The sequence below is a fragment of the Hevea brasiliensis genome, chromosome 11 (genome assembly GCF_030052815.1).
Source record: "Hevea brasiliensis isolate MT/VB/25A 57/8 chromosome 11, ASM3005281v1, whole genome shotgun sequence".
NCBI classification, from domain to species: Eukaryota; Viridiplantae; Streptophyta; class Magnoliopsida; order Malpighiales; family Euphorbiaceae; genus Hevea; species Hevea brasiliensis.
In genome coordinates this window covers 95,848,530-95,920,618 of record NC_079503.1, presented here as the reverse complement: position 1 = coordinate 95,920,618, position 72,089 = coordinate 95,848,530, and the positions used below count along the sequence as shown (strand labels likewise).

The following is a 72,089-nucleotide window of genomic DNA, read 5'->3' as shown; positions in this document are numbered from 1 at the left end:
ATATTTTGGGTGGTTGGGGTATTGAAAATTAGAATGCTGAGAATCAAAATCAACTTGGATCTAGGAACTAGAGGTTGAGGGCAGGAAATTAAAATGCTAGAAATTAAAATCAACTTGGATCAAGGAACCAGAGGTTGATGACAGGAAATTTAAAATACTGGAAATTAAAATCAACTTGGATCAAGAAACCAGAGGTTGATGATAGAAAATTTAAAATACTAGAAATTAAAATCAACTTGGATCAAGGAACAAGAGGTTGATGACAGGAAATTTAAAATACTGGAAATTAAAATCAACTTGGATCAAGGAACCAGAGATTGATGACAAGAAATTTAAAATACTGAAAATTAAAATCAACTTGGATCAAGGAACCAGAGGTTGATAGCAGGAATTAAATTAAAATCAACTTGGATCAAGGAACCAGAGGTTGATGATAGGAAATTTAAGATGCTAGAAATTAAAATCAACTTGGATCAAGGAACCAGAGGTTAATGACAGGAAATTTAAAATATTGGAAATTAAAATCAACTTGGATCAAGAAACTGAAAATTAAAATCAACTTGGATCAAGGAACCAGAGGTTAATGACAGGAAATTTAAAATATTGGAAATTAAAATCAACTTGGATCAAGAAACTGGAAATTAAAATCAACTTGGATCAAGGAACCAGAGGTTGATGATAGGAAATTTAAAATATTAGAAATTAAAATCAACTTGGATCAAGGAACCAGAGGTTGATGACAGGAAATTTAAAATATTGAAAATTAAAATCAACTTGGATCAAGGAACCAGAGGTTGATGACAGGAAATTTAAAATACTAGAAATTAAAATCAACTTGGATCAAGGAACCAGAGGTTGATGATATGAATTTAAAATACTAAAAAATTAAAAATGCTGACAAAGCAAGGCAAACCTAACGCAAGAAATTCCTACGATCGAAGTATACTTAACAAGGTTTCGAAGATAGATGATTAATGAAGGATGAGCCCCAGGACTTGGCCTACAATTTTCGTTTCTTACTCACTTCCCAGGATGCCCTTTCTGGTTACTTTCTTATTTGCAAAAAGTGCCCTTGCAGGTTTTTACTTTCTCACATTTTGCTAGGAGCGCCCTTTCGGGTTTTCACTCCTACGCTTTTTTTTTTTTTTTGGGTGGGGCATCATTCATTTCCTGCAAATCTCATAGCAAAGTACATGAGGTTATCAATATTTAAATCCTGACCTTATGATAAAGTTTTAACAGATTAATAGCGCATAAATGAAGGTATATAAGAAAGATAAATTAGAGTGAAAGAATGACTTTATTACGGTTTGAGAACAAAGGTACAATTTCAAAGGAAAAGGGGACAAGGATAAATCTCACAAATTCCTTGTAGCTGATTTTGAACTCACTTGACTGCTATTATTTCAAGTAATCTTTTGACGAACGTTCATGCAATGGTGACTTATTTCCTTTCCTGGTCCTGTGCTCCCTTCCTTATTTCTCCATTTTCTGGTTCTAGGGGTGCCCTTTTGAGTTTTCACCCCTAGATTTTTTTTTTCCTCTCACTTTTTCAGGATGCCTTTTCGGGTTTTCACCCTTTACTCATTTTGCAAAAAGCGCCTTTGTGGGTTTTCACCCTTTTTTGCATATTTTGCTAGGAGCGCCCTTTCGGGTTTTCACCCCTAGATTTTTTTTTCCGCTCGCTTTTTTAGGATGCCTTTTCGGGTTTTCACCCTTCACTCATTTTGCAAAAAGCGCTCTTGCGGGTTTTCGCCCTTTTTCGCACATTTTACTAGAAGCGCCCTTTCGGGTTTTCACCCCCACGTTTTTTTTTTTAGGCATAATACCTTTTGACAACATCTGCATTCACGGGTCTTAGGAATTCTTCACCGTCCATATGGGTCAAGATCAGTGCACCGCCAGAAAATGCCTTTTTAACCACATAGGGTCCCTCATAAGTTGGTGACCATTTGCCCTGGGAACCATTTTGATTTGGGAGGATCTTTTTCAAAACTAGATCTCCCAGTTGGAATTCACACAGGCGAACACCTTTGTTCAATGCCCTAGCCATTCTTCTTTGGTACAATTGCCCATGACACGCTGCTGCTAGTCTTTTCTCATCCAGTAAATTCAGTTGGTCTAACCTTGATTGAATCCATTCTGACTCATCGATTCCTGATTCTTTCAGAATTCTCGAGGAAGGAATTTCCACTTCTATAAGTAAAACGGCCTCCATCCTGTAAACCAATGAGTATGGAGTTGGCCCAGTCGATGTTCTCACGGAGGTCCGATAAGCATGAAGGGCGAAGAGAAGCATATCATGCCAATCTTTATAAGTGATGATCATCTTCCTGATTATTCTCTTGAGGTTCTTATTGGCGGCCTCCACTGCTCTGTTCATCTGGGGACGGTATGGAAAAGAATTGAGATGTCGAATTTTGTATTGGTCACATAAACTTCGGATCTTTGAACCATTCAAATTCTTGGCATTGTCAGTGACAATTTTGTTGGGGAGGCCGAGTCGGCAGATGACATTATTCTTGAGAAATTTGAGGAACGTATTCTGCGTGATATGAGCATATGATGTTGCCTCAACCCATTTGGAAAAGTAATCAATAGCCACCAAGATGAACCTGTGCCCATTAGATGTCTTAGGGTTAATAGGGCCAATTACATTGATGCCCCGCATTGAGAAAGGCCAAGGTGAGACAAGATTAAACAATTGATGAGGTGGGACATTTATCGAATCTGCATAGATTTGACATTTATGACACTTCCGAAAGTACTCAATGCAGTCTTTTTCCATAGTAGTCCAGAAGTATCCCCGTCTCATGATTTGCTTAGCCATCATATGCTCATTAGCGTGGGTTGCGCAATTTCCCTCATGAGTCTCAAAAAGGATCCTCCTCGCTTCTTTTGCATCTACGCATCTCAACAATTTGCCGTTGGAGCTCCTTTTGTACAGAATTTCACCGTTGGGAAGTATCCCAAAGCTAATCTCCTAATCATCCTCCTTTCGTTTCTACTTGCCCCTGGAGGCTATTCTCTAGTTTTGATGTAAACCTAGATATCATGATATTAGGGTTTACCATCGGTTTTTTCTTCGACCATGAAGCAATAAGCCAGCTTACTCCTTGCTTTGATTTGCAACACCTGTGTTGTCTGTCCTTCTTCCATCTGAGCCATGACAGCCAGAGTGGCTAAAGCATCGGTAAACTGGTTCTTGTCGCGATTGAGGTGAGTGAAGGAAATCTCTTCAAATTTGTTAATCAATTCCAGGAGGTACTTTTGGTATGGGATCAGTTTCAGGTTTTTAGTCTGCCATTCCCCTTTGACCTGGTAGATGATCAAGGCCGAATCTCAGTACACTTCCAACTTTCTGACCTTCATTTCGATGGCAGCCTGTAAACCCATTACACAGGCTTCATATTCTGCAACGTTATTGGCGCAGTTAAACCTTAGCTTGATGGCTATGAGGAAGTGTTTTTCATCAGGGGATATCAAAACTGCTCCTATCCCATTACCGGACAAGTTGATAGCTTCGTTGAAATACATTTCCCATACATTAGTTGATTCTTTGTCCTCGCTGCCGACCTCATTAATATGCTTATTGGGGAATTCAAAATCCAAGGCTTCATAATCTTGGATTGGGTTTTCTGCCAGGAGATCAGCAATCATGCTTCCTTTTACTGCCTTCCTGGTCGTATAGATGATGTCATATTGGGAGAGTATGACCTGCCATTTCGCTATCCTCCTCGGCACGAACGGGCTTTCAAATACATATTTGATGGGATCCATTCAGGAGATGAGCCACGTTTTATGATTCAATATGTAGTGTTTGAGTCGATTTGCCATCCAGGCCAATGCGCAACAAGGTTTCTCCAAGGATGAATACCTCGACTTGCAATCATTGAATTTCTTACTCAAATAGTAAATGGCTCTTTCCTTTCGCCCTGTGTCATCGTGCTGCCCCAGAACACAACCCATCGAATTCAGCTGAACTGCCATGTATAGAATTAACGGCCTTCTCGCCACTGGAGGAACCAATATTGACGGATTTGACAGGTATTGCTTAATCTTTTCAAAAGCCTCTTGACAAACTTGATCCCATCGAGCGGTGTTATTCTTCCTGACTAGCTTAAATATGGGCTCAGCTTTAGCAGTGAGATTGGAGATAAACCTCGAGATGTAGTTCAGTTTTCCCAGGAAACTGCGCACCTCCCTTTCTGTCTTGGGGGATGGCATTTCTTGAATGACTCGAACTTTGTCCGGATCCACTTCTATTCCCTTCTCGCTTACTATGAACCCTAATAGCTTGCCAGATCTGGCCCCAAACACATACTTAGCCGGATTCAGCTTCAGTTGATACTTCCTGAGCCTTTCAAACACCTTTCTCAACACCTGTACATGACTTTTTGCCCCTCTGGATTTGATGATCATATCATCCACATACACTTCTACTTCCCTGTGCATCATATCGTGGAATAATGTGACCATGGCGCATTGATAGGTTGCTTAGGCATTTTTTAACCCAAAAGGCATGACCCGATAACAAAATACCCCCCACTGGGTGATGAAAGCAGTTTTGTCATTGTCTTCTTCATCCATGGGGATTTGGTTATACCCGGATGCCCCGTCGATGCATGAACATCTTTCCAGTCCTACAGCATTGTCTACCAGTACATCTATGTGTGGGAAAGGGAAGTCATCTTTTAAGCTTGCCTTATTGAGGTCCCTATAATCAACACACTCCTTGACTTTTCCGTCCTTCTTCATTACTGGGACAACGTTGGCTATCCATTGAGGGTATTTAACCACTTTTAGGAATCCAGCATCATATTGCTTTTTAACTTCATCCCTAACTTTGAGCAGTGTGTCGGGGTTCATTCTTCTTAACTTCTATTTCACTGGAATTGTCCCTAGAATCAGAGGGATCTTGTGCGTTACTATTTGAGGGTCTAATCCAAACATATCATCATAGCTCCATGAGAATACATCGATGAATTCCTTGAGCAAGCTGACCATACTCTCAAATTCCCCATTATTTACGACTTTAAATTCCCTCTTTATTTCTTCAGTGCTTAGAATTATGGTGTGCGTTTCATCCTCACAAGGCATTAGGGAAGGCTCATTTCTTTCACCCCTTTCTTCTACACGTTCTTCTTTAGAATCACTTGAAGCAATGACAGTTATGGGAGTTTCAAAATTAACATAAGGAACTTCTGAGTTAATTGAATTATTAGGTGTGAGTTGGTCAATGGTCCTGAAGAAATAAAAGTGGAGTATATTAAAAGAACGGATTTTAAGGAAAAGAGAATTGGATGCAAATCGCGCTATTAATTCCTTAATTCATTTATCATAAAAAAAGGGTCCATTATAGTATTACACTTGTCACCATGGATAAAATGATCAAGTGTTGATAGCAAAATGTACTTTACTCGAGATTGAGCACAGGAATGTCCTCTGCTGCCCAATTTTCCAGTTCTTGCCCCTCATCAATCGGTGAGATAAGTGCTTCAGATAGGGACTCCAGTTGTATGACATTGACAGATGGTTCTTCGGGAGATTTTTCACCTTCCTCTGGATTCTCAATGATTGTTTTGATGAAAACGTTTGTGATTTTCTGAAAAACTTTTTTTTCCCTACTCTCCGGTCAAACCTTTGATCTCGGAGCTTGTTCCTTATCCAGAAACTCCCATCCATGAGAGCATCTTCCTCATATCCCAGGTCGAAGTGACCGATCTTCTGAATAGCCGGTATGGGTTCAACAATTCCCTGTAACGTGGCACCCAATCCCTTGCCCTTCTCGTATCCACTCTTAAGCATCACCTTTGCAACCATAGCGGCAGCCCCTTCATCCCTCGGGGTAGTTTCTTGTAACTCTAGTGCTTGGAAAGAGATTTCCAAAGACTTTTCAGTTGTTTCCACGCAAGGAACTGATTGCGGCTTGGTGACTATCATGGCTTCCTCCCCTCTCACTGTGATGATTTTGCCACCCATGATGTATTTAATTCTCTGGTGCAGGGTCGAAGGCACAGCGTTTACCGAGTGGATCCAGGGTTTCCCCAATAGCATGGTGTATGCAGGCTCAATATCCATCACTTGGAAAGTGACGTTGAAGGTGCATGCCCCAATCTGTAGTGGTAAATCGATGTCCCCGAGTACTTTCCTCTTCGTACCGTCAAAGGCCCTGACCACCATGGCACTTTGGCAGATGGCTGATGAGTCAACAGGTAGTCTTGCCAAGGTGGCATTAGGCAAGACATTGAGAGCAGAGCCGTTGTCAATCAGAACCTTGGCAACTATGCATCCTTTGTATTTGACTGTCACATGTAGAGTTTTGGTATGCTTCAAGCCAGCCGGATCTATCTCGTCTTCCGAGAAAGTAACAAAGCTGGACGCCTAAATTTGTCTAACAATTTTCTCAAATTGCCCCAGAGTGATATCGGGGTTCACAAAGGCCTGATCCAGAATCTTCTGTAAGGCTTGGCGATGCACTTTCGAGCTCAGAATCAGCGACAGTAATGAAATCTGAGCAGGCGTCTTTCTCAATTGCTCGATGACGTCATACTCACTCTGCTTCATTATTTGGAGCAGCAATTCTTCCTCTTCTTTTTGTTCAGCAGGCTCCTCTTTCTCAACCCTTACAGCCTTCTCCTCAGTACTTTCTTGTGGCTCTCCCATTTTTACTTTCCCCTTCTTCTTTTCAGCCTCATTATTCCCGTAATATCTCCTACTTCTGGTTATAAATTCTACTTCTTGATCTGGTGGAGAGAAGTTACTGGTTGAGTTTGGTTGGGGAGAAGTATCATTGGAGGGTCCAGTGTAGGTCATTTTAAAATGCTCATGAGGAGCAAAGCATGGTTTGGGAGGAGTGATGGGTTGAGTGTGGGCATGGTTGAGGCTAGGAGTTAAAGTGCTGCTGGATGGCTTCTGAGTAAAGACTTGAAGATTATAGTTCCAAGGCACTGTATGGGTGGTTGTGACTGGAAGTTGAGGCGGGGTTCGGATGATTGTTATTGGTGGTGTTGGTGTGAGCATGTTGGGAGCAGAAAAAGTTAATCTGGGATTGATGGTAGACACATCCCGGCCAAATCTGGTTGTGTTCACTTCGTCTTCCATCTTCGACCTCCGCTGGCATCTCAAAGTTTTGAGTGACAGCATCCTCTGGACTTCCTCCTTGAACTCCTTACAGTTGCGCAGCTCATGATCAGCTGCTCCTCCATGGAAGGGGCATCCCGTATCACTTTCTGACCCTGGTGTCTGAGGGCAGAGGTAACCTTCTCTTACTGCCATTGCAAAAATTTTCTCGAAGTGAGGAATCAGTTGATCTACCTCCAAAGTTGACTTTTCGTCCTCAGAGTCTATCATGTTCACGCCATTGCCCGTACCATGATTGGGCAATGGGTTTGAAGTGACATTGGGGAGAGAACCATTTCCTTCAATCTTTAGCCACCTATTTCTAATGAGCGCTTATGCTCTTCCCCTGAGAGCTCCATAGTTGTCAGTTGAGTGCCCGAGTGCCCTGCCATGATATTCACATCAAGCACTAGCGTCATACCACCTAGGATATGGTGGCTGAATTGGGTCCAGGGGGATAGACACTATCTGATTTATACCGAGGAGGTATCAGTATATTTCATTGAGTGGAAGGGGGAAAGGTGGATCAGGGTTTCTCTGTGGTCTTGGATTGTTTTGGGGAGGAGGTGGTCTTGGTTGAACAGGTTGAGCAGGCAGTCTGGGGTGGTAAACTGCTTGCAGTGGATATTGTGGGCGAGGGTGAGGATAATTTGGGAAAGGGGGCGGAATGTTTGCTATTGTTGGGCCTTGAGTAGGAGGCTATGGCTGAAAGTTATTTTGAGGTTGGGCTTGCCGGGTGATGGAGTGTACATCACCTTCCTTCTTCTTTCCAAAACTGGGATTTTTCTTTACAGAATTCTCAATCCACTCCTATAACCGTCCTAACCTTAAGTTAGCTTCAATTCTTTCACCAGCTTGCATAATGTCTGAAAAGCAGTTGGAGGTGTTCTCGATCATTAAATTGAAGTACGACGCCTTCAATGTCTCAATGAACAGAGAGCAGAGTTTATTGTCAGTAATCGGAGGATATACCTCCGCTGCTTTCTCTCTCCATCTCTGGGCATACTCCTTAAAACTTTCCCTTTCTCTCTGCACCAGATTTTAGAGGTCTCTCCTTGTGGGGGCGACGTCACAGTTGAATTTGTACTGTTTCAGGAAAGTGTCGGCCAAATCTTTCCAGGTGCACAGTTTGCTCCTATCTATTTGAATGCACCATCGTAATGCTGCCCCAGAGAGACGCTCATGGAAGAAGTGGACCAGGAGTCTATCGTCTTCCGTAAGGGCTGACATTTTGGCGATGTAAGTAGCCAAGTGAATGCGAGGGTCTGAATTACCGGTGTATTTGTCAAAGTCTATAACTTTGAACTTGGGTGGTACCACCACATCTGGCACCAATTTGAGTGACGACACATCTACAGAACCGTACATATTCAGGCCCTCTATCGCCCTTAATCTTTCTTTTAGAGCAGTAAACTTCTCATTTTCTTTTGCTCTACTTTCTCCTACTGCATGAGGCATTCCCCCAGTTAGGAAATAAGTTGTAGGGTGGACAGGAGGGATCGATATGGAAGGGTGTAGCTTGGCATTTGAGACAGTAGGATAATAAGGAAAAGGTAAGTCATTATTTGGGAGGGTCGGATTAACAGTGATTGTTGGATCCGAAATGGGTGGTTGAAAAGTGAAAGAGGTTGAAGCTTGGTGGGAATCAACCGTTGTAGGAAGTGGGGGAGGTAGTGGCAAATTTGGTTCTGATGCAGGCTTATTTTGGAATATCTCCTTCATCAGTTTCATGAGCTCTGAGACTTGGTCTCTCAATTCGAAAACTTGTCCCTGCAGGCTCTGGACTTATTCTTGGTCTTCCATTATCTTCTTTATTCGGGACCTTGTTAAGTACACTCGTCTTGGTTGAACTGCTTGTTCGGTCAGGCTTGCTTTGCTTGGAGCAATGTTGATTTCCTATGAGAAGTAATTTTAAATTAGTTTGAAATTCTATTAGAGTTAGGGATCCTAACTGCACAAAGGATACGGTGGCGTATAAAAGCCAAGAATGCAATCTGTAGAAGGATAATTGCGTTGACTTTATCATGGCATTGCTCGATAGTCCGACGGTGAATGACTGGATCGAATGTGTGTCTATGATACTTGTCCATATGGCATATTCGTCTTTTCGTACAACCCTAGCGAGGATAGTTCCTACGGGAGTTATACTATTCATTCATATTTTACTAACCAATGGTCCAAAGCAATTCATTAATTAAACAGTTCATACATAGCATTCTTTTACAATTGCCTAGGCTCAGGGAGACTCTTCAAAATACAATGACATCTTTTGAGGTACTCATAGAGTCTTTCTTCTTATCTGACGGGGTTGAATGTCCTCAAGGCATATTCAGATTCTGGCAGGAGCTCTTGTTTCTCTTATGCTATCATTTTTTCTAGCTGGTCAATATTTTCTCTCAGCTTTTGGTGAAGGGTTGCTTGCCTTTCTTTTTCTTTCCTTTCTTTAGCACATTCTTTTAAAATGTCATTGATCAACTGTGCTTGCTCCTTTAGTTCAAGCTTTTTCTTTTTGCCCTCTTATTTATACTCTTCCATGAGTATCTCCTGGTATTCCATTTTCTCTTGCAACTTGCCATTCCGAACTCCTACCTCTCTTATTGCACCTTGGAGGGAGATCTTTTCTTTTTCCCATCGTGTTTTATGTTCCTCAAATTCTGCCTTTTCTGTCGTCGCTTCTTCCCTAAGCCTTTTCACCTCTTTTTTGAGGATTTGCTATTGGTCTTCCAACTGCCTTATCCGCTCTAGTAATCGCTGGTTCTCGGCATTCGAATTTTATAGAGAGCTGACCAATTGGGCATTAGCTTCTTCTGAGAGAATTTCTCGATGAGACACACTCCCCTTAGGTTCTGCTGGTTTAGGGCATCCTTGGTCTCTGTTTATTCTCCATCTTAGATAATCTTCCATAGTACTTGGCCCTTTAGGCGACTGTTGCATTATAGTGACGCTCTCCCAGGATTTGCAGAATGCTTGCAATTCTTCCTCTCCATTGAGTTCATGGTAGAAATGAGTTTGATGAAGTTCTTCAACATTGGGCACGAATTGGGTTGAACCGAACTGCCTCATTACCAAAGTTGGGGTGTAACTTGTGTATCCGGTCACTCCGATCAAAGGTACTAAATGACTACTCCCTGCACTGAACAAAATAGGCTGACACAAAGTTGATAACTTCCTCTAGCAGTAGTTGTGACTGTTGAAGCTCAGAATCAGCTCTTGCCATTGCAGCTCATTCTTTGGACTTATTGTCAGCCTAGCCATTTTTTCGATAAGCGGCTGGTTAGGATACCGAGTTAATCCCCTAGTTTCCAGAGGACACATGTGACTGAGGATCCAAAGGTGTAGCAATTGAGAACAACACTTGATGGATCCCCTGCCTTGTCGTCAACAATAAGTAAGAGTCAATAGGGTCTCTGCAAGGATTGCCAGTATTGGGTTGACCTTTCGCTTTTCTACTGCCTAGAACACTTCTGTGACACCGCAAGTTATAATTCCCAAAGGCCCGAGAAATAAGATCAGACCGTAAATCCCCAGAGCTAGTGCTATCGAAGCCTGTTCCCATTGTTTGTTCTGAATGTGCAGATCCAAATGCTTTTTGACGTAAGTCCAATACCACCCACGTGTGGTTCCCTTGATAGTTTCCTTTTCCTTTGCTTCCTCAACAGAGACTCCCAATATATGTGCGAACCGTTTCCAAGTTTGTCTATGCTCGAGGTGTAGGTTGATCCGATTCTGGGCCGCATGAGGGATTTCTAGCAATGCCTGATATTCTTCTATAGTGGGAGTCGTATCAACATCATTGAAGGAGAACACCTCATACTTGGGATTCCAAGTCGATAACATGGCCTTTAATGCGGAACTTGTATTCTGACCCATATCAAGGTTGTAATTCTTCCATACTTTTCCTCAAACTTTGCCTTGACGTGATCGGGAAGTGATTTCCAACTGCTGGATAGGTCCTCGAGACCGGTGATTCTAACTTCAACCTTGCTTGGATTTAATGGAGGTAATAGGCCAATGTCCGTCCCAGTGCCATCAATCTGAGGGGACTCTGAACTATGAAGCGGTTTGGACCATTGTCTAGCATTCCATTCCTGCCTTAGAACTTCTTCCGTTGACTGACTCAAGGATGCCATATTAAAGTTCTCGTTTATCCTTTTACAGATCCTAATTTATAATGCCTGTGGGAGAAAATTTGTTAGCAGAATAAATTTAGGTAATTTTGAATTATACTGTTGGCATGGCAATATCTATACACCTATCAAAGTAGAAAGATGTTTAGATCATCCTAACAGTATGATTCAAAATTACCCTTAAAAAATTTAAAAAGACAAACAAAGTAAGGTGAAAGCAAGTATGTCCCTTTTGTCCTAAAATGGGGAGAGTCCTAGTACCGGGTAAGTACTATCTAATTAGATAGTTCTATTTTAGGAGGTAGTTTGCTATGACTTTAAGTTAATGTGATAGTTTATCTCAAGGTCTAATTTTCTAAAGCCACAGGTTCCCAAATTGTCCCTACTGTAAATAGTAGAGCCCCATTCCACCACCACGATACTAACGGCAGAATTCCACAGGTATCACAATAGATGGAACAAGTTCTAATCTGAGCAAAAGCCTTCACGAATACTAACGGGGTAAAACCCACAGGTACCGCTACATGACTCTCTCCTATTTCCTAAAAGGGTAAGAAAGCCCAAGTATAGGGCTGAAGTGTGTGAGGACATTGTGAGTGTGATCAGTGTGTGAAGGGACATATTTACCTCTTTCTTGTACAGGGGGAGTTTTAGACAAAAATTACTGTAACAAATAAGACAATCAAAGTAAACATAATGGTTAGAAAGAATAATAATTAATATATTAGGATTTTCAGATTTTGTAAGTTGAACCCCCTAATGAGCATAAAATGAAATCTGCTTTTGGACCTCTAAACTAGGGTTAAAAAAAAGTCCATAGTGGAGTCGCCAAGCTGTCGTAAGGGTTTTGCGGTTGCCTGGACGAATTCTCACTAAAGTGGGAAAAGTGAGGAGTCGCCACTTTAATTTTGAGGGAAATTAAAGAAAACCATTTGTAAAAGGTAAATTATAAAGAAACCACTTCGAAAATAGAGATTCTAGGTTCGGGGTTCGTATACGAGTGGGGAAGGTGTTAGGCACCCCATCTCGTCCCTCGACGAGGGTAAACAGATTTAACATTATACTTTTCATAACTTAAAACTGGTAATTAGGGGGTTTAGAGTGACAATGTTAATCCTTCATAAGGATAAAAGGAATATTTGATATTTCACTATTAAGTGCTGCCCATGAACACGAGTGCATGAGATGACCCTTTGTGAGTAGGTGTCGGGTAGCGGATTTTTATTTAGGGGGTTACTTTGTGTATTGAAATTGTGGTATTTTAATTCGGGTTTTATTTAAGAGAATTCGGATAAGGACTCTCTCCCGGTCCCTTGATGTATTAATTTAAGTGGAAAGTTTCGGATAAGAACTCTCCTCCGATCTCCACATATATTTTTTAAGGTTTTGGCTGAGAATCGGGTAAGAACTCTCCTCCAATCTCTTAAAGTATCCTATTCAAAGTTTTAAGTGAGGGATATCGGATAACAACTCTCCTCCGATCTCCATATATTTTATTGAAATTTTGGACGAGAATCGGGTAAGAACTCTCCCCCGATCTCTTAAAGTATTCTGTTCAAAGTTTTAAGCGAGGGATCTCGGATAAGAACTCTCCTTCGATCTCCATATATTTTATTGAAATTTTGGACGAGAATCGGGTAAGAACTCTCCTCCGATCTCTTGAAGTATTCTGTTTAAAGTTTTAGCGAAGGATCTCGGATAAGAACTCTCCTCCGATCTCCATATATTTTATTGAAATTTTGGACGAGAATCAGGTAAGAACTCTCCCCGATCTCTTAAAGTATGTTCATTAGAACGGAGTTTTGTAAGGATTTAGAACTAAGAATTCTGGTAAGGAGTCTTTCTAGACCTCCTCTTTTATCGGAATAGAGTACCAAAGACACAGGAAGTCCGGGTAAATCTTTTCCTAGCCTACGGGACCTTATAACTAGATAGTGGACAAAAGACCAAACTCTTTTCCAATCTTCAGCCTGATCATTTTATTAGAATTCTTCGATTAGCAATATCCGATCTCTTTTGTCACTAGTCCGGGATCTGATCTCACCTTAATTCCCGATTTATTGTATTTTTGCCTAGTTTCGTTCTGAGGCCCGATCTCATAACTTGTTTATTTGACCTATTCTTATTTCTGATCTATTCAACCTTTTACTATGCCTATCTTTCATCACTTTTATTCATTTAAGCCCGAGGCTCTCATGTTAAGATACTTCTACCAATATCTTTTAGATTATCTATAAGTTATCCATGACCTGAACATCTATTCTTGAAGAAAATGAGAACTATGAGGAGAAAAATAGAGCTTACGTACAAATGAGTAGAAAAAGAAGACTCGGGAAGTAACTATTAGCTTGGATAGTCTACTTCGGGATTTTAGTGCGACTGAACATAAAGAAATTTTAAGAATAAAAACAGAGAAAATAAAGCATGAGTATTCGACAAAAGGACAGCCTAGACACTTACCTGTGAGAAGTTGAGGAGATCAATGAACTAACTTCGGTGTCCACAAATCTTATAGAGGTGAAAGCTGATGGCCAAAAGACTAATACTTACCGGAAGTAGTGAGAACCAGGTCAGAATGAAGTTGAACTTTGGAGCGTAATGTACTAATATTAGGACGGTGAGAATGAAACTAAACAAAGAAAATGGCCTTACAGAGTAATGAATAGGCACTGAAAATGAAAATTTCAGGGTTCAGAACTCCTTCGATGAAGATACTTAAAAGAACTGGTTTCTAAAGTTTCTCAAAAGCTTAGAATGGCAAAGTAGCAAGACTGAATCTAATTTCAGAGTCCTTCCACTATAATCACCACCACTTTTTTTTGCCCGTCCCTTCTGCAGTATTGCATGCAGGTATTTATAGGGAACGGGTGCTCATCATGGAGGGTCAGGATTTGATCAGAGAAGACGGAGGGTTTAGATTCAAAAGGACACAATCCGATGCCTGAGGATTAAAGAGAATCAAAATGGAGGGTTGAGATTTCATTCAGAATATCCGTCCTTTCTTCTTTTAATCCAACGGCTCAAGGTCTTGCCTTATAAGATGGATCCGAAGGCTGGGAATAAAAAGTGCCAAACTTGTCATCTGCTTTTTGATCCAAGGGCTCTGGGTCCATCCTTACAATTGTGATCATCAGTGGAGATCAAAATGTACAGGACTGCTATAACTGTTTTGGTGTCTGTCAGCTAGGCAAGCATTTTTGCAAATGAGGCGTGTGGTGAAGATTTGATCACGCCTGCAATGCTTTAACTAAATTGGCTCTGATTATGAAGAGAATCATTTGAAAGTTATTCAATCTCTCTGTGCTTTTCGATCTCTATTTTTTCCAATCTCCCTATTACGACCCTTTCCTTTTCCGATCTCTCTCGTATCGGGTCCCTCCTCATTTCCCGATCTCTCCAATTCTAGATTTTTCCCCTTTATCTGCCCTGCCTTGGTCAACGCAATTAATTCTTCAGTTACCGATGCATCCGCTTCAGTTTCTGTATGCAATAAATGCCCAGGCCCTATATATATGCACCCACGTGGAAATTCCCTTCACACTTCACTTTTCTCCTTCAGTTTTTTTTTTCAATGCTCTTTTCCTCCAATTCAAGCTTCTCTGGAAAAAATTCTGATTATGGCTGCTTTTGATCTTTTCCTGACTGTTTTCTTTGCCCTTCGCCTAAAAGTTTATGACCCCGACGATCGGAGAACCATGAGGACATTATCTGATGATAGTGATGGAACTGGACTAATTTACTGATCAAGATCGAAAGTGACGAACGTGCCAATCTCGAATCGGTCTACCGGTATAATCGGTGGATCGATCTCGGGCAAGAAGACTACTAATTTCAATCTTAATGTCAGTGACCGCCTCTTGAAGTTCATTTGGCACCTCACCATGTCAGGTGTCCCAACTGCAGCTTGGTTCTGATCGATGACATCGACGATGACTCCGCTCAATATCATGAGAGTCATAGTCACCCTATCTGAGTTGCACATCTATCCAATACTTGTGGCTGGCTTTCTGATCAAATATATCTTTTGATTCAGCCACAAGACTAGGCTTTGACATAGGCCATTATTAGGTAGGATGTAGTGCTGATCTTTAGAGATTGCCCAAATGATGTAATCCGATCTTTAAAGATTTCCCCAATGATGTAATCTGATATCTTGAAATCGCCCAGATGATGCAATCCGATCTTTTGAAAATGAAATGAAATTTTATTTGAAGGTTTTTATTTTATTATTGCATTAATTATTTTTTTGATCTCTGATATACATGTCCGATCTGATCCCTAAACGAATTGCGATTAGTCGATCCATGGTTTCGAAAGTTTGTTCGATATGAAGACCTCAGCTAATTGATCTCATTTATTCGATTTTTATTATGTTTCCAGAACCTACTTGAGACGTGTCAAGGAAGTGGCCGGTTTCGCTAAGCGATGCGTCGCTTGGGACTTTGCGAGCATTTAATGCTCATATAGGTATAAATATGGGAGAGGCACGTCAATCATTTCCTTATGTCATTTTCAGAACCTCTCTAACAATCTCAGCGTTTTCTCTCGTTTTCTCAAGTTTTTCCGGCACCAATCACATTCCGGTAAGGATTTTGATTCTTTTCTCAGTTAATTTCTTTTGTTTTCCTAAAAATGAGCGGCGCTGAGGGTCAGAGAGCTGCGAGCCTGCCTTCCATCCATATTTCGTGGACCTCAAAAGAAGGCGATGCGACAGGGCTAAGCGGATGCCCCAGTATAGCCATCGTTCCGATCACTAGTCGGACTACCAGACCAAGGCGAGGAGGATCTTCTCGAAGAGAAAACCTGCCAGTCGATGAGTTGCCTTCTATCTTGAGAGAAACCGATCTTCAATCTATAAGCCAAGAGTACAATCTTCGGATTGACTCTTTCGAGCTTATCAAGTGCCATGGTGACCTTCGAGCCGATCACTTCTTTGAGGAAAGTGATCTCCTCATTGTATACGAAGAACAACTGAAGGCCGGACTCCGTTTTACAAGGCTGTCCTAAAGCTCCACCACGTCTCGGTAGCCCAAGTGCATCCAAACTCCTGGCGGACTTTAGTAGCCTTCTGGTTCTTCTGCCGAGCTAAGGGTCTCAAACCTATGGCTAAAGTCTTTACCGAGCTTCATAGACTTGCCCAAAGGAAGGATGACAAGTTATGGTTTTTCCAGGCTAAGCTGAACTGCTCACTTGCTATCGATCTCCCTTCTTCATTGAAGAATTGGAAGGATCGATTTTTTATATTGAGGAGCAAGACTCTAAACGGCTTTGAAGGCTTCCCACAGAGTTGGCAATACTTGGTTGCTTCAATTCCAAAGAAGATCACTTTGAATACGGACAAAGACGCCATAGTAAAAGAGTTAAAGACTCAGCTCTCTGACCTCAGTCCTAGTACATTCCCGATCTCTGACCTTTGAATCTTAGCGAACTCACTGACTTCTTCTCTGTGCAGGTATGGCGGGTGGCGATACTTCCAAGGAGAGCCGCAAGTGAAAGAGGGAGGTCTCCCGAAAAGTGCGGGCAATGAAGAGGGCCATCGTTACTGATGCTCAGACCCCCCAGCAGGAATTGGTTGAGGATCCGAGCTCACCTCCCCAACCTCAGGAACAGCAGATCCCAGAGGTAGAGATCATCACTCCTACTCCTCAGCAAATCGAACTTTCGCCTCCCCTACCTCCTCCGATCTCTTCCACTATGGTCCTACAGTAACGACACTTTCCCGGGGTGCTCAACTCCTGATTCAATCGCTGAAAAGGAACCGCTCAACCAGAGGGAACCCCAGGCTAGCCAAGGTTATGGGCGCTTCTATCTGCTTCCAAGAAGATTGGAATAGATTGGCAGAGGAGAGTATAGATGATATCTTAACTCAGACGATGAGCTTGGGCTTGGAGGCCGTCGCCAACCAACATGTGATCCGAGAGAAGGCCCATGCTTTAAGGAGGGAGATTCTTTAAGTGGTCCAAGATGCCTCAGCCGCACAAGCTCAACTCTCCTCTGCTAATGACTACATCGTCAGATTGGAAGATCGGATGAAGCATTGCGAAGAGAAAATATCCGAAGTGGAGCAAGAACTTGAAGCCTCTCGAGCTGGTCGATATGCCAATCTTACTCATTTTGATGAAGAACTTCAGGTAAAGGAGGAGAAGCTCCCGGCGAAGGATGAGGAGCTCCAAGCCAAGGATGAGGAACTCCTAGCCAAGGAGGAAGAAAGCACAACAAAAGACGCCAGGGCTTATGTGAGCGCCATAATGAACTTCTGGCCGAACTGAGGAAGCGGTATCCTGAGGAAGACTTCTCTTGGATGAATGAGCTCACTCCAGAGGCCGAAGAGGAGAGAGAGAGAGAGAGGATCAGATAGCGGATGATGTACCTGGGGAGCAGGCGGGGGGTTATCCACCTGCTAAGTGACTTGTATATATTTTCCTTGAAATGAATAGAAGTCCTTTTGTTTACTTTCTTTGTTGAGATTAGAAAGCACCCAAATAATATGAGTACTTAATTGCTTACACATATTTGAACATTAAACTTGAAAGCAACCATTAATCAGAGTATAAGAGATCGGAAAGACATTACATGTAAGCTTGAGATCGGACTAAGTGTAAGCTTGAGATTGGACTAAACGTAAGCTTGAGATCAGACTAAGTCACGACTAAACATGGGGTAAAACTTTAGAACATTTGAATCGAAAAACTTGACATTGACTTGAACCTTTAAGATCGGAACCATTATTAGATCAGAAAGAAACCGTAACTTTATTTTAAAAACATCGGGGGTCTTCAAACGAGAAATTCAAAACACCTCAATAGTCAAATGAAGTTCTATAATATTTGTACGGAGGGATCTGAGAGCATCGGTTGGCAAGACTGGATAGCCTAGCAACCCAATATTGATTCGGACTCATCTGATAAGAGATCGGAAATAATTAACTAAACGTGGGATCAGTTTATTCCATGGTCGAGCAATCGGTGAGTTTGGAAAAGTAATTTGTGACCGAATGACATCGGTTGAGAGCGGATGATGAAGTCAACTTTTTAAAATCCCTTGACTTCGGAGGTCGGCCAAAATATGGTGTCGACAGATCTGATTACATTAGTTGGGTAATCTCAAAAGATCTGATTACATCATTTGGGCGATCTCAAAAGATCATATTATATTATTTGGGCGATCTCTCAAAATCAACACTACATTCTACCTAGCTTAAGACTACTTCGAAGCCCAGAATGCTGGCCTATGTCAAAGCCTAGTCTTGTGGCTGAATCAAAGGATATGTTTAATCAGAAAGCCAATAATAAATACCGGGCAAATATACAGCTCAGGTGGGGTGACTATGACTCTCATGATATTGAGCGGCGTCATTATTGATATCATCGACCAGAACCAAGCTATAATCGAGACTCTCGAGATGGTAAGGAACCAAGTGAACTTCAAGAGATGGTTACCAATATTAAGATTGAAATTAGAGGTCCACTTGTCAAAGATCGGTCTACGAGCCATACCAATGGGCCCACCCGAGATCAGTGCGGTAGTTAGTTTTAACCTTGATCGATTAATTAGTTTAGTTTCCTCACCATCATCATATGACACTCTCATGAACCTCTGATCACCGGCGTTGCTCATTTTCAGGAAATGAACAAAGAAAGCATTCGAAAAAAGACTAAAGTGGTTGTCATGGGAAGTATTCTTGCCGGAAAAGCCAAAAACTAAAGAATGAAACATTGAAGGTTCACCAGAGAAAGTTGTGAATATGCAAAGGAAAATCCCCTGGCATATATATAGAGGGCCACTGCATTTATTGCATACAGAACCCGAAGCGGACTCATCAGTAATTGAAGAATTTATTGCTTTGACCAATACAAGTTAGATAGAGAGGAAAGATCAGGAATGAGAGAGATCGGGAAATAAGAGGGGACCTGATGCAAGAGATAGAGATCAAAATAATGACCTAAAAGGGGACGGTCATAATGGGAAGATCGAAAAAGTAAGGAACGACCCGTAAGATCGAAGAACTCAGGGAGTTGAATAACTACCGATCATGGCCTTTAATTAGCTTCCCCCACCATTAGATCCAAGTTAGTTAAAGCATTGCAGGCATGATCAGATCCTCACCACACATCTCATTCGCAAGACCACCCTTCTAGCTGCCAGATGCCAAAACAGTTAAAGCAGCCCTGTACATCCCGATCTACACCGTTGATTATAATTGTAAGGATGGATCTGGAGCCCTTAGATCAAAAGTGGATGATAGATTCGGCGCCTTTTATTCCCAGCCTTTGGATCCATTTCGTAAGGCGAGACCCTTGACCGTTGGATTAAGGGAAGAAAGGACAGATATTTTGAATGAAATCCTGACCCTCTATTTTGATTCTCTTTAATTCTCAGACATCAGATTATGTCCTTTTGAATCTAAGCCTTTCGTCTTCCCCTGATAAGATCCTGACCCTTCATTTTGGACACCCATTCCCTATAAATACCTGCATGCAACACTGTAGAAGGAGAAGGTGGTGATTATCGTGAAAAGACTTTGGACTTTGATTCATTCTTGCTGCTTGTCATTCGGAGCTTTCAAAGTGTTGAGAAACTTTAGAAACTAGTTTTCTGAAGTATTTCATCAAAAGGAGCTCTAAATCCTAAGATTTTCATTTTCATTAACTGTGCACTACTCTGTGAAACTATCTTCACTCCGCCTCATTCCCACCACCCTAGTATCAGTGCATTACCCTCCGAGCTCAACTTCATTCCGCTCTATTCCATTACCTCGGGTAAGCTCAAGTCCTTTGGTCATCAGCTTTCACCCTTCCAAGATTTGTGGATACCGGAGTCAGCTCGCCTGTCTCCCCAACTTTCCACAGGTAAGCGTCCAAACTGTTATTTTGTTGAATATCCTTGGTATATTTTCTTCAGTTTTCTTTTAAAGTTTCTTTTATATCCAGTCACACTAAATCTCAGAATAGGTTATCTTGGCCCGTAGTAATTTCCTATGTCTTCTTTTTATTCATTCGTAAATTCCATTTATCGTCACCTAGTTTTCATTCCTTTCGAAAGTAGATGTCTGAGTCATCGACGACTCGTAAATACTCTAAAGAATATAGGCAGGAGTACTTTAACATGAGAGTTTTTTTTGGTCTGAATAAATGAAAACTGACAAAGGAAGATAGGTGTAGCAAAGGTCGAATAGGTTGGAAACAAGATTAGGTCAAATAAATAAGTTATGAGATCGGGCCTTGGAACGAACCCAGGCGATAAGACAATAGATCGGGAATCAAGATAAGTTTAGATCCTAGGCAAGCAACTAAAAAGAGATCGGATGTCGCAAATCAAAGAGTTCTGATAAAGCGATCATGCGAAAGATCGGCAAGGAGTCTAGCCTATCGTCCACCATCTATTTATAAGGTCCCGTAGGCTAGGAAAAGCTTTGCATAGGGGTTTCCTGTGTCTTCGGTACTTCATCCCCATATAAAAAGGGTCAAGAAGGACCCTTTACCTGAATCCTTAGTTCAAAGTTCTTATAAAACGCCATTCTTATAAATATATTAAGAGATCGGGGGAGAGTTCTTACCCGAACTCAGCCTAATTTTTTAATGCAACATATTAAGAGATCGGGGGAGAGTTTTTACCCAAACTCAGCCTAATTTTTAACGTAATATATTAAGAGATCGGGAGAGAGTTCTTACCCAAACTCAGCCTACTTTTCTAATGCAACATATTAAGAGATCGGGGGAGAGTTCTTACCCAAACTCAGCCTAATTTTTTAACGCAACATATTAAGAGATCGGAGGAGAGTTCTTACCCGAACTCAGCCTAATTTTTTTAACACAATATATTAAGAGATCGGAAGAGAGTTCTTACCCGAACTCAGCCTAATTTTTTTAACGCAATATATTAAGAGATCGGGGGAGAGTTCTTACTCGAACTCAGCCTAATTTTTAATGCAATATATTAAGAGATCGGGGGAGAGTCCTTACCTGAATTCTTAGCCAAAATCTTAATAAAGTATATAGAGATCAGGGGAGAGTTCTTACCCGAGTTCTCGGCCAAAATCTTAATGAATTATGTGGAGATTGGGGGAGAGTTCTTGCCCGTACTCAACCTAATTTTTAACTCAATATATTAAGAGATCGGGGGAGAGTCCTTACCTGAATTCTTAGCCAAAATCTTAATAAAGTATATAGAGATCGGGGGAGAGTTCTTACCCTAGTTCTCGGCCAAAATCTTAATGAAATATGTGGAGAATGGGGGAGAGTTCTTACCTGAAATCCTCCGCTTAAATTTTAACAAAATACATTAAGAGATCGGGAGAGAGTTCTTACTCGAATTCTCTTAGCTTAAATTCAAACCAAAATATACTATGAGATTGGGGGAGAGTTCTTACCCGAACTCTCAAATTAAATGCTTAATACACCAAGGGATCGATGGGAGAGTTCTTCCCAAAGTATCCTAATTATTAGGTTGAGGCCCGATGGAGAGTCCTCCTCAAGGCACTCATATTTATAGGACAAAAATTTCCCCGAGAATATCACAACTTCAGCATTCATATTAACCCCTTAAAAATCTATTACATAACACCTATTCATTGAAGGGTCATCTCATCTACTCGTGTTCTTAGGCAACCTAAAATAGTGAAATATCAAATATTCCTTTTATCCGTATAAAGGATTAACATCATCATTCTAACCCCTAAATTATTAATTTATAAAGAGCACAACATTAAATTTGCTTACTCTCCTTGAGGGACGAGATGAAGTGCCTAACACCTTCCCCACCCGTATACGGACATCGAACCTAGAATCTCTATTTTCAAAGTGGATTTTAATTTTTATAAATGGTTTTCTTTAATTTCCCTCAAAATTAAAAGTAGCGACTCCTCACTTTTCCCACTTCGGTAAGAATTTATTTGGCGATCGCAAAACACTTGCGATGCTATGTATGTGTAAATGTGTGGATGGATGACCTGTTGGATGAGGGAGTTGGACACCCATTTGATTTTATATTGATTTGTGAATGATTGTAAGGGTGAGCTAAGCTCCCCAAATAGTTTTATTTTAAGATTACAGGTCAAATGAGTTAAGAACTCCTTGTTAGAAGGTCCATGTTATGGCCGAACTTTGTCTGGTTGAATTCTTAGAATTAGGCTCAAAATATGGGCTTTACGGATGAGTTAGAGATTAGTTAGGCTTACTATGGGCTTCGAGGGCTTTATGCTGACCCAAGTCCTAGTGCTGATCTGGCTCGTGGGAACGGGTTGTGATAATAATGGTATCAGAGCTTAGGCTCTAGATTCATAGGAAGTACATATCTAAGGCCTAAGAAGAGTCAGGTTAAGGGTTCACATGCGAAGTATAGGATCCTATTTAGTCTTCTTCTGTAACTCCTTATTTCTAGCTTCTGCGTTATACCTCGGGTAATATAAGAGTGCTTCAGTTAGTGCCTTGATTTTTGTGGAGTATATAGAGATGTGAAATAGAGTTAGTAAACATATTGAGGTTTGCCATGAGGATACGTACTCCAAGAAATGCTAACTTTCTGTTAGTATGGGTTTAAGTGACGTGCCTATCTGATGCAAGGCACGAGGACATAAAGGTCATTTTTAGTAATATAGTTATTTTAGATGGGAGAGAGAGTACCACTGCTAGCAGTTATTAGTAGATAGCCCTGTCAGAGTAAGTGCATTATATGAGTGAGTTCAAGATAGATAAAGAGGTTCAGGAAATCTAGTATGTGGGACGTACCATAGTAACTATACAATGTTCCCGATATTTGTGCTGTAAGCTGCAGATTACAATATCGATATGAGATTATTGTGTAGAGCTATGTGCTTTCCCGTGGTGCACTATGATTAGGGTGTTTGTAAACAACCTCTATTTTGGTACAGTTATGTCAAGACAGAGTGTTATTTCTGCAGAGGAGTTAGGAAAACTCCTAATTAGGATTTAAGACCCTAGAGATAGAACATCAAAGATCACAGTTGGGTGATAACTAAAGTCAGTGGCTCAGTTATCTTAACTTGAGCGCAGAGTTATAGCATAAGTGACACGAGACTAGAGGTTTTTAGTATAGTTGTAGTGTAATGATAACACCTACTTAGTGGGATCATCTGGTCTTCGATATGATGGTGACCTAAAGAAATGTCCCAGATGGGATTGTAGAGTGTGGTAGAGAGTAGTTGGCTCAAGTAAGGACCATGCTTGATTGGATCATGATGGATGAAGAGCCAGTGAATTGAATGACGGTTTATGGTACCCAGCACCATAAGTTTTGACTAATTGAGTGGATATAAGAAAATATAATCCATGTAGATTTCCTCCTTGAGGTATTAGAGGGTAGTTTGTAATTAAGCAGAGGAAAGAATGATGACTGCAAGTCAGTGAAAATAAGTCATAGAATATCAGTAGATAAAAGAAAATATAAAAATGAAAATTTGAATAGTTAGTTTCAGATGTAACAGGAGAGAAATTCGAATGGCAGTGGAAGTGCTAATCAGAGTGGTCAAAAGACCAATTCTGAGTAGTACAAAGGAGAAGATGACCTAGTAGAGATACTGAAAAGTATAGTTATCTAACATAGCTATCAGGTCAAGAAAAAGAATGGAGCTAAGGAACAAAGCAATTAAGGTTCTATTTTGGGTAAGATAAAATAAATGAATTAAACAGCAAATCGAATAGCCAAGAATAGGACAAGATTAGGAAGATCAAAGTGAGATATAAAGTACATAATGTGTCATCTTGGGCAAGATAAATAGGATGAACTGAAAAGTAATATTAGAAAGCCCAAAATGAGATTACATGAGTGAGAATAGTTATCAAGATATAAGATCTAGAAGTGTAGGACTTAGAGCAGGTCATAGTTCAGGCAGTGTCAGGAGCCAAAACATGGAGTTCAAAGATATAGATCAAACTCTGTCTATTCCTGTTCCCAAGATAGAGTAGGTAGCACAAGGATAAGATCCATTTAAACTTCTAACAGTATGAGGAAAGTTAGTTGAGGAATGCAACCAAAGCAAGCAAAGGTTATAGAGGATGTGCAATGGTGTCTTGAACTATCCTATTAGGCAAAGGAGTGAATTAATAAGTAGTAAATTAAAAAAAAGTAAACCTAATGGTTCAAATAGGCATGACGAACAAAAACGATGGTGGAAAATGGCACGTAAGCTTAGGTCTTGAGTAAAGATGGTGAGATAACAGTTATGGGGTTTGCGATCAAGGGTTAGGTGAGCAATTTCAGTATGACTAATAGGGTTACTTTATAAGGAAACATGAATGGAAATAAGTGACAGGACGACCGTAGAAGATAGAGTAGGAAGAGACATGTATGAGTGGTAGTCACAAGTCACTGAGAAGTACAAGTATAAGATTATGGCAGTAAGTATGATTGGGATCAATTTTGGAAGAGTCTGTTAGTGAGAGGTATCTTCTAGACTACAGTAAGATGTAGGGATGCAAAAGAATGAGGGTAGGCATAAAAGGTAAAAATGGAGTATAAGTAAAGATAGTAAATCTTAAGATGACGTGTTAAACAAATTGGTGATACAACAGAAGGATTATTTCAACTGATATCTTATAGAAACAGATGATGAAATTTCAATAAGAAGACCAAGAGACATAGGTTGAACATTATTCTATAGATAACAGTGTGCTGATGACTGTAGGAGGAGATTTCTCTTTCTCTTCAAGTTTAGCTCGTGCTCTTAGCTCTAGAAGACTACACAAGCTAGAGAAATTATGTTGAGGTGACCCAGTACTTAAGAATTTGGTAGGCACCAGTATATACACAATTTCTCGAGAAGGAAACGATGGTAAGTGCATACTTAAGATCAAGAATGAAAGGATAAGTAGGGTAGTGACCGGAGATAAATCTAGTTAGTTACCAGAGCTTGCAACCCTTCTGAACTATAAGTTGGAGGAAGTACTATTAGTAGATGAGTTTTAATGGATGAAATTATTGCTAATGGATAGATTTAAGGCTGAAGTCTGGAAAGCTGTAGGCAATAGATGTGGCTACATCAAGAAGAATGAATATATAAAGTATCTTATCTAGGATTGTAGTACAACACACATTTCTCACTGCCATGATAGTTTAAGTGGAACTTATAAGTTCAAAGATACCTATCTAACCATGAAGGGCAATTACTTATAAAGGATAGTAAGGGACGATAATGCTTTGATGGTCATGTTAGGAAGGAGGAATAGGAAAAATCATCCATGGTGAATGAGCTGTGTTTTATAAAATGAGTAGTAGGTTAGTACTATAGTATGATACTATATGGTGAATGTGCTGGTGAAAACTAATCGCAGAGTTAGGATTAAGAAATAATAAAAGGTATATTCTTATATTCCTGGAGTGAAAGAGTTTAGCTTTGATGGTGACAGAGTATAGTTCCATACAACTTAGTGTCAGTCATTAATGTGAGAAAGATGTTGAGACGTGGATGTTAGGGATATTTGGTACTAGTGAGGGACACATTTGTTGAAGGTTCTAATGTGGAGAATGTAACTGTTGTCAAAGAATTTGTAAATGTGTTTCTTAAGGAGCTTCCAGGATTGCCACTGGATAGGGAGATAGAGTTCTGAATAAATATTATAATAAATACAAATCCCATTTCCATGCCATATTACAGGATGACACTAGCAAAGCTAAAGGAACTGAAGGAGCAACTACAAGAGCTGTTGGATAAGGGTTTTATCCGGCCAAGCACTTCACCTTAGGGTGCTCCTGTTCTATTTGATGGAACTTTGAGGTTGTGTATTGATTATAGACAATTGAACTAAGTGACTGTTAAGAACAAATATCCACTTTCTTGGATTGATGACTTGTTTGATCAGTTATAAGGAGCAAGTTACTTTTCAAAAATAGACTTGCAGTTAGGTTATCACTTGCTAAGGATCAGAAGTGAGGATGTGTTAAAGACAGCGTTCAGGACTAGATATGGTCATTATGAGTTCCTGGTTATGTCTTTTGGACTCACTAATGTACCAACGGCCTTTATGGACTTAATGAACAGGGTGTTTAGGCCGTTTCTAGATCAATTTGTCACTGTATTCATATATGACATTTTGGTGTATTTTTTAATTGAGGAAGAGCATGTATAGTATCTGAGGATGGTGTTACAGACATTGAGGGAGCATCAGCTGTATGCAAAATTTTCAAAGTGTGAGTTCTGGCTGGAGAGTATCTCATTCTTGGGATATATGGTCTTTAGTAAAGGTATTTGGGTGGACCCTAAGAAAATTGAAGCAGTAACTGATTGGCTTAGGCTTACTATAGTCACCGAGGTGCGAAGTTTCCTAGGCCTAGCTGGTTACTACAGGCATTTTGTACTAAATTTCTCTAGAATAGTAGCTCCTCTAACATGGTTGATTCAAAAGAATATTCTGTTCTGTTCTTCTGGTTAGATAAATGTGAGGAAAGCTTTTAAAAGGTTAAGGATTGTTTAACTACAACTCCTGTATTGACTTTGCTAGTGAATGGAGAAGGTTATAAGTGTATTGTGATGCTTTTAGAGTTGGGTTGGAGTGTGTCTTGATGCAACATAGTAAAGTAGTGGCTTATGCTTTAAGGTAGTTAAAGAAACATGAGCAGAACTATCCCACTCATGGTATGGAAATGGAGATTGTAATCTTTGTACTAAAAATCTAGAGGCATTACCTATATGGTAAAATGTGCGAAATATACACCGACCATAAAAGATTAAAGTATATTATTTAATAGAGGGATTTAAATTTGAGCCAGAGGAGATGGATGAAGTTCTACACAGCTGGTTACATAAGACAAGCAAGAGTTGGTACAATAACCTCATGGCAAAAAGTAGACTAGAAGCTCATAATATCAGGAAACTAAGAAGTATAGGTGCTTTTATCACGAAGAAAATTCTTGCTAACGCTTCAATGGCCAAATAGAATCAGCAATGATTTCTGATAACGTGCATGCAAAGGTAGTTATTTCAGAAGGATACTTCATAAGATATTTTATGACAGGAAGTGTAGATGATTTAGATCTGGTGTAGTACACTTCGGAGATGGTTCCTTTTATTAGGGAACGTTTAAAGACAGCTTTCAGCAAGTTGAAAAATTATACAGATCCATATAGTTAAAGTCCTGCGGAGGAGTCAAATATGTGGAGGATTCGCTTGAGAGTCAGAGTGAGATATGCACAACAAGTATTCATATTTATTTGATATGTAACTCTATGTCATTGTTCTCCCTCATGTAAAATTCGAGGACAAATTTTTTTGTAAGGGGGGGAAGAATGTAACACCCTAAATTTTTAAATAATTATTTTATGTGTAATTATATAATTTTTTACTGTTTTAGAGGGCCCAGGAGGAGCCATATGATGTTGATGAGATATGGTTATGGGAATTTGAGATTTAGAAATGTTATTTGGATTTTTTTGCAGGTTGGGTAGGTCCTAGGTATAAGGAAAATTTTATCGGATTTTTGATAAAATTTAGGATTGTCCTTTGATTCTTTAAAATTTTGTTTAAGTTAAATATTTATAAACTTTTTGATATAATGTTTAGGTGAGTTGGGTCAGCTTTCCTTCTCCGCCTAGCTGCCGCAATGACTTTCGGTTAATTTGTGAGTAGATATTAATTTTATTTATAATTTCAATATTATTATATTCAAAACATGTTCATGCATCACTTATACACATATGTATCTAGTAAATATTAGGCACGCATTTATATTGCATTTGTTCTTGATGATATTGCTGTGATTATTGTTTTATGGCAATCTGGAGCTGTGTGTGTGAGTGGGTGTGTATGTGGTGTGTATATGGATATGGCCAGGACGGGTAGACGCGACTAGAGCTTGACTCGCTGAGACTCAATCCTTATTATGTATAAGTCAGGGTAGGCACGACTTTGAGTTGATCAAGCTGGCCCCCGCATTTGAATATTAAGAGAAAGTCCGGCTTTGAGTTGATCTCACTGGCAGAGGTTAGAACTAAGAGAATTGTATAGGGGATCAGCTCCTATATATATATGTGTGTGAGTATGAATGTGACACGTGGGTGTGTGAGTGCTCCAGATTGCTTTTGATGTGATTATGAATTAACCTGTTTGAATTGTATGAAGGTGTTGCATTCATTCTTGGGGATGCACTAGACTTAGGTAGTTATAGAAATTGTATGTAAAATCAATACCTTATTCTATTAGTCGAACGCTTACCCCTATTCACCCTACTTTTCCAGGTTATAGGAGAGCTTATTATTGTGTTTAACCTGCTTCCTACCTCGTAGGTCTACTAGCTGTTATTTCTGTATCTTGTATTGTAAAATTTGAAATCTAGATCTCTGCATGTGTAGAACCGTTTTATTTAGATTGAGACTATAAAATTAATTATTTTTGGATTATAAACTTATTAATCTATGTATGTGTAAATATGTGGATGGATGACCTATTGGATGAGGGAGTTGAACTCTTATTTGATTTTATATTGATTTGTGGATGATTGTAAGGATGAGCTAAGCTCCCCAAATGGTTTTATTTTGAGTTTAGAGGTCGAATGAGTTAAAAATTTCATATTGGATGGTCCATGTTATAGCTGAACTTTGTGGGCTTCATGAATGGGTTAAAGATTAGTTAAGTTTATTACGGGCTTCAGAGGCTTTATGCTGACTCAAATCCTAGTGTCGATCCAACCCATGGGATCGGGTCGTGACAATTTCTATCTCATAGACCCAAAATTCTATTCCTACACCTTTTTTGGATGATTTTACCGTGAAAAAATGTTGTATTTTGATCACCAAGCTTAAGCCAATCCTAACGCGCCTTTCACGCCCAATAAATTTCCTCCCTCATAACTTCTTTAGTCAACTGTCTTTTAAGAAGTCGAATTTGATTCTCATCCCACTCAGCCATGCTTCTTTTCATATCATCAAGTAGATCTTGCAATGGATGATCTTGCGCTTAGAATTCTGAAATAAATTTTTGCTCCGTAGAGTGAGACTTTGATTGCAAGCTTTAAGCTTTGATGAAACAGTGAGCATGTTGGTTTGTCTAGTACCTAGGCTATTCCAAGTTGAGTCAATAACATTTGGAGCTTCTTTAGAATCAGACTATCTAGCATTAAAAAAGAAACGTCTGGGAGGTTTTCTATTAGTTTTGTGAAGGGTGGTAAGATTGGTCGATGATTTGACCCCCTATTCTCCAAATGCTAGACCAACGTAAAAAGATACAGAGAAAGCCAATGTGGGCTAGCTAAGGCACAATCTACCCTTTCTTCAATGTTAAGAGAGCCATTCCTACAGTTATTCCATATCATCATCAAGCCACTGAATCCTAAATCTATGATTCCCATAGCATTTATAAATTCCTTAAATCGAACTATTTTAGCCCGAAAATTATAGTTCCCTCCTCTCTTTTCTGAAGCATATAAGAAATAGTTAAAATCCTCCATGAAAAGACAATTAGCGTCAATATGACCTTTATAAGAAATGAGATGGTTGAATTGATTTTGCTGAAGAGCATCCTCACTGCTAAAATGGAGCAGAATCAAATCCCAATCTCCTCTCCTTTTTATCATATGAGTATTTGACATGAATGAAGAAACTTTCCATACAAACTACAGTGACCGATCTCCAATCTTTCCAAGCCAAGCATAAACCACCTGCACTACCACTAGGAGCCACCGTAATCATGTTACAGCGGCCAAATTTCTTGATTTTTCTCTAAACTTCTTTATCTTTATTCTTCGTTTCCATTAGGAAAACTAAATCCGAGGAATGGAATTGACAAATTTCTTTGAGAGTGTGGATTGTCAGGGGGTTCCCCACACCCTGACAATTCCAACTCAGAATCAACATTTATTTGGTTAGGACCATTTTTTGCTGGTTTCCTCCACCAATTCAGCATTATCAGAGTTGACACAAGTCTTCTTTTGGTTTGTGGCTTTTGTTTCATCTTCCTTACTTCTTTTCTCAGGCAATTCATGCTTGTCATTCTCTTCCAGGTTCTCAACCTATGCTTCATTTGGTAGCTCTACAATACTCACCCCAAAAGAAAGGACTCTGGCTAACTGCTTCCATTTGAACTTAGCTGGCAACTTTTATGGTCTTGAGGTGACTGGGTGCGTTCCAAGTTTTCCTTCAAAATTGGTTGGGACACCTTTGGTGAAATAAAATGGGTTGGAAAATCTAAAGGGGCCGTTTAAAGCTTTAATATATGTTTTCTGATGATCCAGGAGCCATTTGGGTTTGTGTTTGTGGGCTTCAAAACATTGTGGTCTAGAGAGGTAGTAACTTGGGCCAAATAGCCGTGTCAGTAAAGGACCTGAAACACAGCCCAAATGAGAGATTTTTAGGGTATCGTACTTGGTCAAAAGGTTTAAATTGCTCTTTGAAATTTTGAGCAGATTGTCTTTGGATAAGTGTTAGGGCATAGAGAGCTTAGGTCTGAAAGTAGGTGATTAGAAAGAGAAAATTATGAGAAAAGCTTTTACATTGACATATGAGGCAAGATGTTGCTGGAAATAGGTGGAGATTAGGTTTGCGGGAAAGATCTCGATAACTGTGCAAATAGATTTTTTCGAGAATGGTGCTTATTTCGAGAATTTCTTAAAAAGGTAAGGGTTTTGAGATGGTTGGTTTGTCCCCGCCAATTTGCTTGGAGTGGAAAATTGTGGTTAAGCTGATTGGAAGGATGTATCTGAGTTTATGTCCTTTAGGGATGTTGGATATTTGGGTAATGGCTTGATGGACTCGGTGGAAGTGCTGGAATCACCTAGCCTTGTCAAAATTGTGCTTTGCAGGTCACTAGAAAAAGGGTATTTGTGGTGTGGATGTAATTGAACTATTGAGAAGGGGTGTGGATATGGATGGGAAAAAATGTGGTTGCACAACAGATTGCATGATTTGGGCTTTTGGTGGGTTAATTTGATTAAGTGGTAGGTCATGGACTTAAACCCAAAAAGGAAAGTCGGTAAAGGTAAATTCTTCAATTGCAAGGTCTGGAGGGCACTCATGGATACATAGGTTTTGGTTATGAACATTCCGAGGTCTATTTTCTAGAAAAAAAACTAGCATCAACTTCAAGCTCAAAAGCAAACTGCAAGGTGTTTTAGTCTGTTAGAGTAATCTGGAACGTTCTATTGAGAATCCAGGGTTTTCCAAAGGCAGGTTTAATGGCATTGAAAGAGAAATTTTTGGCAGTGAAGAACTTACCTACCAGAATGGAGGCTTTTGCTGTGGTCAAGTGAGGTGTAGTTGAGGTGATTTGGAGTGTGAGTTCTTGGTAGTTGACGTTTTGAGCCTTTGTTATTAATTCCAACATATTAAAGCCCATAAACGATGGAAGGGGAGTAAAAGGAACAGGGTAGTGGCAATGTGATGGTTGGTCAAAAAGAAAAGAAAAACCTGATTGTAGTTTAGAAGAAATTAAGATGATGGTGAAGATGATTGAGAGAAGAACAAACATACACAGAAAGAAATAAAACAGGGTACTCCCAAGGAAACAACAGGGATAGAACTCATAGGAACTCAGAGGAGGGAACCTCAGGACAAGGGCTAAACCTCATAACGACACCAATTTCGTTCTTGGTTGGTTTCATTCTTCCTGGGTAATGAAATATGTGGTCGTAATAGCTTTTCCATTTTCTTTCTTCAAGAATTATATAACATAATGGATTTTATCATGCTAGCTTGGGCAAAATTTGCATTTTCCTTACCTTAATAGAGCTCTAGTATGCACTGAGTAAGTTTGTGTTCAATCACCCACTTTTGCTTATTCTTGTGGAAGGCAATATACCTTTATAGGTTGCAGCTTCTACATAATTTTGACCAGATTTAATAAGTCTGGTGTGGCTTAATTTATTTTCATGTTTTGGGCTCATGATTCTTTTTTCTTACCTTTTCATCTTCCTCCAATTTGCCTTTACTCTTGAGTCTCTGGCATTCTTTGAGCCTGAAGCTCAAAGGAGGGATCTAAAGATACCCTTGCAACTAACCAGAAGGCTTTCACTATTGCACGTTTCTTCCTAGTTTAATTTAACAAAGAGTGCATAATTGGTAATCTCTCCTTTTCCTTTTCATTTGTTACATCTCTATCAGTGCATCTCGTTAATATCACCATCAAAGGATGGTGAAAGATCAAACATTTTAGGAAAGAAAATTCTGATTTTCCTGCATTCTACAGCTGAGCTTTCTGCGAAAACGACAAGGACATCGACGATGCTAGATAAGTCCAAGCAAATGGACACTACTTTCTGTCCATTTACTAACCCTTTTTCTTTTTTTAGGTAAAAGTAAAATCCCAAATAGGGATATTACAGATAAGAACATGGGTCTTGGCTGACAATCACATGGTGCCAGGACCAGGAGGTAGCCAGTGGAAAATAAATAAATAAATAAAAATCTCAATCCAAATTCCAATCCCAATTAACTTAGGACAAGCTAATTTGTTCAAAGGAAAACACAAGAAATTAAGAACTCAACAAGGGCATTTTCACATGGAAATTTTTTCGTAATTAAAAGATAAGAAATCATGAGACAACCCCACAAAATCAGTGACTACATTTTGCACAGAAACACAGCAAAGTTACAAGAGAAGAATTTGGAAGCAGACGATACCAAGTCTAGTAGATGAAATGCACAACTCAATCCCTTCTAGTTTCATTCACTGGTCGAGCATCTGGAGTTCCAGTACTTCTCAATCTCCTCTGCGGTTCTTCCAGGAATCCTCCCAGCAATTAGAGACCATCTAATTACATTATCAGAAAATTGAGATAAAGTTGATACTGAATCTGGAGATTAAAAAAGTTGAAAGACACAAAAGCCTGTAAATATACCTCTCTCCAACTAGATTATACATCCTAATTACAAGTGCTTCCTCATCCTCAGAGAATTCAAGCTTGGTTTCTTGATTCCTTTCCGCTGAACCAAACAACCCAAAATCAACACTAGAGGAAAGTGTCCAATACTGGTGGAATAAACGTCTCATGATGCATAGAAGAACTTTAACAAATAGCTAGTGAGACATAGGAGAAACAAAGGACTGCACGAGAAATTAACTCCAAACAAAACTGGATACCTTGAGAATCCACATCAGTCTCATCAGAAGAAGAATGTTCACTTTCAGCCATGTAGGAATGTAGTAAAAGACTGCGCCTCACCAATTTGCCAATAGGAACACTCAATCATAAGCCTATAGGGATAGGTTTTGGGGGCAATGCAAGTGCTTGTCTGTAATAATATATTAATGGGGCTGGAGTGCACAGCTTTCTCAGGAAAAAGTATCTTAGAGAATAAACAAATGCATGGAACTAAGAAAACGAAGAAAGTTAGTTGTATTCAGTCTGCCAGGTTCGATGATTAACGGTGAGATGACCAACTACCTATGCGAAAAAACAAAACAAAATCATGTAAATATAATAATGTATTGTCCATTTAAAAAGCAAGTGGGCTCGGTTGGTCATATTGGTGAAAGCTTGAGAGCATTTTTAATCCTTAAACTTCATCTTCTCTTTTACAGCTTGCAATTAATTGCAAGTTACTGTTAATGAACTTTGTATTTGCCTCTTGCAATTAACTGCAAAGCACTATTACAAAACACTTTGTTTTAGCCAATAAAGAAATCTTGTTTAATCAGCATTGCAAGTGCCAAATTTGTCAGTATACACTCAATTATTGAGTAGCATTGTCCAGTCTGATAAAGTATGCTATCTTCTCTCAAAAGCTGACCCCATGGCTATAGATTAGTGTTTAAAGGCCACTTCTCATCCATCTTTATCCTTTCAAATTGTTCTTGTCAGATTATTATGGTTCTTTTTTTTTTATTAATTTCGACATCAAATTTGGAGATGAATTTTTTGCATATCTCCTGATGTTTTAGTTAAATGAAATTATGATTTGTATGTGAAATCTATCAGATATGTTAGTAATAAGTGCAATCTTCAGCTCAAATATAAACTAGAGAATAAGAAAGATAAGCAAGCGCCCCTAAAAAAGTAGGAAGAAGAGCAGGCTTCTCTGTACTCATTCCATGAAGTACTAACAACAGTTTCTTTATCTAGATCAGGCAAGAAGCTATGATATGAATATTATAGGCGCGCACTCTAACTCGCAGAATGCTGGTGAAATGTCCTTATCCTTGAGTTGTTGATGGAGACGAGAGATATGCATGCACTACATCAATATTTCACTGTCAGGCATTTATATATTCTCCAATCAGCATTTGGCTTGGTCCTCAACAAAATTCATGGTGATATCATAACCTTAGAAACGGTGAAAAAATTTGAAAATAGCTTGTAGAAAGCTTTCAAGATATGGAGGACATTATGAAAAGTGAAAACTAATGCAGCCCCACGTCATCTGTTTGGAATCCATTTGGACAGATTGTGTGCAAGTTCAAGGGATTCAGGTTTATTCTGTGTTAATCTAATTGGTTCAATACATAATTAATACTGTTTTAGAACATGTTAACTGTTAATATCATTATATGTATTAATCTAATTAGTCTCACAGTATTTAGATTATGAATAGTAGAACATTAGGACTATGCATGTCAGCAAAAGAAACAGCACTAGGAACAACTTTCAGCCTTGAAAAGTGAGGTAGAAAAAAGGCATGATGAGAGACAGCAGCAATAGCAGCAGTAGAACTCGGTTAAAAAAAGACAAAGATGGAAAATAATTGACTTCACCTTTCCAATGAACCCCACTAAAAGAGGTGAAATAGTTAAGAGTCTGTTACATAAATCATAACATCAAGCATTGAAACAAAATACTTTCTACTTTCTGCAGATTGCAGATGTTAATTTTCCTCTTCCTTTGTTTCTTTTTAAATTATCACACAACTAATGCATCCTTCGTAGAAGATAATAGAAAGCAAAGGTCGTAAGGAAATATAATCAAACAAAAAGCAAAAGAACATAAAACACATCATGCATTCTGTTATACAAATATATATTGTATCAAAGTGCATTTAATTCTTGATACATTTGAGAATACATGAGGATAGCAGGTTACTCTTCCTGGATGCCACTTGAAAATGGCAGCAAATATCAAATTAGCTTCTCATTACACCCTTGAAAGTTTGTTGCTGGAAATCTACAGCTGAAGCATCTCTATCAGCAGTCACTGTTTTATGAGATTTTGAGTAGAACCACTGACCCAGGATGCTAGATTGCTTGTTCTATTGGTAGTTGTGATTGAATAATAATTTGAAAACAGGATAACTTTCAATATTCATAATTAATAATGATTTCCTCTTCAATGCTTAGGTAATCTGAAGTATGCCCCAAAAAAGCCTGGGCTCAATTTCCCCACTGCCCAGAGTTGATGGACTTGAACAAGAACTGAACTTGATTACACAAGATTAGCACAGACTTGATTCAAAATAAATTTACGATATAAATAATGAAGCTAAAACTAATTAATAAGCTTATTTGCTAATTCAAACTAGGTGCAAAATTTAAAATTTTTAGTCAGACAATTTGTACTAACACCATTCTATCATACACTTAAATTATGAATGGACTGTAAGAAGTGTAGACAAAATGTAAAGGCTAGAATCTAGCCGCTAGATAAAAACAGTAAAGGTAAGCGTAAAGCCACTGCATCAATTTCCATTTCAATTTTGATGATTCATATTCTGAACCGAGAACAAAACAATTGTGTGTTTAACAGTTGAATGTGAAGACAAAGCAATGAGTCCAAAAGAAATCAACAATATGAAAATAACAGAGATTTACGATACATGAAGTTGAGGTAGATTGAAGAGTCCATATATTTTATATCAATGCTTGAAATATAGTAGCAGGATGTTGTAACCGCATGAAGATGCTTTTGCTTAGAATCCATGAATCTTGATGTGTTCTTTCTTCACTATGCCTGCCTGTTTGCCAAAACCATGGGACAAAGGGATACTTAGAAACCCCACAAACCAAAGCTATGAAAAACAAGCAAAAGGAAGTAAACCATAACCACCTGAACAAGGAAGGTGGAAACATTTTTCCTTTGGTCACCTTGAAGCTGAATAACCTGTATGATTAGAACATGTTATAGCAATCAAATATATGAACCCACAAATTGCAAATGAGGAAAGAAGGAATGTGCCATAACAGAAATTAATGCAGCAATAGAACACCTGACCAAGCTCTGGATCCTGGACAACAGTACCATTGCAGCAAAACTCTTTCTTTAGGTCCTTCAGAATCTTATTATAGCTGAATTCCTTCTTTAAACCTTGGACAGTTGTCAGGCTTTTCCTACCATTTCGCTGTTGTATGCGTATATGCACATATTCCTTAGCTCCAGCACCTGAATCCGCAGCATTTGCCTCAGCGAATGGATCTGATTGAACCATACAAGATAATGCATAAGAACTGTCAGATTACTTTCAAAGCATATAGATAAAAGCTCATTTTGTATGCGATAATTTAGTGCCAATGCAGGCCCAGTTCACAACAGGCAATTATCCCAACTTTGATAGCTAAAGTGCTAAGAGAAATATTGAATCAGGATTAAAATTTAAAAGTATCATCAGTGCAGTCGTTGTTGTGTTGTGTTTTTCACTTTTCAGTTTTCAATTTCTGTTAAAATCATGATAGCATTAGATCCAAGGTGCTAAGAGTTTCCAGAGTCCAGCCATAAATGAATAATAAATGAAGAAAGGACATACCAAAGGTGGTAGGAATATGGACGTCGAGTTCAGACATGAACCTTGATTCTGATCAATTGATGGGAAGGAAGTAACAAATATGTCCTTCGATTGCAGATACAAAAACTTGCAGCTGCAATAGGATAGTTACTACAATTAGCCCAAGCTAGTGACAAGAATTCATCAAACAAGAAACACAAAACATAATAAAAATCTTCAAGGAGACGAGAAGGAAATGCAGTTTCTACACCACAAAGAGAATGTAAATCATATCAATAATCAATACACCTAATCGCCATTCCAACTCCAAAAGAAATCATGACTATGCACGTCCATAGTAGCCTTGAGATTGGAAATTTAAAAATTTTTAATAAATGGACTTCTAACAATGGAAGATAATGGTAAGCATATTTGGGTAACACCATCTGCTGCCTTCTGTTTTAGGTCACAACAGCTATTTTTTTTTAATCTTCGGGAATTTTGTTCTTCCACTTGATATTTATTTCAGAATTGAAGGTATCCCTTCATATATTACAACCGCCACAGGAGGTTATAATCTCTGAGACTTGTTTGTGATCATGATCTTGGCAATTGAGAAACCAGTGCAATCCAAGGAATTAACAACTACAACAATCAGGAGGCAGAGACTTTTTAACCAACAAATTAAGTTTGAAAATCTCGAAAAGCATAAAGACAGGTAAACGAATAAACAAGCCAAATGCTGTCAATGAAAGCAAAGAAATATGTGTAACCGCTAGAATACTCATTATTGATCAGAAAGGAATATCTCATGACTTTTTAGACTACATCCACACCTTCCAATTTGCTAATGATGACCTTTTTCAAGATCAAAATATCATTCCATCAAGATGAACTAACAACAATAATTAAATGGCCCAGTAATCTGTCATCCACACTTGATTTTTGGGAAATTGGAACATAATTGCATTTTGAGCTGATATGGATGACAGCAACATGCTGATGGAAAAGATCTACAATAGATAGAATCAAACTTGGAATAAGCATCCTTCCATCCGCAGAGTCATTGCAGTAATATATCATTCAGAACATAACATTCCTTTATTTCCTAAAGGGGAGAAAAGGCATAATGCATCCTAGTAATCCTGAAGCGGATAAATTTTTGGCGCAAAACATGTCGTGCATGTTTTCTGCAGAAGATAAAATGCACAGAACACACACAGTTATTTAAATTGACAAAAGAATATTCTAATATTTGCCATATTATCCTGAGGTTCGCAGCCATTTATTCATTAATGCCTATGATTACCAAATTGGAATAAGAATATCCAGGGAAAATGATTATCCAATATGAATAATAACACCATCAGAAAGACCAAACAAAAAAAAAAGATTGGTAAAGACAAAGGGTTCCTCTTTACCATTTGCATATCGAAAACACTACTGAATTTTCAATGTCCAAAACGCTTATCAAACAACTCAACGACAAAAATATACCACGCAAAAATCCAACAAATTTAACAAACCTTGTAAATAAAGGGCTACCACAATCATGAACATGAATCCGAAAAACGAAAAGAAGATTTGTAAGATGATAAAAGGATAATGAAAAAGAAGATTGGATTGAAAACTAGAAAGTTAAAGAAAAAGAATGCACCTGATCTCGTTTCAAGAGAGAAGTGAGAAAGAAGATAAGGATTGGAGAAAAATGGTGTTCAAAGGGTTTGGGCCTGTTCTGTTTTTATATCGGAGAGGAGTGCTCTTGACCACGAATAAGTCCACCGCACCTCAAGCACTTCTGGATTTTCGTAAATCCAGCTCCCTCAATTTACGTTTCCCTTTTTTAAACTACACAGACTACACAGATACTCGGATGGGGTTGGCATGAAAATTCATCCAAAAAGATCTTTCCTTTTTTCTGATTTGGCAATGTTTATATATGGGTGGCACACATAACAAGGGGATGGTAATAAGGATGGCCTCACCTCACACCGTTTAACACTCCCGTGAATGATATTGCAGGTGAAGCCATGGGCAGCCCCAGGCATTCACTTTCAGGAAACAACATTTGCTTCATGAACAAAATGGGGATTGATAATCACTAAATTAACACAATAAACCCCAAATGAATAAAACAGTAATATATAAATTTTTATTTAATAATAGATAAGAAAACAAACATTTACTCGTCTTGGCCTTGAAGAGGCCAATCACACATCACAATCTTAAAAGAAGAGAGAGCCATTAGTCTCTCTCAGAAATCACAAATACATAATCTTTAGAAAGATAGACCATAGGAATTCCATTCCCCCACTCAGAAACCACCACGCAGGCGCAGGACAAGGTGAAGGGTCGATTCTTTCTGGATGTTATAATCAGCCAGAGTCCTTCCGTCCTCCAGCTGCTTACCAGCAAAGATGAGCCTCTGCTGATCCGGAGGAATACCCTCCTTATCCTGGATCTTCGCCTTCACATTATCAATAGTGTCGCTGCTCTCCACCTCCAAAGTGATGGTCTTCCCAGTCAAGGTCTTGACGAAAATCTGCATTCCCCCGCGAAGCCTGAGCACAAGGTGGAGAGTGGATTCCTTCTGAATATTGTAATCAGCCAAAGTCCGGCCATCTTCCAGCTGCTTTCCGGCGAAGATCAGCCTCTGCTGGTCTGGTGGGATTCCCTCCTTGTCCTGAATTTTTGCCTTGACGTTATCAATGGTGTCGCTGCTCTCCACCTCCAAGGTAATAGTTTTCCCAGTCAACGTCTTAACGAAAATTTGCATCCCTCCACGCAGACGAAGCACAAGATGAAGGGTAGACTCCTTCTGAATATTATAATCGGCCAAGGTGCGACCGTCCTCGAGCTGCTTCCCAGCAAAGATGAGCCTTTGTTGGTCTGGAGGAATTCCTTCCTTATCCTGAATCTTAGCCTTGACATTGTCGATGGTGTCGCTGCTCTCGACTTCGAGAGTAATAGTCTTGCCGGTCAAGGTTTTCACGAAGATCTGCATGCCACCACGGAGACGGAGAACGAGGTGAAGGGTGGACTCCTTTTGGATATTATAGTCAGCCAAGGTACGGCCGTCCTCAAGCTGCTTCCCGGCGAAGATGAGACGCTGCTGGTCAGGTGGGATTCCTTCTTTGTCTTGGATTTTGGCTTTGACGTTATCGATGGTGTCACTGCTCTCGACCTCGAGAGTGATAGTCTTTCCGGTGAGGGTCTTAACGAAGATCTGCATCTGTATGTATTGCAAAGAAAACCCCAATTCAGAGTTAGAACTTACGGATAACGAAACCCTAAACCCTAAAAAATACAAGAAAGGCAGGAAATTAATATTACCTTGAAGGGTCTTTTTATGGACTGCAAAAGCCTGATGAGAAAGAAAAGAGAACAACAATGGTGGAAACAAAATGTTTTGGGGGTTTGATTTATAGAAGAAGAGAGAGCCTACTTCGTCACGGCTAAGAAGATACACACGCAATGGGTTTTGGACACGTGTACGAATGAAGTGCCGTGGCCTAGCGGACACGGAAAGGAATAGCGTCTGGTAGCCGACTAGCCGTTTGGAATCCAATGTTAACGAGGTTTAGTTGGACTGGACGGAGGCTAACGTTTGTAAAGACGGAATCAACAAAGTGAAGGATGATAACCCCATTAAGGAAATATTTAAAAAATTGAAATTAAATCATTTATTTTTTTTAAAATTTAATTTTAAATTATTTTAATTTAGCTTTATAATTTTACTTTTAAATTATATTGATGAAATTTAATTATTTATTTTTAATTTTAAATTAAATTAAATTAATTTTAATTTATTTTTAAAAATTATTAAATAAATTTATATACTTTTAATTGAGAATTAAATAAATTTAAAATTAAGTTTTGAGTTAAACAAGTTTTTATATTTTTAGGTTAAAAATCAAATAAGCCTATATTTAATCAAATATTCTTTTTAATAAAAAAAACTTTTCTTATTTAAAATATTAAAAATTATTTATCACTTTTAATTAAAATAAAATTAAAAAATTAAAAAAAAATATTATGAATAAAAATTATTTATATATTAAAATTATTATTTTTAATATTTTATTATTTAAAAATAAAAAATAATATTTTATTATTAAAAGTTTTGTTCAATTTTAATTAAAAAATTAATTTATTTAATTCAAAACTTAATTTTAAAGTTATTTAATTCCGACCAAATGAGTGGAGAAGAGATGAGGCTCTTAATCAAGTCTATGTTCGGTGAACAATGGTGGGTCCTACAGGAATTGCAAGTGGGATTTTTTTTTTTTTAAATGGCAAGGATGGGAATCTAATCATTGTTTGAGTATGGTTGGTGTTGATTTAAAGGTCATGTTGAGGTGGGACCATCTGCTCAGATATTTTCCACCAGATGCTTGGGCCTCAAATGGGCTTTGAGGAATTCCAAGACAAATATCTAACCATGCATGCATATTAAATTCTAAAAGGTCCAGGCCCAGTAGCTTCTATTTTAATGCTAATTATTATATATATGAAGAGTATTAAAACAAATTTTTTATAAAAAATAAATATTTTTTATAATATAAAAAATAAATTTCATATAATCGTGAGAGATAGTGTATAAATATTAGGTATATCTAATAATTTCTCTTATTTTTAAGCTTCAAAATGAAATTTTTTTTATATTATTAAATTGAAAGGAGAACTAAATAAATTTAAAATTATATTTTTCGTTAAATAAGGTCAAAAATTTCTATTAATAGCCAAATCTTTCTGTACTTTATCAGATTTATGAGAGTGGGACAAACGCACCAAACTTGATGAATATCAAAAACAGAGAAATACAATTTAATAATATGAAAAAAGTTAATATATTTACAAACCTAATATTGTAGAAAAATAGGGTTATTTTGTTTCTTTCAGGAGAGGAGAGGGAATATATGAGGTAAGGAGGCAGTTAATTGATTCTTGCTTGATCTCTGCATGTTGAGCAGCAAATCCAAAGCACGAAATTGTAAAGGTGAGAAAAATAAAAAAATTTTTAATCCAGTCAAATATTTCTCTTTTCTTCCCCTTTTTCTCTTCTTATACGTTCCAACTTCCTCACAACTCTGTAAGAAAATTAAAGCCTATCCATTTCTCACAATCAAAATGCTTTTTCATCTCTTTCTTTTAGTTTATATCTCTCCCATTTGCTCCCATCAACGCATGTCATTTGGAATCATTTATACTCTCTCATGTTTTGGTGTTTTGGTCTGTTTTTGTTAGGAAGTCTTAATAGATACCCATTTGTGGTAATTGCATATCACCCATTTGCTGTAATTGCACATTCTTCTCATTCTGCAAGCTTACTTCCATGCTTGTTGGTTCTTGACTACTTGCATATTTCCTCCACGTTTGTTACCTTATAATCTTATTGTTCCTGTCACATTTTGTAAGTGGAAAAAAGCTATGGATTGGGAGCAAAAGACTCTCGTCACTCAGTCTATCCCAGGGAAAGAGCTAGCAAAACAGCTAGCATCTCACCACTGGGTATGTTTGGATTTGTTGACTGCAGAAAGACAGAATCCAAATCGACTAAAGAGTGGAGGTTTATTTAGGGACGGGTTTGTAAGGGCCACTTGACGATGGTCATAACTGGAGGAAATATGGCCATGCGAGCATAGGATTCTTAGTTTTTTGGGGAGATTAGCACCTTACCATGTCCCTAAAGCAGTTAATGCAAAAATGAAGTATCAGAGGGAAATGTTGTAGTAGTTAAACTTGTTTTAAATTTGTTTTATTTATTTTTTCTTATTATTGCTTGGTCAATAGTTAGTGCCTATTTCGTAGGAGTAATTGTTGTTTGTGCAGATATGGAGCAAATCTGTTGCAATGCTAAGTTTTTTCTATATATTGCTGTGTATTTTAGAGGTTAATATGATAATAAGAAGTTAGAAACTTTTTCCTCTATTACATTTGTCTTTGGTCTCGATTTCTGCTTTGTTTCTCTTTTGTTGATCGATATTCTAACAATTGGTATCAGAGCCTTAAGATCAAGGCCTACACAATGTCTCATCTGGAGATAGAGAGAGCTAGAATATTGAGAGAGAGAGAGCAGAAAGAACGAGAGCAAAAAGACAGCGAAGAAGCCTCTAATGAAGGAAATTCCTCTACAGTTGAAGGAGGCTTGTTTCCCGAAAAAGAAGGTTCTGTTACCTTGAAATATCCCATCTTGTGAAGAGTAATTATGCGGCGTGGGCTATAAAGATGGAGGTCTTTATGATGGCTCAAGGTGTGTGGGATGCAGTTGAGTCACCAGGCCCAGTTGATAAACGCAGAGATAAGATGGCGTTGGCGGCCATTTACCAAGGTATAGGAGAAGATACCTTGCTTCAATTGGGAGCGAAGAAGACTGCAAAGGAGGCATGGAACATGCTGAAAACCATGAACCAAGGGGCTGACAAGGTTAAAGAGGTGCGAACTCGGGGCGTTGTGGAGGAGTTGAAGCCTTGAGAATGAGCGATTCCGAGAATGTTGATGATTTCTCAGGAAAGCTTACAATTATCGTTAACAAATTGAGGAGCCTTGGGAATACTGTAGAGGACGAGAAGGTGGTGAAGAAATTGTTGGGATCAGTTTCGTCAAAGTTTCTTCAGATCGCGTCCACCATTGAAGAGTTTAGTGACCTAACCACCAAATCGATTGAGGAGGTGATAGGTTCACTCAAAGCTCATGAAGAAAGACTGCTTAGCTGTGGTGGGAGATCTGACGAAACAGTTCTTCTTACAAGAGCAAAGTGGAAGGCGAGGGAAGAAGCTAAGAAGAACAAAGGAAAATCAAAAGAAACCACCAGCTCGAGAGGCGGACGAGGAAGAGGACGTGGTCGAGGCAGGAACAGTGGCAGTTATCAAAGAAAGGAGGAAGAACCACAACAACAAAGGAAGAAATTTGATAAATCAAAGATCAAATGCTATGGATGCGGAAAAATGGGACACTTCGCATCAGAATGCTCATCGAAGGAGAAAGAGGAGCAAGCAAATCTGACCGAGAGAGATGATGAAGAACAGTCCCTGTCGATGATTGAAACTTGTGAGCTGAATGGTCAGAGTTATGGTCAGATTTATTTTGAAGAACCCTCCTTGATGATGATTGATGCTGTCGAATTGAATGGGGTTCAAGGAGAAGCATATGTTGCTGCCACGAGTGGGTGTCTCATGAAAGGGGCAGGTTGGTACCTCGACACAGGAGCTACCAATCATATGACAGGTGATAAACACTGTTTTGTTGAAATTGATGATTCTATTTATGGCAAGGTTAAGTTTGGTGATGGTTCTGTAATTGATATACAAGGGTTTGGGTCAGTTATGTTTCAATGCAAAAATGGTGAACATCTGACCCTAACCAATGTATATTATATACCAAAATTAAAGAGTAATATTATTAGCCTTGGCCAAATTGATGAAAGTGGAGGTCGAATACTCATTGAATGTGGAGCCTTGAGGGTCTATGATAACTCAAATAGACTCATAATCAAGGTGAGAAGACAACAAAACAGATTGTTTATTGCAGATCTACAGATTGCCAAAAAAGTATGCTTGATGACAAGCATAACAGAGTCGAGTTGGCTATGGCACGGGAGATATGGTCACTTAAATTTCCAGGCGTTGAAGAAGCTGTCCAAAGAAAAAATGGTACAAGGTTTACCAGACATCTCGCTCCCAAATCAAATCTGTGATGGTTGTACTATGGGGAAACAACATCGGAAAGCCTTTCCACATGCTGCGATGTATAGAGCAAAAGAAAAACTTGAATTGGTGTATAGAGATCTCTGCGGCCCAATTACACTAACAACTCCAGGAGGTAACAAATTCTTTTTGCTTCTAGTTGACTATTATTCACGATACATGTGGGTTTTCTTGTTGAAAGGCAAACATGAGGCTTTCGAAGCGTTCAAGAAATTTAAGAAGACAGCTAAAATTGAAACAGAAAAGAAACTGAAGTGTTTCAGAATAGATCGAGGGGGAGAGTTTCTCTCAACTGAATTAAAAAAATTTTGTGATGAAGAAGGAATCAAAAGGCAATTGACAGCGCCATATTCCCCACAGCAGAACAGAGTCGTAGAAAGGAGAAATCAAACCGTTATGGAGATGACACGAAGCATTATGAAAAGCAAAAATGTGCCAGCAAATTTGTGGGTGAGGCGGTAAGAACCTCTGTGTTTTTATTGAACAGGTGCCCAACCAAGAGTGTTGAAGGAATGACACCCTACCAAGCTTAGTATGATAAGATACCAAATATACAACATCTGCGTGTATTTGGATGTCTTGTTCATATCAAGGTCATGTCATCTCATCAAATGAAGCTTGAAGACAGGAGCTTAAAGGGAGTTTTGCTAGGTTACGAAGAAGGTTCAAAGGCGTACAGGGTGTTTGATCCTAGAAAGGGGAAAGTTCTCATAAGCAGAGATGTAGTTTTCGAAGAAGGAGCAAGCTGGCCATGGTAGAACAGCAAACAAAAAGAGGAGTCTGATTGTACTGAAACATTTATAGTACAAGTAAAAGAATTGGGGGGTGCTGGTATACCCGAAGCAGTGGATGCGTTTCGCACTCCATCTACGCCATCCTCTTCTTCAGGTATACCAAATTCAGAAATTAATTACCCTCTAATTCAGTCATCTTCTTCGAACACTACAGGTACAGGTTCAGATTCGAGTTCAACTCCACCACGGAAATTTCTATCATTGCAAGAAATTTACAATGAGACCAGAGAAGTAGATGAAGAAGTCGGGTTGTGTTTCTTATCAATGGAGGAACCAACACGATACGAAGAAGCAGTTGGTGACGAAAACTGGAGACGTGCGATGGAGTCTGAAATTGATTCAATTCAAAAGAATGGAACCTGGGAATTCTCTGATTTGCCGAAGAACCAAAGAGCAGTGGGACTCAAATGGGTCTTCAAATTGAAGAAGGATCCAAACGGCAAGATTATTAAACACAAAGCCCGTTTGGTGGCGAAGGGCTATGTGCAGAAATATGGTGTTGATTATAAGGAAGTTTTTGCTCCTGTAGCAAGAATAGAAACTGTTAGAACTATTCTTGCTTATGCAGCTCAAAAAAAGTGGAGAGTTCACCACCTGGATGTGAAGACTGCGTTCTTAAACGGAGAGTTAGAAGAGGAGGTGTATGTGAGTCAACCAGATGGTTTTGTCGACAAAACAAATCCACAGAAAGTGCTGCGGTTACACAAGGCATTATACGGCTTAAAACAAGCACCTAGGGCCTGGAACACCAAGTTAGATCATAGCTTAAAGTCATTTGGTTTTCATAGGTGTCCTTTTGAGCATGCTCTTTATATGAAGAAGGAAGAGGATGACGTTACTGTTGTGGGAGTTTATGTCGACGACTTAATTCTCACCGGCTCAAATGGAAAACATATTGAAAGTTTCAAACAAGAGATGATGAGGATGTTCGAGATGAGTGACTTGGGGCTGCTGAGTTATTATCTTGAGATTGAGGTAAAACAAACTCCAGATTGTATATCCCTTTGTCAAGCAGGTTATGCGAGCAAGATTCTTGAAAAAACAGGGATGCTTAATTGCAACAGCAGCCGTGTTCCAATGGAGCCGAAATGTAAGCTAAAAAAACAAGATGGTGAACCATTTGTTGATGCCACTGAGTATAGAAGAATTATCGGCAGCTTGAGTTACTTGGTAAACACACGTCCTGATCTTGCGTACTCCGTTGGTGTTGTCAGCCGATACATGGACACACCAACGGTGACACATATGAGTGCTGTGAAACAGATACTGAGGTATGTGAGAGGCACTATTGGAATGGGAATTGTCTACAAAAAGAATCAAGAAAAAGAAGAACTTGTAGGCTTTAGTGATAATGACCTTGCAGGAGATACGGATGACAGGAAGAGTACTTCAGGGATTATATTTTTCTTTGGAGAAAGCCCGATCACATGGGTCTCACACAAGCAAAGAATTGTTGCGTTATCTTCTTGTGAAGCTGAGTACATAGCAGCAACAAGTGGAGCTTGTCAAGGGATATGGCTCAAAAAGATAATTGCAGAATTGAGAGGTGATGATAAAGTCAAACCAGTGTTGAAGGTTGACAACAAATCAGCCATATCACTAGCCTATAATCCAGTTTTTCGCGATAGAAGTAAGCATATTGACACAAGAATTCATTTTATTCGTGATTGTGTTCAACGTGGAGATATACAGCTTGAATATGTAAAGACTGAAGTACAGGTTGCTGATTTGTTAACAAAGCCGTTAGCACGGCAGAGGTTCAATGAGCTGAGAGATAGAATTGGTGTTAAACAAGTTTAAGGGGGTGATTGTAGTAGTTAAACTTGTTTTAAATTTGTTTTATTTATTTTTTCTTATTATTGCTTGGTCAATAGTTAGTGCCTATTTCGTAGGAGTAATTGTTGTTTGTGCAGATATGGAGCAAATCTGTTGCAACAGATTACTGCTAAGTTTTTTCTATATATTGCTGTGTATTTTAGAGGTTAATATGATAATAAGAAGTTAGAAACTTTTTCCTCTATTCTGTTGTGCTGGTCTCGATTTCTGCTGTTTCTCTTTTGTTCAATCTGATATTCTACAAATGCATGCAAGTTTACTATCTGCATTGTTTCCTTTGGCTTACTATGTTCAGTTGACAGAATTAAGCTAACAACCTTGTCATGTTTCTGGCATAACTCACAAACATAAACAATTTCCTTCATCTGGCAACTATCACAGACCAAAACAAGCATTCTACAATAAGAGCATCTGCAACGTGGAGAATAATCATCAAAGGGCATGTCGCACAGAAGGCAGGAACCCAAAATATTTGCATCTGAACTCCTAACAGAAATAGGATGGAATATTTAATTCTTTTCTATTTGAACACCTATTTTTAAAAATAATACAATAATTCATCCACTCTCTTCAACAATCCTCTCTTCAACAAGCCATGAAAGATAATCGCTTTAATTCTGACAGAGTATGAAGGGATTAGGCCATTAATAAAAACTTCTAACCTTATTTGACACTCAAAATTACAAAGCTAATTTGGATTTTTTTTTTACACAATTGCCCTTTAATTAATTTTATTGGACAATATACACCATCTAAATCACGAAATTATTGAAAACTTTTCACATACACTAATAATGATAAATGTGGATCAACTTATCTAAGAATTGTTTCTTTATATATACTTAGTCTTTAAACGTGTCTTGACTTCTCATTTATTGTTGTACATGGTTAGACGTATACTTAGTCTTTAAATTTAGAAAAACTGTGTGCCACCTAATATTACATGAAAGCTGATTCCAACAAATTATTTTTTTTTTCTATATAAATTATTATTATACTTTTACAATATTACCCTATTCATACACTTAATATATTTCAAGATTGATTGACCCTTTTATAAGTTTCAATGTTAGATTTAATTACCTCATGTATTCTCCCTCTCATTGTTTAAATTATCATTAAATCATATGTGGTAAATATATTGTTAAGATCGGTGCTTTGCATGTTGATTATAAAAAAAAAAAATTAAATTATAGAGCCCTTAGTCAAGTAATAATAATGATTTTTCTAATGGGTGTAAATATATGCTCGTTCAAATTATTTAATGCACATTTTGCACCCATCAAGATTTATTTAATTTAATAATAATAATAAATTTCAATCAATTTTGCAAGAACAGAACTTGTCTGCAGGTAAAATATAAATGAGGCCAAACCCATAAAGAAAATCCCAATCTATCGCTCAAAAAAGGCCTACAAGCCCAGCCCACCAAAAGCCCACAAGAGTAGCACTATCTAAGGTGGCCACAATTCAGTTTCGAACCGAAATCGAACTAGAACCTGCTCAATCAAAATCAGACCGAAACCTATTAAAATCGGAACCAACTTCAAACTAGACCAAAATCGTCTTTTTACGATCTTGTTCAGATTCATATTTTTAAGGAATTGTGAACCGACGACTCTGAACCATATTGAACAGGCGGTTCTAAATCAGACTAAACAGTCAATTTAAATATAAAATAATTTAATAAATATCTCATCCCACTCCTAATTCATTTATTTAAATCTCAAATTATCTGCACAATTATTCTCTGCACTCTAATTAATTTTCAATACTCTCTTAATTTCTCTCAATTCTATAAGTAATTATTTTATGCACTCTTTTTAAATCTCAATACTCTCTCAATTTTTCTACTTTATTATTTTATAAACTCATTGAAATTTTTAATACTATTTTAATTACTCTATTATTAGTTTATATTTTCAATAAAATTTTCAATACCTTTATTTTATTTTTTTTATCTTTTGTGCTTTTTTTTAATTATCAAATTTTATCATATGATTTTTAGCAAAAAAGGATAAGCAATAGAATTGAAAACTTTGATTTCTTGATATTCCAAGATGATGCGTAGGCAAAATTAAGATCATGTACTTTTTTTTTAATTTCTTAAAAAAAAATTAATTTCATCTCTAATTTTTTAATCAACTCAAAGTCTTTTCTTATTAAATTTTTCTTAAAGATAAATAAATTTTATTTTATTTTGATTAAGAGATTTCCAAGAAAAATTAAAAAATTTTTACAAATATAACATAATTCTAAATTAATAAAAAAGATTTTTAATTTTTTTGTCTAAATCACCCTTAAACTATCCTCTAAACCATCTTACACCGTCGGAACCGCCTTTCAAACCGTTTTAAATTGGGACTCAAATCGGAATTGACAGTTTAGAACCATTTTTCAAACCATTATATGACAATTTGATTCAAGTTCATAATTTCATTAACCTTGAACCGATGGTTTTAGAACCATAACTACCCCTCGCACTATCATATCATGTAAATATACACCGAATAAAAGCTGTTGATAGATGCATTTCCTCCTCTCAAGACCCAAGGTGAGGTCGGCAATGAAACATAATTCATTGCTGTTTAAATTACTTATTTCCTAATAAAAGAGATCAAGAATCAATTCAAATCTCAACTAACTGTATCTTTCTTTGAAATCAAGAGATTCTATTATATAATGTTTGATAAACGAAAAATTATATAATATATGTATAACGATATCATTATAATCATTATATGTACAATGATTGCATCAAATAATCTTTTAAGAAATGACAAACTTGAAATATATGTATTACTAAAGCAAACAGCTACATTAATTTGAAAGAAAAGGTAAAAGATAATAAATGGTACAATAAAATTGATGCTATTCCTACATAACTGATGCATGATGTTGCACACAACATAACAAAAAGACCCTACCCCATGAAATTAACCAACTAACACAGTACATGAGATTTAGGATCCACCTGTAACGCTTCCATTGAATATCTCAATTGTATCACCTTGGCAAACATGATGCCACCTAAAGGACCTATCATCATCCATCACATTCTGTTTGTATGTGAAAAAGTAGCCTTCTGGTGTCTGGTTCAACTTTTGCAGCTCTTTTCTTAGCTCCGCAACATTGTCTGATGCGTTCACTTCCACCGCTATCTTCTTAGTCCCAGGCTTAGGCAGCACCATCAGCTTCAACTTCTTGGTTCTAGTGGTGGCCCCTGTCAACACTGTCCCTGAATCAATGGATGATGACCTTATGTTCAAGTCAATTTCACTATCATCCATTAGCTTACACTCATGTAAAGACCAATTATCCTGCAATTCTCTATCGTTGGATTGAAGGATTAGCCTCTGGATTGGAATAGGCTCCATCTTATGTATCTTCTCTTTTAAATGTAGGATAGTATCATCTACATCCATCTCTAGAGGGACAAGCATTTTAGAGGATGGTATTTTGATGTTGAGTTGAATTTTGTTGGAAGATGAGGATTCTTCAATCTTGATTTGAGGCATATTATCGTTATTATCTGGAGCTATGTGGAGCTGAATGTGAGAGTTTTGAAGGATTTCATAGTATTCCACATCACAATTATCCTGAAGGACTTGGCCATTGAAAACTAGGGTTTGCTTGTTTATGGGTATGCCTTGGTATTTGTGAACCTTTTCTTTGATCTCTAGGACTGTGTCAAAGAAACCCACTTCAATGGAGAATGGTATGCCTCTTAGCGTTTCAAAGAAGACATCCATTGAAAATAGCGTTGGTGGCAGAGAGGAGGTGAAGCGATGGAGAGACTATTTTTGTTAGTGAAGGGCAGGTTTTGCTTGTAGTTGCGATATATAATGATGGTTAATGTGAAGTTTAATTTGAAATGAGATGGAAAGATTGGTAATGAAGAGCACTCTTTATAGAAGGGTTGAGATTCTTTCTTCTGCCACCCATGAATGTGTGTCACATTTGTAATCTGTCGAGAGATATACCTTTGTTCTTATTTCTATCTGCAATGATCTTCTCCTTTATTTTCTTCAAATTTTGTATTTTTTTATTTATTCCGTTAAATTTAAAACTCAAAATCTCACAATTTTAAAGATAATTTTAATACTATTGAATTCAAACTCATTAATCCTTTAGTACATTTTCAATGATATATATAAAATTTTAATTACATCACAAAATAATATCTATATCTTATGTATAAATTTTTCTTGTGAAAAAATAACGTACAGGCACACGAAATAGGAAAGGTATACACCCTTTAATATAATCATGATAATTTTGTCGAAACATGCTAAATTTTATATCACACATATATATTGTCAATAACCGACGTAAAATTTCGAAGAACTACTCCAGCTACCCAAAAATAGATAGACACCTATTGAAAGAAATAAATCTTTTAACACATGCTTTTTCATATTTATTGATTTTTTCATATTTATCTTTACTACTTTATTATCATTTTATTTTCAGTATAAAGAAACACATTAAATGAAACAAACGTTTCTTGCTTTATATGCATGGATCTATTTAATTACAAATAAGAGATTATTGTATTAACTTTTCTTAATGATAAGAAAATAATACGTTTCCTTCATATTTATTTCAAATAAAGAAACAGTTGTTTCATTAAATTTATTGTCTAATTAAAAACATTATTACGTAAACCTTTTGAAAACAACAACAATAGTTACATGATAAAATCAGGCGTTCATCAAATTAATTCACTGTTTCATTCAAAATAAAGGATTGTCTACTTCAAAATATTATCATATTCTCAAAAAAAAAAAAGGTTTAGATAGATTCAATTTATCACGTTATTTGTCAATAAAATCAATTAATTCACTCCATATTATTTATGTTTTATTTATTTAATTTATAAATAACGTGATAAATTATATTTTTTAAAAAATTATTTAATAAAGAATTAGCCATTTTATTAAATTTGTTGCCTTATTTAATGTAAAGAAGCAATGGTTTCATCAAATTTAATGTCTTATTCATTGTAAAGTGTTCAACATGAAGCAATTGTTACATCAACTTTTCATTAAAAAATTTGAGACTTCTCTTGGCCCAGATAATTCTTTAATGGCCTCTGAATGACAAGCCCCAAAAGAAATGGGCAGTGGTGGTCTATGAAGAATCCAAATTTATCAATCAGATTAGTCAAGCTTCAAGAAATGCATAAATGGAGACTGGTTCAAGCAGGATCTAATGCCAACCCTGACGCGCTCTCCACGTATAACCAAGACCTGAGGAATTTTTCCAAGTGCTGAGAGAGAATAGCAAATAGTATGTTCAGAACCATCAATTAGCTTGTGCTGGATGATCTGTTCCTCGCATGGCAATGGTTAAGTGGGAAAGTATGAAAAATCTGAAAGGGTCACTGGTTTATTTTCACAATAGCTTACTCGCGTCAAAGCGTCTGCCCTGTGGAATGTGGATACGACAATTACATGACGAAATTCTCAAAACTTGGTTGAATTAATGCTGATAACATAATCTCGCATAACATCTTTATGATAATAAGACCTCACCGAACATCTGTATAAGCTCCTCCTTGGAATTAATTTCATATTTCAATGTTTACAGATACATATTTGGTAAGTGGCAACAATAATCTTGCTCTGCCTTCAGATATAGATCAACTCCAGAAATCACATAATTTTGTAAAAATTTGGGTGAACTCTAATATATCAGACTACTTCCACCAAAAAGAGATGTGTTGTCAGTATTTGAAGAACAAGAGATAGCAATGCAGCAAAATCTGCTATCTTCTCTACGCTTAGATTCTTTGCACATTTCTGCAAGGCACCTCTCTAAGTTTGACTTCTCCCATAGTCGTCTCTGAACAAGATCATCCTTCATCGATTCATCTAAAAAACATAGAAATACAACCATTTGGTGAAATAATAAACGACAAGTAAATCAAGCTTGTTTACTGCCCTAACAACTTAATGTATTGTACTTTATAGTAGCATGGAAAAGGAAAAGAAGGCAGTTCGACTAAGGATAAGATAAGGTATGATTACCAACACTTTTCCACGCATCAAGAGGCACTCCTAGGGACCTTTGTGTTAGGTAAGATGCATCTTCCCAAGAATATGGAGCCTGTTTCACTTTGTATCTCCAGAACCAACAGCCATGTCACAATAATAGCTGTGCTGACAGAACATTATACAAAACTTGAATATCATATCTGAAGTGAGCATTGTTTTCGGATACAACAAAAATATAGGAATCAATTTAAGCTGTTCTTTTCATTTTTTTTTTTCCTTGTAGAAGGTTGAGGCCATAAATTAAACTACAATATGACAGTTAGTCTAACCTTGCCTATAGTGTAAGGTAGAAGGACAAAACAAACACCAATAAGTTCCCAGATGACAGGTTTTTGAGCTCCTTTTATGTCCAGTTCAAGTTCTTTGCTAAGATCTTCCAACATTTTCTGCCATAGAAATGTGGCCTGTGCTACTATTTAGCATAACTTTAGAATCATATACGTGAAACAGTAAGAATTAACTATCCCCATCAGACATAAGTCAAATTCTACTTATCCTGGAAGATCAAAATAATTTCATACTTGTCCATCTGCTTGCTACCCTTCTTCTTAGTTGTAGTTCCTCCACTGTGTTCGAGTTCCAGTGCCCATAACCTATTTTTGTTAGCAGGTGTCATCTTGACCATTGCTACAGCCTGCAATAACATGAAGGAATATGAAGTAACTCGGACAACTTATAGGACCTATAGATGTAGGGAATGCAAAATAAAAAATAATCTCCATATGTAAAGTTATACTGCATAATCCTCTTTATGCCATAACTTCCTTATCATGTGACATTTGCTACCACCAGAATTATACTTTCAGAATGTACAAAAGATACTGCTTATTATAGAACTCAGAAGCACAGGCAATGCTATTAGCCATGACAAATGATATGGTAGTATTCAAAATTACAGTTCTTGTGCTAGGATACTCACATCCAAGTGTAGGCATCAATATTTATCACATAAAATTTCAAAGATACCCATGTATAGATTTTACTCCACATAAGACTATACCTGATTATACCTTGTTGACTGATTCAGATACTGAAATCCTGAGAGAATCAGAAGAAGACCAACCAGGACATATTGAGGATCCTACAAAGTATATATATCAAATTAAAATTCCACGTATAGCTTCATCTATCAATTAAAAGAAGTACTAGTTCCAAGCCAGTGCAAATACTATTACTGGCAAAATAATTAAAAAGTTCTCACCGTTTTATGACCATAATATGCATGATAGTAGCGAGCTGTATTGTAAAAAACCTAAAAGGAAAGAAAAGTGAAATAGTTTTAGCATTACTTAATAATTTTAAGTCCAAGAATTCATGGTCAATAACATAAGAATGAACAAGAAAGTTTGTAACTAGAAATTTGCTTTAATACTTCACCTCAATGAATATGTGCACACACACACCAAAAAACAGAAACAATCCCAAGTATGAGATGGCATTTTCAGATGTCATCTCCCTCATAAGTCATAACAGAAATTTTTTTCAAAATCCTTCATACCAATCACATGCTCAGTGTTCTCGTATGAAATCAATGAGAAGTTAATATGCCGCAAAGTTCAAATGCAGTATGTTAAAGATTCAAATCAACTGTAGCCATCATTGTTTTAAAATAACTCCACACCACATTGAAAACCAAAATGATTTACCACAACATACTATGTTATATTGTGACCAACAGATGGTATTTTAGATCATTAGAGTTGTAAATCCTTCAAGATAACCTAATATTCACAGAAAAAACCACCAACCCTTGAACTTAGCAGAACTTCCTTAAACTCCAAAATACTAGATGGATTTGTTGTTTCTAATGATATTATTCAAAAATACTGAAGTAGAGGTTACAAAACTACAACTGCAAGTATCCAATAAACTTCTGTAATGAATAATCAGAGAAAGCAGAACAAGAAAACGAAAATGAGATGCACCTCCTCTGGATGTGCAATTGCATAATCATACTGCTCCCGTGTAGCTTTATCTTTCAGAATCTGCAATCCAAACATTGCTCTCGTCTTAGAGAAATGCAAATTTTAAACAAGGAACTTAAAAATTCTGCAATCACAGATTTAACTAGCGCAATCACATTATACTTTTAATGTTGGTAGTAGGTTTCACATAAGTCTGATAATATTCATTGGATATATAAACTTCACTGATTTGTAGTTTTGTATTGAAATTACATTGAAGCAAGCAAATTAGAGAAAATTTTGCTTACATTGTAGTTAAATCGAAACACATTTGACTAGAGTAAACAAACTAGCTAAAATTGAATAAAGGGTTCATAGTCATACTACCTCATAAGCATTGCAATTCTCACAAAGAGCTTTCTTGAATCCGGATCAGGGTTTTTGTCAGGGTGACTCGACATGAAAACAAATATAAGAAACTCGAATTCAGCTTACAATTCAAAAAATCAATGCAAAAAGAAACAAATTAAAAATAAAAAATCAAGAGAACTTACTATTTTAATGACAGTTTGTAGTATGCCTTTTTTATCTCTGACGCATTGGCAATTTGAGAAACCCTATAATTGAAGGCAAATGGTACTAAATCAGCAAATAATTAGAAAGTATTGAAACAGAGAGACATATACAGAGAGAAAGAGGAGCTGACCCTAGCAGATCACAGCAATTGTCTTCATCGCAGTATATTGCAGCTGAAGGAAAGAGGAAGAAAGATTTCAAACGAACTGATACGACGATGCGCCACCGAATCGACACCGGTGGCGCCATTGGCTCTCCGGTGTGTCTGATAATGGCGTTATCTTTGACGAAGAGAAACAGAGAAAGCAATCCACGTGTTGAGTAAAATTACATGAATGTCATTTATTTGACCCATGAAAGTCAACAGAATCAGAGAGCTTGATATCTGCACTGTCCGATAAGGCCAAAGTGTGCGCATGCCGTTACTCCAGCCGAGGCCGAGCTAACCAAATGAGGCCTAAAAAGTAAAAAAGTAAAACGTAAAAAAGTAAAAATAAAATTACTATTATCTTCGTTTGGAAGAAGAAAAAAAAAGAAAAAATATATTTTTTTTATTTAGATAGTAAATAGATGAGAGGATGTTGAGAAATCATATTTCTCAATGTTCTTTCATTAATTCAAAATATTTTTCACTAATTTAGAATAAAATTAAGAAAAATTAATAAAATTATATACTATTTATATTAAAATTACTTATATATCTTTGATATTATATAATAATAAAATTATGATGTATAATAAATAAAAAATTTAATTAGAAAAAAGAAATTTATTTCTCTTTATTTTAATAAATATTCAAATGATAAAAAAAAAATAATTTTTTTATTTCTTCTCTTTAATTTCTTCTTATTTTCTCTACATAATTAAAAATTCAAACCCAATTGTTCTCAATTTTATGAAATATATAATTTTTTTAATTTCTAAAAATAAATATTTTTATTAATCGTCCCTTAATTTTAAAAATTATTTAAAATTTTATTTTTAATCTTTAAATTATTACTAAAAAAAATTTTAAATTTTATTTTTATTCCACAAAAAAAAAACCTTCTAACTCTAATAACAGTTTTTCACCCTTCTCCCTCAAAAAGAATAAAATCAGTCTACCCAATCCAAGGTGAAATGGAAGTTGAGTTTGAGAGGAGTCTAACGTCGGTGAGTTTGCATCGATTTAGTACCAAGTTCACAAAGAAAATAGCGTCCAAATTATCGACCGTCACTCACTCACACACGCACACTCTCTCCTTTAGATGGTGAGTATAAAGGTTTGCCGGCTTTGGTTTGAGTGGCTACGAAAAAAGTAGGGGATAAGAAAGAGAAAGGAGGCAAGTTATCAGAGAAGAAATGGGAGAAGAAGAAGGTTTCTTTGTGGAGGGGGGATGAGCGCATCTAGGTTCATTCTTTCTTTTTTTTTTTTTAATTAATATTAAAATAATAGTTGTGTAATTAAATATTTAAATTATTATTATAAAAAAAAATTTAAAAATATTAATAAAATAACATATATTAATAAGATAATATTTTAAATTTAACAATTTTATTTTTAAATTTTTTAGGGTCATTACACATTTCATAATATATAATTAGTAATTTTATTAATAAATAAAATAAAATAATTTTACTAAAAAGTCAATATTTATTAATTGGATTATAAAGGCGAGAGATTTTTGAAATAGAGAGGTAAAAAAAATAATTTAATTATTTTTAATTTGAAAACTTATTATTGAAAGGGATTTTTGTGAAATGAAATTAAAGTTAAAGGATTTAAAAAAAATAAAAATAAAATGGGATACATAAGTAAATTAATTTCGATTCATAAAATATTAAATCTCAATTATAAAAAATTTAAGAATTTTTCTTGTATAAACCTAATTACTTGATCCAAAAAATTGATGAAGGTGGGTTATTATTGATGGTTAATTATTAATTAATTTCCAAAAAAATTTATTTGTTATTCTCCTCATATTTAATTAAAATTCAAACATTAATGAAATAGCAAGAGATTTTGACATTTAAATGAAGATACTTTAGTCATTTCTTCAGTCACTAACGAGAAAAAAAAAATCATTTATTAACAGAATAATTTTATAATTTATGAAAGAAAATATGGATTCCACCCAAATAAAAAAGAAATTATAACTTCGATTTTGAAATAATAGAGTTAAATAATAATTATAACTAAATTTTAAGGGATATTAATATTCACAAAAAAATATATATATATATTCATTTCCTTCTCTTATTGTTTCGAGTAATTTTTCTCATTATCTCTTAATTTTTTTTATTAATATTTAAAATAATATTTTTAATTATTTATTCAAAATATAAAATTATAAATTTAAATTCTATTTAAACTCAATAAAAATTTTTCTTTAAATAGTTTATCATAAGTTTCAAATTAATATTAAAATTGTCTATAAACATGTGGGATCTCATATTTAAATTTTAATTAAAATTAAATAAAAAAAATTAAATTTGATCCAAGTCAAAAACTAAATAATTAGCAAATGACTTGAAGCAAAGAGGCAAGAGGGTTTATGATTTTGAAGATTGAATATAAAGATGATGGAGAAAGAAAATGTATAGGTGGAGGGGGGGGCTCCAAGGCTTGGGAGATTGGACCTTTGCGTGCTGTCCCGGGAAATTTTGAAGGCTAAGGGTAAGGGGCCCTCCTTTATCCTAACAACTTACTAGTGCTTTGGTTAACCATCACCTTCACTACTTAATTATATTTCTAATCAAGGATTTCATTTTCACTATTTAATTATGATCACTAAACAATTAAAATTTTCATTATCACTAGTTAATTATGATCACCATTGTTAGCCATATATTTGTCAGTCATCCATCATTGTTAATCATCATTATTATCACTAATTATCTTTGTCACCATCATTCATAATTACGTCATTGGTGATTCCATCTTTTTTGGCCTTCAAAATAACTTATATAATATAAAATGCATATTTTGTAAAAATGAAAGTATAATATCCTCTAAAGAAATGGCATATAACTAGAATGTAAAGAAGAAAAAGAATCAATTCATTTAGAAACTTATTGCAACAAAGTTGAAAAAACATAATCTCTAGGGTAGGAAGTTTGAGTACTAAAATATAATTTTTAGAAATTAAAAAGTATAATAGCCATTTATTTTGTATTTATTTCCATTTATGTAAATTTAAAAGTGATATATACTCCTGCGGTGCCTCATTTTGTTTTTTATACTCTTTAGAGGATAGTGATTAGTTGACTACTGTTGAGCGATAGATATAACTAGTCACTGACACGATGAGGGTATGTTCCACTACTCCTTATAGGTTATGATTATATTCATCTAAGCTATAAGTACGCTTGGAATTACCGTTAACAAAAACACTTTTTTTAATATATTAATTAAAAATTTTTTAAAAATATTAAAGATTAAATTTGATAAATCTTAATCATAAGAATAATAAAATGACAATATTTTTTTCAAATTATTTTTTTTAATGAAATTTATTTATTTATTTATTTATTTTAAAAAACAGTTTTGAACTTCAAACTAATGCCACATACAATGTATTTATTAATGGACTGATGTTAGCAAATAATTTTGTCGAGGGAGTGTTGTGGGTTTATTCAGAAAACAAATTTTCAAGACAACTATATTTTAGGAGGGTGGAATTCAAATTCAGATAATTATTATATAAACCGAAAGTACTAAAAAAATTACTCCCTTAAAATAAAATAAAATTAATTTTTCTTGATTTTAGTAAGATAGAATTCTTATATTCATATAAAGGGTGCATGTGCACTGAGTGTACTCAATAATCTCTTTGCAAATCCTATAGATACACCTGTTTAAATTTAAAATTAAATCAAAATTAGTCCAATTTAACTTAGATAGTAACTAATCCAGTTTAAGGAGATTTGCATATTTGAACAAAATTGAACCGGTCTTGTAACACCTCGAACCTGTAAGTTATGAATAGTATAATTTTTTGTCTGTGACTAGTACTATTCAAAGACACATTGAGGACAAAAAATAAATGAAAAATTAATTGAGATAGACACAATAAAAATTTAGGTGAACAAAAAAATCTAAGGACTCATCGGGTATTATAAAAAGAAGGATTATGATCCGATGAGGGGTATTTTGGTCTATTCACCTCAAGAGTTGACTTTTAATCAAAATGTCAATTAAATTAAATGAAATTAATGAATTGAATTATGGGGTAAAAATTGAAGAAAAATTCAAGTAAAAATATATAAGGGAAAATTTAAGAAATGAAAACTTAAACTTTCATTTCCATTATGACAAAATTAAAATGGACTATGTAAGGAAAAATTTAAGAAATGAAAACTTAAACTTTCATTTCTATTATGACAAAATTAAAATAAAGGACTTATGGACTTTTGATAATTAAATTTAATTATTTAACTAAAAGGAAAAATTAAGTGTAAATGTAAAAAAAAAAGGAATAAAAATTTAAGTTTAATTATCCTTATGACACAATTAAAATTTATAATTTTAATAAACTAATTTTGGGGATATATATATATATATATATATATAAGAAGACAAATATCATATTCATTTTTTTTATAAGGTGCCACCACCCTCTCCTCTCTCTTCCTCTCTCTCTCTTTTTCTCTTCTTCTTCCACGTCTTCCCCTCATTGATTTCCCCTCCCAAGTTTTAATTCTCTTAAATTCCTTTCATAAATTTCATAGCCTACTAAAAGAAAATATCAAAGAGATCTTTAATAGAGAGATTAAAAGCAAGGAGATTAAGAATTGGAAGAAAAGTGAAGTTGGAAAGAAATCAACAAGAGGTAAGTTTCTTTTCATGTTAGATTAGTTATATAAGCTTTGAATTAAGTTTGATTATGGAAAAATTTCATGAAGAAGCATGAGAATCATACATTGAACCTAAACTAGGGTTTTGGCTAATTTGGAGAAAATTAGGGTTTGATGTATTTTAATAAAATTGATGATGAAATCAAGCTTAGTTGAAGTAGTGTGCATGTTTGGGGTAAAGAAATTGTATGAGATTTGCATAAAATGAAATATGAAAGATTAGAGTTCATGGGAAAATTGAAGCTTTGGTGCTAGAGAGTAAAATTGGTGTGTGTAGTATTAAATTATGATCATTTGAGGTTCCTTTAGTTTGAATTGACATTGGATTGATGAATGGAAGTAATGAAATGGTAGGATTAGGAAAAATTATAAACTTTGGTGTTTGAAATTTTTGGGCTTTGTGCTATGAGTGCTATGGATGTGTCAATGCTAAATTATAGTCATTTTGGGTGAATTAAATGTGAATTGAGATTAGTTAGTGGGAGTAATTGAAGAAATAAAAATTTGAACCTAGGGCAGAATTTTGCACACTGAGTTCAGTGTGTTTAACAGCCCATAAATTGAGCTACACAACTCCAATTGGTGTGAAACTAATTGAAAATGAAACTTAAGATATAGAGCTAGAATTTTCATGAAGAGACCCAACCTAGAAACTGCTCAGAAATTGCCTAAAACTTGGCTTGAACTTGGAGACAAAATTCTAGAACCTGCTGAATTAGGCACGTGAACAGTAAAATTTGCATGGCTATAACTCTCTTTAAAAAACTCTGATTTAGATGATTCTTAAACCAATGGAAACCTAAAACATAGTAGAACATTTCATATGAAGAACTTAATGCCAAATTATGGACTTAACCCAACCAAATTGCTAAGCAAAATTAAGTCACAAAATCTATAGAAAATCTGGAAATTTGCAAATTGATCATATGAATAGTAAACTTTGCAAGGCCATAACTCTCTCTAGAAAACTCCGATTTAGGTGATTCTTGAACTGATAGAAACTTAAAATATAGTAGAATATTTTGTATGGAGAACTTGAAGCCTAATTACAAACTTAACCCAACCAAATTGCTGAGTAAAGTTAAGTTGATAAATCTGCTAGTACATGAATAGTAACATAAATAGTAAAATTTAAACAGCTATAACTCTCTCTAGAAAGCTCCGATTTAGGTGATTCTTAAACCGATGAAAACTTAAAACATAGTAGAACATTTCATATGAAGAACTCAGAGCCAAATTATGAACATAACCAATCAAATTGTTAGCCAAATTTAAGTCACCAAACCTGCCACAATCAGCCTCACGTGAATAGTAAAATTCATTTGACTATAACTTTGGCTACACAACTCCAAATGAGGTGATTCAAAAAGGAAAATAAAGATGAGACCTAGAGGGACAATTTTCATGAAGAAAACTTCACCAAATTGTGATTGAAACTAGGTAAAAATTGAGTTCAAATTTCAATATACTACGCTGCCATAAAACCAAAACTTTCTAAAATTTGCAAAGCTAACTTGGGATACATTAGACATTCATGTAATGAGTTCTTGGTAGCAATTGAGATTAGTATTGAGGTATTCTATTTGTGTATTTTCAGTAGAGAAAGAGGTTTGGACAAACAAGGAGAAGTAAATAAAGATAAAGGAGTTCATTGAAGGTTTGTGCACAACTAACATTTTCTTCGTTTTTAAACTTGTAAATTGTTTGGAATGTGTTTATTTAAATGAGTTTGCTTTGAACAAGTTTACTTTGACTGAAATATGATTTTTCTCTTGCATTTGAGAAATTTGGATGTTGCCACATTTATATGGATATTATGATGAATTTAAATGTGTTTATTGGTATATAAATGTGATTGTTGAGTGAAAAATTTTTGAAAACTGTTTTGAAATCACAGTTCGCATGACAGTCCTTTTCGGAACTCCCCAGTAGTAACAGCTACTTGGGGTTAATAATTGATATTGGTTATGTCTCCCATTAATAATGGTTAGTGGGGTAAGACTACATGAGTACTCATTAGCAAGCTAGCCCTTCCCTCATTAATAACGGTTAGTGAGGTTGAGATTGCTTTGTCGTGGTGTACAACACGGCACTGATTGTGAAATTTTATATCATGGCCTAAACTGTGTATTGATGTTAGCAACACTAATGCTTTGTGAATTGTGATTTATAAAGTATGATTTCTCATTTGAAATGTTATTCTAATAAATGGCCTTTATGGACTTAAAACTATTATGAAGTTTTCATACTTAAGAAAAATGTGATTGATTATGCTTTGATAAGTTGTGTTTTACCTTAAGTTTTAAAGTTATTAGTTGTGCACTACTGAGTGATATACTCAGCGATAGCTTCTTTATGTTGTCGCAGGTAAGGGAAAGGAGAAGGCTGCCGAGTGAGAGACTTGGAAGCAGCATTTTAGTATTGATTATGGGTATTTACATTAAGTATACCCTTCTGATTCCTTTGGATGTATTTTGTACCTATATGTATGGATGTACGGACATTGAGCAGTTTGTATTAAAAAACACTGCATTATTAAAGTATTTTGAGTTTGTAACTATTTGTATTGTATTTTGAAGCTTATGGAAATGTAATTTTTTGTAATATTTAGTCTATCATTATTTCCAATGAATGTTTACATTGAATTTTAACTATTCACATGCAGTTTTCCGTAAAAGAATTGATAAGATCAAAAGATATAATTTGTTTAAAATCCCTTGTAGCATAATTAATGGATTATCAGTAGGTGTAGTTTGGTAATTCATTAGGTATGTTACGGGAACATGTCATGCCTTACAAGAGATTAGGTGTGACAGGTCTAATTTAATTCAAATCAATACCTTTAAAGTAATAAAGAAATTATAATTATTGTGTTAATTTAAATCGGATCAAATTAAAATTGAAAAAGAAAGAGTTGGATCTCAAATCTTCGATTTCACATGTTAAAATTGTTGATTTTAATTTAAAATTGAACCGAAACGATCCGTGTATAGACTAGTAAAGATGCTGAAGTTTAATGCAAAGGATTTTCTTGATGAAAAAGGAGACGCGAAGATTTTCTTCTTCCGATTTATGCAAAGGAAAAATTGCAAAGCTAAACCCCTTGAGTGGTAAATTATTTCTTTTAATAATATTTAAAAGGCCTATTAATAAAAAAGTTAAATCTTATCGAATTTTGATAATTTTATTTAATTCTTTTAATTTTTATAGAATCAGTCAAATTTTTAAAAATTATTAAAATTTTATTCAATTTTCTTTAGTTGAATTTTAAACTCCATTTTTTGACTAGTTTATAGCTACCATTGAAAATTCAATATTACCATATTTATCAACTCTTCTATAATTTCATTTTAATAACTATTGAGTATAAGATAATAATAAAAATTAGTGGTAGTGAGGATAAAGAATGCGTAACTACAATCATCCAATTTAATTAAATAACTAAAAATTTTAATGCTGGAGTTTGGAAATAGTTGATAGTATTAATAAGGTTGGATCAATTAAAAAATAAAGTTTAAAAATATGTCAAAAAAATTGGATAAAATTATAACAAGGTTTCAAAATTTTCAAAAAATTTGGATAATTTTTTATTTTAAAATTTTGATCAATTTTACCAAGATTGAAAATATTAGATAGAATTGCTAAAATATGATAAGAGTTTTTTTTTTCAATATATCTATTTAAAATCATATTTTTTTTTATAAAGTAAAATTCTCAAATAGGACCTTATTTCATCGAGAGCCTAATAATCAAAAAGTATAATGGTAAAATATTATTTAATTTCTCTTGATTATGTTAAAATTAATAATTTAATTATTATATTTTTAAAAAATATTTAGTTTTTCACATTTAATTTTATTGATTACATGATCCTTCTGTTTATTTTTGTTAATTTAATCCTCAATTAAAAATTAAAAGGTAGTTAATGATAAACAAAAGTATTAATAATAGCAAAAATTTAGAGATAAAAGTGTTCATTATTAATAATAAAAATTGAGAAAATTAAACAGAGAGACAAAAATATATGACAGAATTAAAATTTAGGAATTAATTAATATATTTTTTAATATGAAAATTAAATTATTAATTTCATTATAATACAGGAACTAAATAATAATTTTTTAAGAAAAATTAAAATTTCAGTGAAATCTAAAAGGACTTATTTTTTCTTTTACTTAGATTTGGGGGTGTGTGCATATATAATAAAAATAATTTTATTACAAATTTTAATTTTAAATTTAAAAATTAAAATATCATTAAATTAGTCTATTGAACTTGATTTAGACAAAAATTTGTTGAGATGGAATCCAAAAGCACATATGGGCAAGAAAACAAATGGTTTGTCCCTCCAAGAATCCAAAAGCACATATGGGCACGAAAAGAAATGAGTTGTCCCTCCAAGAGCTTCCTTCTGGGCCAATTAATCAGGGAAAATTGATTAGTAATTATTAAGTTGTGCAAATAATTATTGGAAAGGAAATGTTGTATGAAAACTAATGATTTGGGATGAGATATTTTCAGGGTCTACCGACTAATTAACTATGATATTATTATTATTATTATTATTATTATTATTATTATTATTATTATTCCCCCACAAATTAACTATTGATAGATATTTCTCTATCAACTGTGTTAGGAGGAGAAGAAGCAGCATATATCACCCTGTCGAAATCATTTCATCATCTTTGTTTTCAACCACATCATTTTTATGATGCAGAATTCTTCTAACTCTCTACTGATTTTTTGATAAAGATTCCTCACCTTAATTTAAAATGTTTCTTTTTTTATTATTATCATATATATTCACATAAAAATTTCTTTCAATAAGTTATTAATAATTATATTAACGAGACTAATTTAGTCTATTCAATTTAATTGTTATATGCAGTTAATAATTTATAATTGATTGTAATTAATACATTTTGAACATTTAATAAAATTATTTCTAACCGTTGCTATTGATATATATATATATATATATATATATATATATATATATATATATATATATATATATATATATATATATATATATATATATATATATATATATATATATATTCTTTTTATATTGTTTATAATATTTTTATATTTTTTATTATTTTTTATAATTATAAATAATTTTTTGTCATACAATATTAATTTGAAGGCCCAAAAATTTTGTAATTAAAATATTTTTAAAAAGATATTATAATCTAAATTAAAAAAAAAAAAAACTCTAAAAATGAAGTTGATAGAATCTATAGTTGATTATGACTATAATTGGATATGAGATATGAAACAGCTAACACTTTTGCATAATGCTAAATCAAACACCACCTCAGTATATTTATAAGGACAAGCATCCACATTGGTGAGGAAAGGAAGGTTAATAGGATTTATATAACCTTACCTTCAGTTACTAAAAAAACTTGGATTAACCATTTTGAGTCAGTAATTTAGAATGTAAAGAAGGTTAAAATGATTTATATAACCTTAACTCCAGCTACTAAAATAACTTGGGTTAACTATTTTGAGCGATTGATTTAGGGTATAAATAAAGTTAAAAGGATTTTTATAACCTTAGTTCTAGCTACTAAAATAACTTGGTTAACCATTTTGAGTCAATGATTTAGAGCCTCAAAATTATTTAGGCCAGCTAGACTGAGGGGTTACAATTAGAGTCGTCTCTAATAGGATTGAGTAATTGGTTGGTTTGATATTGAATCAGAAAAGTCGAATAGCCTATTATGACTGCTCAAACCAAAAAGACTAGTGAGATAGAATTGAATCAAACCAAAATTTTGATGTGATTTTTAATTTGATTCTTAGCATGGGTTTCCTAGTTTGCGCTAAGTATGGATCTGTTGGAAAGCCTGAGCCTTCAAATACTAAGGTCTGAGTCTTGATTAGTGGCTAACTAAAAGAGAAACTACTTAAAAATTTAGTTTGGTTCTATTTTTCTATTAATTTGATAAAATAATTGAGTCGAAAATTAAAATTCTCAAAATAATTAACTGAACTCATTGAATCAATTAACCGAATCTAATAGACCAAATTGATTTAGTTTGATTTTTTAAATATAACAAAAAATTCTCAATCCTAATTTTTAAAATTGGAAAGCCTAATCAAATTAAAAAATAATAATAATACTAAGCTCAACTAAACTAAACCTTTATCCCAATTTTATAGGTTCTTTCATAATATATTTTCTCTCTTCTAGATTTGATAGGTTCTTTCATAATTGCATATCACATTCCAAACCTTAACAATTTTAGGTTTAAATAATGTTATAGTTTGGTATTCCTCACATAATAATAGATTTTTTCCTAAATTTTCTTTTTGTTGATAAGTAATTAAGGAGCTAATTAATGATTTAGTGGTGTAACAAGATTAAATGCCAAAAACTTGAAAAGGTCGCCGTCTTCATCACATTTAATCTGGTCCAGCTAGTTCTGTGAAGTTTCCCTTATCCGCCGGGGGTGGTGGTGTGGGTGGGGTAGCCTGCACTCTGCACTGCAGTCTTGTGGGCAGCAATTTTCTCTGACAAATATCAGGTGGGTGTGTAGGCCTTTGCCAGGTATGAGAAGTACCAACCTGAGAATTAAAAAATAAATAAATAAAAACAGTACACCATACCAGAAGAGCATGAAATGAAGGAAACATAATTTTTACTAATTATTTATTTATTTTTTACAATAAGAATTTACAAGCAGGAATATCCAGCAATCCACATGACATTGAGCAGGGTGGCATGGGGCTGCGCTCGCCGACGGGCTAGTTGCGACGCGTTAACTTGTATATGATAAAAATGAAAAGGGAAAGGAAGAATCTTTCAGGGTCCTATGAATGATTGATTGCTGCGAAATTAAACGCACAAATTGATCTTCCAATCATCAATTAGTCTCCAACAATGACACGATATGACCTGCTCAGCTAATCCCACCACTCGCATTGACCTAATTGAACCATCAATTAATTTTACCCACTCAACAGACGGAATTGTTAACATGACCACACTAGAATCTCATTTGGTGCTTTTCCACCGTCGATCTTCAATTATTATCGCTTCATTCGTTGATCAATTAATCCACAGCCAAAGCTGTCAGATCAAAGGACAATAATTCATCATCCTCCTTCTATTTGATCATTATTATTATTCAGTGACGGAAAAAAATTTAAAGAAATATAGGTGATTTTAGTATTGGAAATTGAATCTGGGATTATTAGAGGATCAAAGGGTACGTAACTTAGGCAGGTTAGACAACTCAACTCTTGGCCCATTTCTACTGACAACGTGCTCCTCCTGCATGTAGAGATGCTGGGGACCATGCATTTTCCAAGATAAGCTTAAGCTTGCTTCTTCTAGCTTCTTATAATATTAACTTAATTAATTATGATTACTGAAATTATTAATTTATTGTCACTGCCAGAAGGCCACGTTGCCTAATTGAAAAGTTTGGTATTATGTCAAAAACGGAGGATTTTTGTTGTCCATGAAAAGGGAGTACAGAGGATATTATAAACATATATACTTGTATAGGGCAGTGCTGAAAGAAATTAGGGCATATATCCCAGAGTGATGATCCTGATGTCTGTTTACTCTTCATAGCAAATAAGCAATGCATATGCATGATTCATCCCCCTTAATTCTCCTGCTAAGCCAATCACAAATCTTGACAGTAAAATTTTAGCATGCATGTGACTCTAGTTGCTGCCACGTATGTGCCGACATGGACTCAGCAATTACAATGGTACTAATCATGTGCCGTGTTTCTCACATTTCACTTCACAGACAGAGACGGAAACAGGCACAGAGAGATCGATATGGTTCAAAGTTGACAACAAATGTTCAATTGGTGTGTATTGAACCAAGTCTTTTTCATTTTAAGCACAATTTTTTTTTTTTTTTTTGGTCTTAACAATATATCATTTGGTTCTCATTCTTCCAAGTCTATCATTTCCTTATCTCTTTAGCAAGCTATGCTGTCGACACCATTAACGGAAAATTATTCACAGATTATCTTTCTTTAACCATCTTTATCTAATTAATATGCTTAATAAAGTAAAACGTGTGATCTTCTCTATGAAAGACTTAGTGGGATTGATTTCTTCTTTTTTTTTTTTTTTAATTAAATATTTAATCTTCACTATGAAAGACGTGTGTGCTCTTCTTAATCAGATCTTCCTTCCTCATTATCCTCTCCCTTACACTACTACGGATCATAATTATTGATGGGATTGCTCTCTTTTTCCCTATAAATATCTCCACTTCACACTCAGCTTGGTGGACAACCCAACCATCCTCTCTCTCTCTATCCCTATGCTCTCTCTCATTGTCTCTTTCGTTCATGTAAGCAACAAAATTATTATTTTCTTCTCAATTTGTCCTCCATGTATGCTGCTCTGCTCCTTTGCATTTACATTGCAGAAGTTGATGGTTTTGCTGGTTTGAAAGTTGAACACTTCCTTATTTGGAAAAGCTAGTTGTTATTTCTATTTTAGGCCGGGTGGTAGTTTCCCTGTGCAAGCTGGGTCTTTATTAATTCCTTTTTTCCCCTTTCTTAATCTCTTCATTTGTTTTCTTGTTTTGGTTTCTCTTTCTCTTTCACCATTGTTTTCATTAGACACTTAAAATATAACATAAAAAATCATCAGATTTTCCTCTTAGCTGAGAACTACTGGAAGATGTTGACATTTCCCCGCATTGCCATAACAGTCATCTTTTTAAGTTTTGCTTTGGTTATATATATCACCTCCAAAAGTGATCGCTGTGGCTTATTATATCAATTACAATAACCATATGTTAGTTCTTGTTCAATTTTATCCATTTTCTTTTGTTTAGAAAAATAATTGAGTTTCCCTTAATCTTCTTAAGAATGCAGAAGTGATACCCACCTCAAAAAGATCTAGACATATAGCTACAAGCCCACGTTCGAAGAAAGCAAAAATGGTGGAATCTAACGTCAAGGCAAATATAAACCAGGTAAGAAAATGCATGCGTATATAAATAAATTATGGTTAAGTGTGACCATATGCAAATATGGCCCATCCCATATATTCATGCCATCTGTTCTTGAGTTTCTCTTTCTCTCTCATACATTGACTGTAATTTATTTATTTTTTGCTTTCTTTCAATTGAAATGATTACACTGGTCTCTTTTTTTTTTTTATTTACTATTTTCATTTTCTTTGTGATGTGATGGGAGCCTAAGAAACGTGCAATAAAATTCTATCAATTACGGGCATATAAGATCATTCTAGTGGAAACTGGTTGAATCATTACCCAATTTGTTCTGGTTTCCATGTATTTCTGAGAGAAATATTACTTTTTTCCTGGGGGGGGGGTGTGGGGGGCGAAGGAAGGTTCCTTCAGGTTGAAGTTATACCATTTCTTCATTTATTATTCTGCAGGATTATTTAAAGAATGTTTATATTTGTCAACTTTTTTCTTTTTTAAATTATAGTTTTGCATGTAGGAACATTGATATCCTGAAAAAATGGGTTACCACGAAACTTAATATTTAGACGTTTTCAGTTGGAAGAGTTTAATATTTTCTGTGTTGATGGAAACTTATAATTAAAATTAATTTTGGGTGGGGATGCTAGTACTGTTGATGCAAGGAATATAGTCTTGTTTTGTTGTACTATTAGCGTCATCAAGACCTCAGAAGCAAAGCAAAATGGCTAAGCCTTTTGCAAACATGACCAGGAGACCAAATGATTTCAGTGGGACACGTTCATGTTGGCCATATGTTTGGACAAGGCAGCTGGATGGCATGGAAATCCAGCCACCGGTCTGCAATATACTATAGAAATAACCTCACATAAGACAATTCAACACTGTCCCAGGGCATTTGGCCCCCCTACACCACTCCCCACCAACACCCCCACCACACACACACCCCACCCTCCGCCCCGGGCCCGCGTTTTCCCTCTATATACTTTTTTTTATATTAATGGAGTTTTACTAGAATTTCAACTCTTAAAATTTCATAATTTTGAAAATAATTTTAATTTTATAATTAAAAAAATCATTTTTTTAGTTGGAATTAAATGATCTCCATATATCAATGACCCTTTGCTTCCTAGCCACAGGCAAAAGAGGGCAAAAAGAAAGGAACTATTCCATCAACTTTATGATGATATAATTGTCCTTTTATTTTTCCTTTCAGGAGATGCGAATTTCTTCAACAACAGTAATTTGCCAATCAAAGCATATATGATTGGCAATTTGACATTAAAAATAGTGACATAATTACCTACTGACTACATATATTTTTACTTTCATTATTTTTTTTAAAATAATTTCATTTAAACTAATCGTGTTCTCATCAAACTCATAATTAAACTTTGGTTTATTTGGAGGAATTGTTAACTAGTGCTATAATTAAGAGAACCAATTAACTTAGGAAAGTAATATTAACAATTTGACACTTACTATTTAGCATCATTAAAATCACATATTGATTTTGATGCATTTCTATGAAATTCTTTGATCTGGAGAGTGCTAAAGACTATCGGTAAAAATTCTCTCATTATAACAAGAAAATGCAAATTAAGAAGAATGGAGAGAGGAGAAGACATTGTCTAGTCTTTAAACAACAAGACAGGCAATCGACTTTTTCTCCTAAGTCCAAAGCCAAAATAGAAAGGAAAAGAGTGTGCTATTTCATCATTTTCTTCTTTGTCTTTTCCTTCCAAAATACCCACTAATTATTTTCTTTTTAAGCCCCCTTTTCAGCTCTTTATTTATTTATCCCTTTTAACATCTTTCCCTCTTCTCATCTCCATTTCAGCCTTTAAGCATGGACATGGACCCACCTTTCCATGAGATCTACAAGACCCTTCTAGACAGCACCATTGAAGAATCAAGAACCAAGACTGGCATCGTTGAGGAATGTGAACTTCCTTTGATCGATCTTGGTCGTTTAAGCTTGGATGAATCTGATGAGAAACACAAGTGCGAGGAAGAGATAGCTAGGGCTTCGCAGGAGTGGGGATTCTTTCAGGTTGTGAATCATGGGATTTCAAGTGAGATTTTGGAGAAGATTAGAAGAGAACAAGTAAAGCTTTTTAAACAACCTTTCTATAAAAAGAGCAAAGAAGACAAGTTCTTGAATTTCTCTTCTGGAACCTATCGCTGGGGAACTCCTACAGCAACTTGCCTCAGTCAGTTGTCATGGTCTGAAGCTTTTCACATTCCTATGACTGATATATCTGCTTCCAATGGTTTCACTAATCTCAGGTAATTAATTTCACATATATTTATCTTCTTAAAAATTTTCTTTCAAATATTTTCCTCTCCGTTTTTAAATGATCTTATAGAAATTACATTCATAGATAACCTACAGGGCTACAATTAATAGCTTCAGGAAATGTTGAAGATATGGAACTAATTAATTTTATAAATTTTCATGGGATTCATAAATTCGGTTTAATTCCATAAGAATTTATTATACTTCACTCAATTTTTTTTTTTTTGTCAAACTTAGTGTCATTATTGGATAGCTGTTCATTGAAATCAAGATGAATTGAAATTTTGTGTTTTTCTATGAACAAATTGACATATATATGC

General features: G+C 35.7%; 5 protein-coding genes and 1 pseudogene across 8 annotated transcripts in view; 1 reads left to right on the top strand and 5 right to left on the bottom strand.

The window, feature by feature from the left end:
• Nucleotides 1-32,580: 32,580 nt before the first annotated feature.
• LOC110633185 (MYB-like transcription factor ETC1) lies at nt 32,581-33,913 on the bottom strand. 2 transcript variants are annotated; one of them, XM_021781692.2, is made up of 3 exons: nt 33,271-33,913; nt 33,029-33,194; nt 32,581-32,940 (listed from the first exon to the last, which is right to left on the bottom strand). In XM_021781692.2, the coding sequence occupies exons 1-3, from the start codon at nt 33,320-33,322 to the stop codon at nt 32,853-32,855; spliced, it is 306 nt and encodes a 101-aa protein (XP_021637384.1). In that variant the 5' UTR covers nt 33,323-33,913; the 3' UTR covers nt 32,581-32,852. The 2 variants fall into 2 exon arrangements, with proteins under 2 accessions (XP_021637384.1, XP_021637385.1); XM_021781693.2 differs by having other exon boundaries at nt 33,029-33,113; nt 33,271-33,657.
• Nucleotides 33,914-35,105: 1,192 nt separating this feature from the next.
• Nucleotides 35,106-38,943, bottom strand: LOC110633184 (protein translation factor SUI1 homolog). 3 transcript variants are annotated; one of them, XM_058130422.1, is made up of 6 exons: nt 38,476-38,943; nt 37,655-38,008; nt 36,861-36,972; nt 36,327-36,532; nt 36,167-36,220; nt 35,106-36,074 (listed from the first exon to the last, which is right to left on the bottom strand). In XM_058130422.1, exons 3-6 carry the CDS (start codon nt 36,895-36,897, stop codon nt 36,030-36,032), a joined length of 342 nt encoding a protein of 113 aa, XP_057986405.1. In that variant the 5' UTR covers nt 36,898-36,972; nt 37,655-38,008; nt 38,476-38,943; the 3' UTR covers nt 35,106-36,029. The 3 variants fall into 3 exon arrangements, with proteins under 3 accessions (XP_057986405.1, XP_021637383.1, XP_057986406.1); XM_021781691.2 differs by lacking the exon at nt 37,655-38,008; XM_058130423.1 differs by lacking the exons at nt 37,655-38,008; nt 38,476-38,943 and adding an exon at nt 38,345-38,432.
• Nucleotide 38,944: 1 nt separating this feature from the next.
• On the bottom strand, nt 38,945-40,306 carry LOC110633183 (polyubiquitin). The gene is made up of 2 exons (XM_021781690.2): nt 40,152-40,306; nt 38,945-40,050 (listed from the first exon to the last, which is right to left on the bottom strand). Exon 2 carries the CDS (start codon nt 40,048-40,050, stop codon nt 39,133-39,135), a length of 918 nt encoding a protein of 305 aa, XP_021637382.1. The 5' UTR covers nt 40,152-40,306; the 3' UTR covers nt 38,945-39,132.
• A 9,499-nt stretch (nt 40,307-49,805) lies between these two features.
• LOC110633214 (ubiquitin domain-containing protein 7SL RNA1-like) lies at nt 49,806-51,103 on the bottom strand. Its single transcript, XM_058129500.1, has one exon. The coding sequence runs from the start codon at nt 50,904-50,906 to the stop codon at nt 50,118-50,120; it is 789 nt and encodes a 262-aa protein (XP_057985483.1). The 5' UTR covers nt 50,907-51,103; the 3' UTR covers nt 49,806-50,117.
• A 1,594-nt stretch (nt 51,104-52,697) lies between these two features.
• LOC110633179 (chaperone protein dnaJ 50-like) lies at nt 52,698-56,079 on the bottom strand (annotated as a pseudogene).
• Nucleotides 56,080-68,712: 12,633 nt separating this feature from the next.
• Nucleotides 68,713-72,089, top strand: part of LOC110633181 (gibberellin 2-beta-dioxygenase 8) — a 5,043-nt gene continuing 1,666 nt past the window's right edge. The window contains exons 1-3 of the mRNA XM_021781688.2: nt 68,713-68,864; nt 69,390-69,497; nt 71,311-71,759. Coding sequence (XP_021637380.1) covers nt 68,835-68,864; nt 69,390-69,497; nt 71,311-71,759 — 587 coding nt within the window. The 5' untranslated portion in view covers nt 68,713-68,834. The remainder of the gene's footprint in view (nt 68,865-69,389; nt 69,498-71,310; nt 71,760-72,089) is intronic.

Excerpts from the sequence above, each read along its gene's own strand:
- LOC110633185 (XM_021781692.2), bottom strand. The coding sequence starts at position 33,322 with ATGGCTGAAAGTGAACATTCTTCTTCTGATGAGACTGATGTGGATTCT. Across the intron at positions 33,195-33,270 it reads GACTGATGTGGATTCTCAAG|TTCTTCTATGCATCATGAGA; the intron begins GTATCCAGTTTT and ends TATTTGTTAAAG. Across the intron at positions 32,941-33,028 it reads TATAATCTAGTTGGAGAGAG|ATGGTCTCTAATTGCTGGGA; the intron begins GTATATTTACAG and ends TAATGTAATTAG.
- LOC110633184 (XM_058130422.1), bottom strand. The coding sequence starts at position 36,897 with ATGTCTGAACTCGACGTCCATATTCCTACCACCTTTG. Across the intron at positions 36,533-36,860 it reads CCATATTCCTACCACCTTTG|ATCCATTCGCTGAGGCAAAT; the intron begins GTATGTCCTTTC and ends TGGTTCAATCAG. Across the intron at positions 36,221-36,326 it reads AGGATCCAGAGCTTGGTCAG|GTTATTCAGCTTCAAGGTGA; the intron begins GTGTTCTATTGC and ends CTAATCATACAG.
- LOC110633183 (XM_021781690.2), bottom strand. The coding sequence starts at position 40,050 with ATGCAGATCTTCGTTAAGACCCTCACCGGAAAGACTATCACTCTCGAG.
- LOC110633214 (XM_058129500.1), bottom strand. The coding sequence starts at position 50,906 with ATGGATGTCTTCTTTGAAACGCTAAGAGGCATACCATTCTCCATTGAA.